This window comes from Aphelocoma coerulescens, chromosome 8 (genome assembly GCF_041296385.1).
Source record: "Aphelocoma coerulescens isolate FSJ_1873_10779 chromosome 8, UR_Acoe_1.0, whole genome shotgun sequence".
In the NCBI taxonomy this organism is placed as follows: Eukaryota; Metazoa; Chordata; class Aves; order Passeriformes; family Corvidae; genus Aphelocoma; species Aphelocoma coerulescens.
This window is the reverse complement of record NC_091022.1, coordinates 15,108,779-15,180,867: the sequence shown is the minus strand read 5'-3', so window position 1 is coordinate 15,180,867 and position 72,089 is coordinate 15,108,779. Positions and strand designations below refer to the sequence as shown.

The window sequence follows — 72,089 nt, the reverse complement described above, 5'->3', positions numbered from 1 at the left end:
GTGCATGCATATTCAACACACACTTGTGTGTCTAATCTTTTCATAAATAATTTTTTTTTCTGACAATTTTTCTCATTTCCTATCCTTTACTCTGGTGTAGCATTACTGGGACACTCTTGCTCGAGGTAAGGATTTGAAAACTCTTCTATTCCAAGCCTTCCTGACTCTTTAGTGGTTCTCCACTGCAAGTGGACTGATCTCTTGAAAGATGGCTTTTCACTCTTGGTCTTAGCGCAGGTGTGCTCTTTTCCTAATTAGGCAGAGAATTACTAAACAGGAGACCTAAATAGATATATTCCGTAATTTCCTAAAATTTCAAATACGTAATTTTGTAACCTATTAAGGACATTTCATAGAAAAGGGTTTTTTTGCACACATGTACACAATTACCTTGGGGTTTCAGACATACTAGTGCCTTTGTCATGAAGAGGGACTTCATACAGCACTGCATTGGAGGAGATGTCCCTAAGCTGCCATTAAAGGCAGGGAAAACACTGTACCTCTTTGCTTACCACACAGGTCTGATTTACAAAAGCACTTTGGCACTGACCTAATTCAGTTCCCACTTAAGACACGTAGAAAGAAATCCCATTGACCTCAATACAAGCGAAGTTTATCACTGCTGAGCGCTTCTAAAAATGTCACCCCACTTTTCTGTCTTAAGACCTGAATTTGTAGGCACATAATTATCTTTAAGCATATATGCTCAAATTCTTGCAGCTGCAGGAGCCCGAGCGGCACTGCTGTCAGCAACGTGCTGATCCCCTGGTGCCATCGGTTACTCCAGTGTCACTCCAGGGAAGGAAGGTGTGTCCCAGACAGAGCTGCCGGGCTGTTCCCAAGTCATGCCTGTGATCAAGGTACAGCACATGCAGCTCAGCCCAGTCTGAGCGGTTGTTCAGGGTCCTGTCTGTACAGTAGCCCGTGCCATAGGGGCTGTAGTTTGTCGCTCTCTTTCCTTCCCACCTCTCCCTGCAGCAGGGAGGCAGGGGAAGCACCCTGGCTTCACTCTGCCTTGGGAGGAGTGGCTCATCGCTCTGTTTAACCAAGGGATTTAATTTCCATTGCTTGTCTTTTGTGTCCCTTTTCATTCAGATAGATTTCCCCAGCCTCACTGATGCTAATCTCATTGTCCAGGAATCAGCAAAGGGTAATTAGTCTCTGCAATAATGATCTATCTGTCACAAGATCATGGCCTTTCATCACACACCATCTCAGATGTTTTCTAAGCCCAGGCGGAAAAGGAGCAGAACTGTTCCATGATGTTCAGTGTCAGCTGTGCAGGTCTTCACCGTGCATGGGAGCAAGTCCCACCACCCAGGCTGGGCCATCCAGCCAGCAAAGCCTTCCAGTCCCAGCCCCACTTGTCAGCACACCAGAAAGGATTTACCACTGGTCAGAACCTGACCTTCTTGGCGGGTAAAAAAAAAGAAGAACCGAAAGCCCCATCCTCAACCTGTTTTGACATTTCAAAGGAGAAATTAATTTTATTTTTAGCTATGAAGTTATTTTTCTCAGTGTGGTATTTTTCCTATGGCAAGAGGTTATAAAGGTCAAAACCAGAATACAGCTTGTTTTTACTGAGATTAAACATCTTGCTCGTGTGCAAAGCATTTCTCCCAGCTGTTTCATTTCACAGGGAATTTTTAAATTTTAGGGTTTAAAGCATTCTGAAGTGAAAAAAAAAACCAACAAACTCAAAAGCAGAGCTTTGTATAAAACAAAGCTGTTTTGCTGAGTATTCTCCTGGCAGCAGTCAGACCTTTGTCACAACTGGGCTTCCTAGCTTGGGATGGAACCTGCTGCCTCGTGCAGAGGTGTCACACATTGTGCCCCGTCTCTGGGGCTGAGCCATCTCAGCTTGACATGGTGTCACACTCCAACATGCCTGTTTTTCCCATAACCACGAGCACTTTCTGAGCTCCTTCTCTCTGCCAAAGAGGTCCAGATGTTTCTTCATGTGTAGACTTTAGTTGCCACGCTAACCTGGCCTTCTACTGGACCCCATCAGAAGGTTGCATGCTCAGTTCTGTGTTTCACATCATTGAGAAGCTATGTAATCTATTCTTTAAAAATACAAAGAACAAGAAACTTTCATTCCAGAAGAAGTTTAGTTGCACCTTTAGGAAAGGGCTGTTATTGTTAAATTTTATGTATCCTATCCATAATATTACCACCTTTAAATATAAATATACACACGGAAAGCCATTTTGAATTATAATGTCTAGGAGAAGATAGTTTTCAAAATATCTGTAAATGAGGATAATTGAGCTGGGTTCCTACATAGTAATATGGCCACTGAAGTCGAAGTGGAGAGATAAGTCACTAATTATAAACAATAAACACTGAATGTTGTCATTTTACAATTCTGCTGACTTCACAGGGATGCAGCTGCCTTATGGAAAGTCTCACTAAATGTTTCTTTGTGCAAGAACAATTCTGCTTGTATAGCCTATATTTTCCATATTTCCCTATCCTTATTCTGAGTTACTGGAAACATTTGCATTAAAAAAGTATCTTTGTTTCTTAAGAGTTCATCTGCTTTCCTGCTTATCATGCACATGCAGAGAAAATGAGCTCAGCAGCAACAAGAAATGCCTGTTTCCCCAGGTCAGGAATCCTTCTGCCATAATGAACAGGAGTGACTTGGAGACAACACCTGACCTGGTGCTCTGCCTCCTGCTTTTTCAGACAGATTCAGTCAGAGATGCTGCTCCAGCCTGACAGTATGTGACCTTGGAGAACTTTGGAGAATACAGGACAAACTGAAATTCTAAGCTATTTATTTGGAGTTCAAAATTTCCTCTGGCCATTCACAGAAATACTCCTGCTAAAGAGGTATTGATGTCCAAAAATGGCAGAATAAACAGCCAAAAAAGAATCCTAGAAAGCCAGTTGCTGGCTTGGCAGGGTTGAACACCAAAGAGCTTGGGGAGCATCTACATCTGCAAAAAGGCTCAAAATAATGCAGTTGCATTAGTTACTTCTTCCTGTTAAGGAAGAAGTGCCTGAACAGAAGATGGCTTTGTGCTGAGCTGAACAGCAAAGGCAGGTGATTTCTCCTGGTGAGATTGGAACCTTTTGTTTCTCCATAGCTTAACCAAGAGGAAACAAGTATTTGCTGGAGAATCAAGGATGTTGCCCTACATGTTTGGAAACTGAAATACAAAAGAGAGTATTCACTAGGAAACAAAACCAATGTTAATTTAGTAAAAATATTTTAAAATTCCTTTTTATGGGAGGCAGCTAAACCCACTAACAGTCATATGTCTTGAAAATTACCACTAATCAAACCATGCCCTTCTTTTCCCCAGTAAAATGCTTTGTGCCCTGCTGTTTGTCACACTTGTCTTGTTACTCCTGATTATACCTGTTTGAGACTTATTCTTTGACTTAAATAGAACAATGCTGTTGTCTCAGTGAGGCTGTTACTTGTTTCTTGTGACCACTTAATACCATCCTGCAGTGCAAGATCATTCCTTTGTCTGTACTTTGCTCATCTTGGCTCATGCGGTACTGGAATTTGAAAAATAAGTGATAATTTGGGCATCCTGTTTCATAGCAGCATTGTGCTGTCCTCCTGGCAATGGCAAGAGTATTCATAAGGTGAAAGTAGGGCTTGGTTGCTAACAGTGGGCAGCAGAGAGGAGGGTCACCACTGAGAGAGCCCAGCTAAGACCAGTTGCTACACTTACAGACAGTGGGTTTCTACTTCCTGTGCATTTGAGAAGTTCCCCTCTGCCAGCAGATAACTGGCTACCTATGAGCTCTCCACTTGCAGTGGCTGTATTTCACAAGTGTCTCCTGCACTCTTGCACATGCAGAGTGACAGAGGCTGTGCAGCAGGACTGCAGGTCTCCAGGAGATGCCACAAATTAGCAGTGGGAACAAGTATAGTGCAGGGGAGGGCAGCTGCAGAACTCTGCCTCCTGCTTTGCCAGCTCCTCTTTGTTTCCTCCAAGTGCCTTGGAGATGATCCTGGCTCTTTAGTATTGAAAGCTAGAGCATCTTCCTCTTGTTCCTTACCTCTACAATAAATTCAGAGTGGTGCTTGCATGGTAGTATTGTGTTGGTAAGGCAATGAGGAGACTCTGTGACCATTTGCTTGAGGGCAAGATTTGCATCTGTATTTGTCTTGCTATCATTTAGCTATAAAACACAGGAAGTAATCTTTTCCTATGTCATAGGCATGATATAGGCAGCTCAATTAAAGTTTATGAAGCATGATCTGAGATCCTTTTTAACTCAGAGCTTTACAGATATGCAAAGCAAGGCTTTCAGTTATTCATTACTGTTTATGATACTTCACATCTTATTTTTTTCAAGCAGAACAGTACCTTGATCAGGAAGTAAGTCTGATTTCATGGGAAGGAACATGATTTGAGGAGGAGACAAATATGGTAATTATTAATTACATATTATAGCTTCCCAAGCACATAATTTCATCCATATACATGGAATACACTACATGGACTGGATGGTAGGACTTTCTGCTACAATTTCTCTTTCAAAATAAATAATGTTCATGTATGCTAGTCTGTGGAAATATGCTTGGAAATATTTTGGGATGTAGCATCTGATTTTTCTGTTGACAGTTATCTGCTTGTGGTCATATAAAATACCTCCTAGCTTAGATCTGACAATGAACACTGAGGATTTGTTTGCAAATGGTTTAGAAAAGAAGATTTACTTTGCTTTGAGGGCAGCTGGGAAGACTCATTTTATTGGATTACAGAAAGTGAGAGCAGTAAATAAAACCTGATCCCCAATATTTAATATATGAGTGTCATGAAAGACGTAAAGATTAACTGTCATGTCAAGATGCGGTAACTGTAAGTCTGCTGGTTAGCTATTTAACTGATAGAATTAAAGGAGGAGCAAACAGAATCCATCTGCCCACCCTTTGTTTTTCAGAAAACCCAGAAATGGAAGCTTTGAATTTTAACCGGCAAAAGGTTTTCTGATCATTTGCCAGCTCTTTCTCATCTCACTGATTTGAGTGATCCTGCCAAGTTACATGAAAACACTATCTTTAAACCATCTCACAACGCTCTGTTAGATCATTGTAGCTCCAATATTTTAACAAAAGCATATAATTTTCATCATCAGAGCACCGTTCTTCTTTATTTATGCTCACCATTAGACCAGGAAATCCTTATCTAACGAATTTGGTTGCATAGCACTCATGGCATTATTAGGAGCAGGTGAAGCATTTCCAGTCTAACTCTCATCCCCTAAATTGAATCTGAGTTTTTTGGTTCATACTTTGTACAGATTGAAATGCTAAATCTTTTTTTCTAGCTTCATTTGAGCCTCTATCACAGCCCTGAATCAGTTGTGGAGCCCCTGTATCAATGAATAACGTAAATTATGTACATGGACTAAAAATAACAGGGTGATACACTGTGACCTGCCACAGACTCTTTCTGCATTTATATGAACCAAAATACATTAGCAATGAATAACATCCTGCTATGGAGTCCTTAGAAGTGATATAAAGCCAGTTTTGTTGGCACACCACAGTAAGAACTGGGGTCATGACAGCCCATTTGATAGAACAGCAGATACAGTGGAAAAGTTCAGCATTGTGCCTCAGAACCTGCTGTTGTTTTCCTGAGATAACCTAACATCTGTGGCTTGAAAAACCCTCAACATTTCCATCTGCCTTTGGCTTGTATCAGTAAGTCCTGTTAATAAATGAATATTAGTTATTTTACTTCAATATCAGGCATTTACAAAAAGCACGGCCATAATTACATTATAACTACATTTCTTCTGTCATCTTTTCTTGGACTCTGTGTCAACAGTCTTCATACAAAAGAACTGCTAAAGGCACTTGGGTTGTAGGCTAAGTGCTGCCACTTCAGATTTCTGGCTTTCGAGCTAAGATTTAACCACAAAGCCTTGGCTGAACTTTGTGGCTATGTACTTAAAAGATGAGCTGGCACCTTTAAATCAGTTCAGCCCATGGGCCCAGAGGAGAGAAAAGTCAGCTCCAGAGTGCACACAGATGCACCGAAGCTTTTTCATCCGCATGTGGGCAAACTTTTATGTTGAAGCTATATTAAATTGCTAAAGGCAAACAAAACTACTTTGCTAGGTAGTCTTAAAGTTTATTTTTACCTGATGATGACATTTGCATTGGGAGTGAGGTACAGCAGCAGAAAGCCCACAAGGGCAGCATCAATGGAACAGATATTGAAAAGAACAAAAAAACCCTGTTTCTTTTTAAGTCCTTCATACTTGTAAATGTGAGACCTATTGCTGTGATAAATGAAAGGGTCATGAGCCAATGCACTAGAGGAGGATGAAATAGCACAGCTGTATGAAATACAATAGTGACTTTTCAAAGTTTGTTTAAAATCAGGGCAGCTGGTCCAGTCCAGGCTGGCTTTGCCCAGGGCTTACCAAGGGGAAGGTGCACATCGCACTGCCCTGGGCAGCCCTGCGGGTCTTGCTGTCTGGGACAGTATTTTCATAATCAGCAATGTGTCACTAAATATGTATCTCACAGCCTGGCCTTCCCTGGGGCCTGAAACTCTGGCTCCCCACCCCTTCCCATCCTTTCCCACCCGGTCTGGCTGCCATGGAAGATGGAGCAGGTTCTCCTTCCCTCTCTCAGGCTCAGAGGGTGTTCACAGCCCAGTGTAAAGCCCGACACGGGTCCCACTGTTCAGGGCTGTCCGTGGGCTGAGGGAGCCTGCGCTGCTCCACTGCACTCCAGGAGCACTTCTGGAGAGGGGACCAGGAAAACTTGGGAGCAGCAATGGAGGATTAGCTGCACCTACAGGGCTGCTGCCAAAGTATCTGAAAAGCTTGTTTTAAAAACCAATCTGGTTGCATGTAGGAGTAATTTCAGTGGTCTGCACTTCTTAGCTCTTATTTTGTGTATTGCAGTATGTGTCAGTGAGCAGAACTTAATAATACTTCACCCATATGAACCTTGGTGATTGCATGCAGCTTCAGCAGAATAACAAAATTAATTCTCCGATGACTTCACAGTAGTTTTGGGGAATAATAAGCTGACCTTTTGCATTTATTTTGTACGTAGAAAACACTACAAATTTATTAAAACAGGGATCTGCAGATTAATTTTTCAAATGTTACTGAAAACAACAAATTTTGTTATTTACAAAGATTTAAAATTCTACCTACTTGAACCTGTTAGAGCATATAATTTAAAACACAAGTATAAAAATGTCATATAAGATTCAAATATTATAGGCTTCTAAAATATACATGCTCTTAATAGGAACTCCAAATAATGTCAGTGAAGAATACAGGTGGTGTAAACCTTTACTGGTTTCTATTCTGACAATAAATCATACACCAATCACTGTAAGTCTATTGCCTCATTCAATAATCAGTTATATAGTTGAATCATGCTCACTTTAAGGTCATTCTTTTAATGAGTAGTTTTACTGGTATATCAACATACAATGTCACAGTATTATAATCAAGTAAAATAATAAACAACTAGATTATTTACTAGCTAAACATAACAAATATTGTTCTGTGTTTATCAAAACTTCATTTCCACCAGAACTACAGTAGAGCCTTGTCCTAAAAGCCAATATAGTTTCTCATTTTCACTATGATAGAATTGTTATAGCTTGAGAGAGAAATTTATACAGATATGAGTTCCATCACTTGTTATAATCAGCTGCAGAGTCTGCTCTAGAATGTTTTGGTCCTCAGAGTGGGGATTATGGCCAATGCTTATACTATGATCTCCATTGCTTGAATTCTCTGGCCCACTCTTTCTATTAGAAAAAGGTCCAAGTACATAAAAGAACAGTCTGTAACTCAGACAGGGAAACTTGTCAAGACGTTTGCTGACAGCAAATTTCATTTAGCTAGTTATACTATAAGCTACTTACTCTACGGGTGCATTTTGCATTCAAATTATTTTTTATCAAGATCTTTTCCTAATAATATGAAAATGTGTTTATAAAGCCTGTAAGTTGTTTATATAATAAGATTTTTAACAAGTTGGAATATTAAATTAAGTTTTGTGGAAGTGCTTCAGGTGTTGATAGAACTAACTTATACATGGTACATCATTAACTTTATCGTAAAGTCTAGCTTCTCTTCATGCAACAATATACAGCTCTGTGGTGGTAGCTATCAGCTACTTTGCACTGCAAACTGTGTTTTGTTGACTGTTTAGCAGGATTGTCTGTGGCTGTGATACCTGAGTCCTGCTGCCAGAGTCATCCAGCTGCTCAGTCAGCCCTGGCTGGTTCTCAGGCCCTGTGCTCTTTGCTACAAGACACAAATGAGAGCAGCCTGGTGGCAACACAGCCTAGTCTGCTGAAGCCCATCTGAGATCAGCTTTCTGTCCAGTGGGAGCTTGCAGAGTCACACTCTCATTCCTTTGCTTGTAGCCGAGATTTCTTGAAAGGAAAACTGTGGAAATGACCCCCCACGTTTGCTGTCTGAATGGCCAGGGCACACCGCATGAAACGTATCTTAACACGCATGTCTTAACCTTGATTTACCTTTTTTGTAAATCAGAATGAGAGAAGGGATTCCACAGCAAGCAGAAAGCCAGAGTTTTGCATTCTGTAGTTAATGCTGAAGTGTCTGACATGGATGTCAGATTGTCCTTTCATTACCACCTACTGGTTTTATAGGAAACTTATGCTCCTAACTTTCAAAAAGCAGGGGTTGCCCTGCTCAGGGGAAACCTACCTCAGGGTTTTCCAGAGCAACTAATCTTCCTTGTGAGTTGCTGCTCTCTTTGCTGCTGGCAAAAAAGCCATGTGTTACTGCATGATGATCTCATGCCTGGTCATGTAACTAGGACTTTGTGTATGTCTTGTCATATGACAAAATTGTCTTTCCCATAATGGGGAATATTCCTCTTTACCTGGTGGATGAGGGCATATATGGGGTGTGCTCCAGTGTTTGGGTAAGAGGCCAACAGCAGATGAGTGAAACAATCCTCATCATACCTAATTTGGATGCCAGAAGTTGTCTAAAGCAAATGATGTGAGTATGAGTACTTTTTTTAGAGGTCTCCTAATTAATTTGTAAATTTATGGTCACATTCTCTTTGTTGTCCACATTTTGCTTCACTTCATATCCTCTTCATTTGCCTTCTCACATTTTGTTCTTCTGTCTGAGGTTTGTCATATCTCAAAGTGGCAGGTCACCGAAAAATCTCCCAGTGAGTTGGAAGTATAACATGTTTTGTCTGGATTTTGATTTTGGCTTCAAGAAGCTTAAGGTGGTATGAGAAAAGCTCAATTTCTTCAACCCCTTTTGCTTGGCCAGTTGCCATAGCTTACCCTCAACTCCTTGAGCCACCAAATGATGTTAATGATATGTACCTCTGTCAGGTGCTGGGAGAACAGCAGCATTATAAATAAAAACAAAGCAGTACAGTGATCCATTACACAGATTTAGCACCTGGCATTAGCTGAAGTTTCTTACCCTGGGGAGGTGAGGAGCTGCTGGCTATGCAGGCTTGGAAGTGTAACATTGTACGTCAGTCACCCTGGCAAGATCTATGTCCTAAAAGGATGCTTTGTGCCCTGGGGACGATAATGGCAATCTCACCCCAAACGAAACAGAAAAGAAAAGATTTTTTTTCTTGATAACATTTGGTTAAGGTATATGGTTATTGCCACTCACTCTTAATTAAAAGATATTAAATGCTGTCAGTGAATTGATAGTGCTGAGGAACATAGAGACGCTGCTGAATATTCAGCAAGGTTAAGTGCAGCTATTGAGGCACCCACCGTTGCAGCAAATGGGCTGCAACATCAGATTTCAATATATAGGGCCAATGCTCTCAAACTGTGGTGTAGCTCAGCTGTACTGCCTCCCTTCATGAGATTGATGGGGATTCTGCTGTGCTTGCCACACTCCAGTGCAGAGCACTGGAGGGCATTCAGCATGTTGAGAAAGGTCAAAACAAGACTACATCAGCTTCTGAACCTAAAAACTCTGAACTCTTTGCTACCTATTAGGATGAACGAACAAAAGCTGTGTTTTGATGTGTGACATCCCAAAGAATTGCTTGAGGCAGATGAGAAAGTTACTGCTACTTAAAGGAAGGCGCAGTTGTCTGCAAGCTTCATCTCTCAAAGCAAGCACCGCAGCACAGCTCCGGCAAGCTTCAAACAAATCTATGTGCTCAGTGAACTGGCTGTAGGTTTGGTAATGAAGTGCTCATTTCAACAGCCATTAAAATTTTGACATCCTTTAATTTGGTTAACAGGAAAATATTAATTGTTTATTTTCAGGTACTATGGAAGCTGGAATAAACAATGCTTAAAGAAATACACCATAGCCTCGCATGTGCTACCAGTAAATCACAGTTTCTGCATTTTCAAAGCTTGTAATATGCCCTGTTCCAGCCTGTTGAGAGATATTGGAATCTCTCTTGGCAGAACATTGAAATAAACCTAAAATAAAGATGGCTCAGTGTGCAAGCCTCCAGTCACAGAGCAGGAGCAGCAGCAGGAGGGAAGGCAGCGTCTCCCAGACCTAGGCTGGGTCACACAGCAGCTGCAGGGAGGTTCTCCTCTGTTTGGGGAAAATACTAATTAATTAGCTTGTTTACTCCTAGGAAGACACCCTCTCTTCTCCTCAGAGCTGAGTGTCACCACAGGGCTCCAGTCTCGCCTGTGTTACCACTGGCTGGATGAGTCACTTCACTCTCCAGCCCCGGCTGGTTCTTTCCTGTGCCAGGGACTCTGGAAGGGACCCCTCCTTGACTGTGAGCCTGGACTGCACACAATACTGGCACTGCAGTTTCAGCTTCTGTCTCTATGCAAAGATGGGTAATACACAGTCTTGACCTGTGAATATTTGTAAATATTTCAATGTTTTGCAGGTCACTTACTGCCCTGTTTGGCTTTGAAAAAATATTTTTTGTGTATCTCTTCCTGACATAAAAATGACATTTTAGACTCTGGCTTCTAATATTCTGACTGTTATGTTATCAGCACTGATGGATTTTAAACTATGGATTAAAAAAGAAAAAAAAGAAAAAAAAAAAAGCTTTCTTCCTATGTCCTCATGCATGTACACTTATTAATTCAAATACAGTATTTATACAAGCTATTTTTTTTCTATTTATATCACAATAAATGAAGGGTGCTCAGAGGAAAAGAAAGACCTGTGCTGGTCTGGGAGGAATGTGATGCACAACAAGTAAGGGACTGACCCTCTTAATGTCATGCTGCTATTGATGATGTGCTTAAGTACTGCTTCTTTCTTTATATGGATGTAGGCTGAGGCAAGGCAGCCAGACTGCCACAGAGGGTGACTCAGGGAACAAGTATGTAACTAAAAGCTCGCTGCATCGCTATGGTCAGCATTACATCTGCCAGGAATTTCTTCTGGCAGCTCTACCAGGTTGTGAAAGAAATATTGTGGAAAGTTTCTGTTCCTCAGCTTTTCCTTTCATGAGATCAGAAATTCCATTGCATAAATGTAACAGTTTCAGAGAGGGGTTTCTATAGTTGCTTTTCTTCTTGGTTGTTTCATGAGCACAGTTTTCTAGTTGTTGTTAAAATTTTAATCAAGGGTGAATTAATACAGTGTATAATGTTTTTCAGTTACAAGTCATGTTAGAATTCATCTTAGTTTAATTACTTTTACATTAGGTAAAAATCTGGACATAGGAGCAGCTCTCCCCATCTTCAGACTACATTTACTCTTGTGACATTTAACAAAGGTCCTATATATCCAGAATTAAAAACAACCTAAATACTGCAGCCAGATCTATGGAGTTAAGTGCTGCTTTGCTGAAAGTTCTGCATCACTTTCAGCATAATTAACATCTGCCTGCTTTTATTAATTGACAATTGCAAATGTAGAGACTAGACCAGAATGTAGTTATTTTCTGGCACTGTTCTCTCTCCTTTCTGCATGTTCTGCTGTCTGTGTAGCTCACGCAGGCCGTCCAAGGGAACTTCTTGCATCCCCATCGCCTAAATTGTGCAGCTAATACAATACCAGATGCTTAATGCTTTCAATACCTAGAGAACTGGAGAGTGGGCACTCCAAAAGGGTTCCAGTAAGCTGGATTTATGGATCATTACAACTACAGAGATGGAATGGTGTGAATTTATCCACTAACCTTGAAATCTTGCCCTTAACAGAAACCATGTTAAAGTGAAGCATTTCTTTACAAAATCCAAACCAGACCAAGTTACGATGGCAAATACAGAAAGACAAGTACACTCATCTGAAAATCAAATGTAATAGCTTGTCCTTCTTATCTTTTCCTTCTCCGTATGCAGCTGACAGGCTGTGGGTGGCTAATGAATCCATGCTGTAAGGCAGTGCCTTCCCTCAGACCCTGGGCTGCAGAGAGCCACCAGCCGACACCTGCCAGCCAGCTTCCTTTTCTGCCCTCTTCCCTCTCTTGTGGATTGCTCAGTGGGTCATTCAAAATGACATCTTCTCTCTTTGCCTCACATGTTATTGATTCTTAGCTAATTTAGGAGGCCATTTCAAAGTTGTTCTGGGTAATCAAGGGCCCCTACTTTTTTGGAGATGCCTATTTCCTTTTGGTAGACTTGGCACCAAAATTCCCTGTACTTAATGAGGCTGCCTAAAAATCACTGACCATTGAGAAATTATTTGCTTTCATGGTAAGACACTGTCCAAATCTGCACTGAATCTATACATGTGTCATACTTTATACATACCTATAATGGAGATTAATGCTCATGGCTTATTATTGACTCTTGATAGGCACCATGCATGATAAGATTGATTTTTGGATCATTTTAGGATGATAATAGATTCGGGGTGTTTCACGTCATGTCCTACATTTTAGAGATACTCTGATAGTCTCTAAATCAGTTAAAAATATTGATACTTGCATTGATAAGTTGATGGTTCAGATCAGTTTAGTAAGGCAGCTCAGACACCTCAGACAGCTTCATACATCAGACTGGCTGTACCTCCAGGAGTGAAATGGTTTAAAAATTATCTTTCTGACCATGACCATTGAGATCATTATATTTTTCACTAAAAACTGAGCATATAGAGTATAAAGTCACCACAAGGGAAGAAGCCTGTAGCTGATGAGAATCTTCTTGAATACTTGGAAATTCAAAATACAATTTTTTAAGTCCCATAAAATTTGCATTTTAATTCATTTTTTGAATGGAGTATTTTATTGTTGCAGATAAGAAATTCAAAGGCATGACTGTCCAGTTACGAAGGACCTCCACTTCGTGTATTACAGTTTTGAAGGTACCATTGTGGTTACATTGGCAGTTTTGGACTCAACCCTAAACCTCTTTTTCTTTCTCAGCTACTGCACTGCTGTTCTCATGACTTGAAAGAATCAGTGTGTCCAACAATAGGAATACATAATAATAATAATAATAAAAATTATTATATGTCTTACAGAGGACAAGTGAGACTTAATTTATACTGGTATGGCATTTGTGATCTTGGGATGAAAGGTTATGTGTTAATTAAACTTCACATCTTGTTGCAAACCTCTCCAAAATAGTGCTTCAGTCAAGCCTGCTTGGTATGCTTGTGTCCTTAAAGAGAAAAACAGAGCAAAAAGAAAACAGAAGACGGTGAAAATCAGTCCTGAAGTTTTGTTGGCTTTTGCAATTAATGCATTGTCCAGCTGAGTATGGTTTCAATGGGGCAATACATAGGGTGTCACATCTAGTTCCAAGATGACAGACTGGGGAAGCATGCTGCAAGTAAGAAGCAAGCTGAGGAGTAGACATACCTTGGATCCTATAATGACAACCTGGTGCTTCGTTGTTTGCTGGCAATAAAAATATGTGGTGTCTGAATAAGAATTGTTGTGCACTAAAGTTTTCCTTTTTACTGAGCAAGAGTGATTGCTGTTTCCCCACCATTAAGAACTTGCCTTTAGCACTGTTAGACAATCAAAATCCAGAGTTTTTAGGGTTTAGGTCTGGTAGTCCCTAAACTTAAAGTCTGAGATTATCTCAGCAACATTTTAACTGCAACAAAGAGTAAAAATCAGTGCAGGGCAATTTCTGCCTGAACTAAAATAATAAGACAGAGCTGAAAAAAGGAGTGTAGAGATAGGTAAGCAGAGTCTCTACAGCTTTTAGAACCATGTTTGTGCAGAGCCATATTTTGTTCAGCACCACATGCTTTTCTTTAATAGGAGTGAGCTGCATTGCCTCAGGTTGGGTTGGAGCTGGGAGATCTTTTGTACCTCCAAATACCCAGTTCATCCTGACTAGCACTTGTATGTGTCAGTGGCCTTGATCCCTTCTCATTCCTGTCAGTGAGTTCCTGTGCCCCGAGGCCAAAGCTTAACTCTGCCTGCCCTAGTGCAGAAAACAGGAGGGATATGACTACCCTGACTCCAATCCCCTAGAAAACCTGCATCAGGACTGCAGCAGTATTTTGATTACTTACTACAGGATGATGAGTTCTACTTTACATGCTCTGTGCCTACAATGGCTGTAAATCATCAATTTTGCCCTTTTAAAATCATATTTTACATCTGCTAAGTCACCACATTAGACAGCAAGCACAATATTGGACTGATAGCTGAACTAAGAAATGAATAAAGAAATATAGATGTAAATTTGACACAAAGATGGTTGCTATAGTCCAAGCCATGAGGAATCAGCATATCACTGGACTGCATCTCATACTGCTGATGGTATTTGTTAACAGTTGCTGCTGTTCATGGTGGAAGTTGAGATGATAGCTGCTGCTTATTCTGAAAATGCAGATATCTTTGTTGGGTTCAGATATTGCAAAAGGTTAATAAGATATTATGTCACATGTGGCCAGAAATTCTCTGCAATTTGCAAGCAGACGGTTAGTAATGCAGTGTGACAAGCTGCTCTTGTTCTCCGGCTACATCAGCACTCCTAAAGGACAGTAGACTACACAGAAGATTACTCTTGAAATTATAAAGTAAATTAGTTTTGGGGATGGCAAACTGATTTTTTTTTTTTAATAATATCCATTCTGGATACATAATGAATTTAAGAACAGAATTATTTCTGACTTCCATCTCTAATCTGTTGCTCTTCTCAGCACCCCTTTTCAGATTTGCAGTGAGTTGATGTGCCTTTTACCACTCAACATTTCTGTAACTGTTTACAGTACATATGAAAGAAAATTGTATCTGCTTTTTATGGTCGATAGAGAAAATTACAATTTTTAAATGGAAAATATCATTTTGTCTAGAGAGGAATATTTGGAACCTCAGAAACATTTGAATTTTTCTATTATTTCCATATTAAAAAGACAAGAGTTAGGTTTGACAAGGAAAATTACTGAGGTGCCTTGATCTGTTGCCCCTACTCCATCATAAGGGAGATTTTTGTTAGCTGTATCAGGTCAACTCTAAATTACAGCTAACAGACCATGAAATTCCTGTGGAGCATGAGGAATAGAAAAAAAACCTGCAAAACATTAGTTTATGGATTGCTTTCTGGTGTTTTTTTAGCCTTGCAGCCTAAGGCATGACAGAAGTCACTAATTCTATTTGTGACAGTGACGTCTTGGTTTCTGATTATTCAGGTGCTCATGTGCCACACCAGAGCTGCAGGGGTATGCACCTCTCCAAAAATCTCATTTTGGAGGGTGGGAGTACATGTACTAGTCCCAGCTTCAGCAAGAGCAAGGCAAAGGGCTTTGGTGTTTTCTTAAGGATTGATGTGAGACTCTGGCTACCCTGCTGGGAGAGCTTTAAACGCAGAAAAGCTCAGCAGTGCCTGCAGTTTAGGTGCCAGCCTAAGGCAGCTCTGGGGGCTGTGTGTTGGCTGCAGGGGTGGCAGAAGGGAGAGCACTGTGGTGTCCCCAGCATGGGCTGCTCTGCTTCAGTGCCACAAAGGCCGGGCCCTGCATCTGCTCTGGCTTCGTGGCTGGCAGGGGATACCTGCAGCCTGCTTCAGGAGTTTTGGTGTTTTGAGACGCAGTGCTACAGAAAGGTTTTTATGTGCAATTTATTTGGGCAGATTGTCTTCAGATGGTCTCACAAGGTATTTGTAGCTTTTACTTAAATTCTCTGAGCATTGCCAGCTGCATTGACTGCCTGTATTCAGTGAGTGAAAAGACTGTAATAGCAACTGAACATGGTAATTGGTCCTTGCAACCTGGATTTCTTTTCTGCTATTAGCAAAACCACTATTCGCATCTACCTTTTAGCATGCAAGCAACTTCTACTTTTTGTGGTTGTCTTTTTATCTTTTCTAAAATGCAAACCCACACCCCAGTTATAAGCTATTATTAAAGAACTTTGTTGTATAGGCTATGTCAGTTGGGTCACATTTGCCTCCTGTGTATGCATATTGAACCTCCCAGTACTGCACACTACAGAAATCACAAGTCTGTGAAATTGATATGCTAAAAACTATTTCAGCTGAGTAGATCTGGAAGAGTAATGTTATCTATAACATTTAATACGGAAAGATGCTTAAGTGATCTCAGTTAAATTTGCTGCTAGACAAACAGACCAGTGGGAAAAGTATGTACAGTAAAGCAATTAAAAACCAGAGTGTCACAATGCATCCCCTTAGCTACATTTTCCTAGGGGTACTTATGATCCCCAAATCCTGAAGTGAGGAGTGTGTGAGGACAGCATGAAAAGATAGTAAGGGAGAGTGGAGGAGACACTACGTTGTTGAGTATTTTTGAGCATAAGAATAGTGTGAAGGTGGTGGTACCATTGTAGGTTCACACAACCAGGAGCAGAAGATGACTAAAATGTTGCTTCCATGAGTCTCATGGGTAAGAGAGAAAGTGGCCACTCAGGCAAGCAAATACGTATTTTATCTGCTAATTTCTGAATTTCTTGATGACTGTGTTTCCCCAGGATGCTTTAAACTCCAGTGCCTTACCCTGCAAATAGTTCTGCTTGCCCTTGGCTTTAGGTCAGCTGCAATTCACTCCCAGTCCAACAGCTTGTGAAGTGCCCCAGCAGTCAGCCTCTTTAAATGATACTACAGATCCATCTCCCTGCATTGCTCAAGGAAATGCTTCAACAGCAGTCATCTTCAAGGCCATGTAGTTTCAGTGTAGCAAAATTAACAAATTGTCTGTTCATTGTTTGCTTTCTAAGCTATATAGAGGCTATTTACTTTGCTTCTATATCACTTCCCTGTAAAGCTTTTGACCAGCAAGCACTCCATGGAATGTGCTAGTTGGAAAACATCTGAATAGGGATTTACATCCTGTAGAAATAGTCCAGATTCCAAAAATCATACTATTCTTAACTGAAAAAATATACTGCACAGCTGCCATTTCCTGTCTTTTAAGAAAAAAAGGGAATTCCATGGGAATATCATTCGCAGAAATATTTCCACCAAGCTCCACTCCATGGACTTTCTTACTTACATCTTTAAAAATTAAGAATTTTTTTTAAGTCAGCAACTGCCTGCCCAGTGATGAAAGAGTATGTTGCCACCAATACTATTTATTGATTAAAATATTGTAATAATGTGTTTTAATAATTTTGTGAAGATTAAAAGGATTTAAAATAATACTTATTTCTCTTGTAAGAGAAGAAGCATTGATCACCTCTATAGTTAACAATGGTGCAGTTATTTCTCTCTTTAGGAACACCCTATATTCTCTCAAGGAAATACTGCTTTCAGTTTTAGGAATGGTTTATTGCTTTCAAAGTTTTCAGATCATTTAAGAGATTTCATTTTCAAAGATTCTCACTCTGGTGGAATGCCCCTTTGAGGATTTCCTCACAGAAAGAGGTGTCTGCTTTGAAGATTTTCATTTCTTAAAAAACGGTCACATTTCTGGGGTGTCCTCTTTGAAGACATTTTTCTGTATCACTTAAAAGGTTCCCATTGTAAATATCTTTTGCCACCATGGACAGTATTCACTTGAAAATACTTCTCCTCTGTGATATTCTTTTTGATAATTTATACAGTCTTGTAGGAGTCCATAAAATATTCCCTATCAAAAAAGCCCAGGAACAGAATGCTGTTCCTACATAAAGTGCAAAAGCACGTGGAAGAACTTCTGTAGGATAGGATGTTATGAGAGCATGGTTTTGGAAAAAATGTACAAAAATAATTCCATTTTCTAACATCAAATAGTAAAGTGGAAAGGTGAGCTAATCTGTCACTTATATGGCCTTTTAAAAATTACTGTGGGACACTTTTTTTACTCCTTTTAAATTATTTGAGTTCAGAGTTCAAATTCTGGTATTCCTGAAATCAATAGCGTAAGTCCCATTTCAGTCCAGCTGTGCAAAGAATATTCTTTGAAATTGCTATGAATCTTCTTTCTTTGTTTGAGAATGTATTGCTTTAATTTACTACTATGTTATTGGAGATTTGGAATCTTTTCCTTGCTGGTGTTGATTTTTTTTAAAAAATGTGCTCTCCATTTCTTTTTTGGTCACCATTTTAGTAATCAAAATTATCGTATCTGTAAACTAGGCAACCTCAGAGCTTGTACAAGACTGGGCTCCTTGTGTATGTTACATAAAGTCTTCTGTCTGATGTTGCTCTGTGAGTTCGATAGAGGGCAAGTCAAAATTCACCTTAATACACCCTTAAGTTTGCATCTAAGCCTAGTTTGGGGATATTTACTCAGGCTGTGGCTGAAACCTCTGGCCTGCACTTGCTCCTGCCTGCTCCTAGTGTAGGAAAGGCTCATGGACTGCAAATGAGTAGCTGGAGGCAGGAGGGCTGGGGTCTCGGGGGCTCTCCTCTGACAAAAATTACTCTCAATCTGTCAGATCGCTTCAGTGAAGTCAAACCAGAAGAGTTTAGATCACCTGCAGCAGTGGATCTACCTGATTTTGCACAGGAACAGAAAAAAGTCCCCCCCACCAAAGCAGGCTTATGGGATGAGGGGTTAAAGTTTGCCACTGCTCAGACACCACATACTTGTTGGGACAGACTGGGTTCCAGTTTGTACAAAGCAACAGATTGCCAGGGCATCACTGGACTAAATGCTCCAGCTCAGTTAAGTTACTCATACCCTTATATGTGTATCACTAGCCAAAGTTTAGGCAGCTTCATTTCAGCTCAAAAATAAAAATCATCTTCAAGTCCCTAAATTTAGTCCTTGTCTGATCCTCAAATGGAGAACCTTTGTTGCGTGGAATACTGATTGGCAAAAGCTGTTGTAGTAATGAAGGACTCGCTAAGAACTAAAGCCAGTCTTTTTTGATTGTGGGTCTTGCATGTAGCCCACCCATGAAAATAAGCATTAAATATTGATTTTGAAAGTACAGTGCTTAGAGATTTTTTTCCTGGATTTTGTGACTGCCAGCTCTGCTGTCTGCAATGTGAAGAGCCAAGCTGGTAAAAGCACCACCATTAAGGGAGCAGTCCTCATGAGAACTGGTCAGCCACACTACAGTCAGAGGAAAACTAGGTTCTCATTGCACATTGACTAAATTACTAATGTACTTGGAGAACAATCATAATTTTGGTGTCAGAGTATTTCACCTGTGTCATGTAGGGAGCCAGGCCAGCACTTAGACACCTGTTTGGGACAACAGAAAGATCTTTACATTTTTTTAGATCAAGAAGCAGAGAAGTTCTAACCTTTGTTTTATAACATCAGCAGACACCTTTGCATTTGGAAAAAAAAAAAAAAAAAAAACCAACCAGAAAGAAAAAGATTCATTTCACTTCTTCCCCCTGACAGAAAACAGCTGCGGCTATGGCTGTACATGACCCACAACATGATCTTTACTCCACCACCACTCCAAGACAAAAACCAAGGAATGAAAGACATTTGCAATCACTGCTGGCATATATTGTTTGTAATAAAAAGTAAAACTGATCTCCAGTCCTGGAGAAAGCAAATGTACATGTTTTTAATCACAGTGACAGAAAAAAAGTGAATTTGCTGTGGAAAATAAATTTCCAGGTGGATATAGTAGAAGCAAGAGAAAGTGGGCAGACAGATAATAATCTAGTTGTCAAGAACAGACCTTCGGACCCATATGAATGTTCAGTGAAGTACAGGATGAGCTATGTCACATGTTTCAGTGTTTGAGATGGTAGAGAGCAGTAACACTCCCAGCCTGCCCAAGATGAGCTGTCTTTCTAGCAAGGATGCTAGAAATAAAATGCTGGAGAGCAGCCTGTGGGATTCAGGCCAGCAAGGCGAGTTCTGACCTGAACTTGAAAAAGAGACATTTATTTAGGGCACTGTGCTTGGAAAAGCTACACAATAGCCTCAAAACTTAGTTTAAGAAAACAAAGTAAATCAACATAGACTGCTGGGAAGAAATGTTGATTAAGGACATTGTTTACAGGAGCACAAAAAGATGAATAGCTACTAATAAATGTTGGGACTTTGCTCAAAGGCATCTGGGGAATTTATGAAGATGATAAGGACTGGCTTAAGATAGAATAATGTGGTTTAATATAACAAAGACTGGTAAACCAAACGATCAACCTTTCCCATAATATCCTGAGGATCTGTTGTTCTAAGCAACACCATTTAATGACACTACCGTTAACAATTCGGGGAAACTAAAGGGAAGGGGCTATTTGGAGATAAGGACAAATGAAAAGTTGTTACTGTGTAAGTGCATCTAATAGCAAGAAGCATCATATTCTTTGAAGGAGTCACTGAGTTTTAGCACAGTCTGATTGAAACAACATGATGAAAATTTAAAAAAACAATAATTTGTTGAAATTCTCTGCCCAGAGCTCTTGAGAAAAACTAAGCTGACACAGAATTAACAGGTACATTCTTTGATATATTAATAAATTTTTAATTATTAGTTATTAATACTGGATTAATAAAATATATTAAATGAAGGATAGGAAAAAAGCTCTTTTTTTCACAGTACAGGGGAGGTCATTGGTACACTACCAATGTTGTGATGGTCCAGTGGGACCTGTGTTGTTCAGCATATTCTTAAATGATCTGGAAAAAAGAGTGATTATCGAGGCGACCAAGTTTGCTGATGATGCTGAATTATTCATGGTAATAAAAACAAAAGCTGACCGTGAAGAATTGTGGAAAGCTCTCATGATACTGTGTGACTGAATGATAAAATGGCAAGTTAAATTCTGTGCTGAAAAATGGAAGTAATATGTGAGAGAGAAAAGAAGCCAAAATATACGTGCAAAATCCTGGAATCTAAATAAATGGCTTTCACGCAGCAAAGAGTGCTTGAGTTGTGGGGGGTTCTGTGAAAACACCAGCTCATGGCTCAGTAGGATTCAAACATGCAAATGAAACTGGTATTATAAGAAAGAAAAATAATATAAAACCAGAAAGCATTTATTATGCACCTATATAAAGCCATTGAGTGTGTAACTTGAATAATGAGGACCACTATGGCCTCCTAGAATAGGATTATGAAAGGTGTAAAAAAAAGCAAAACAAATCATTGAAAACAGGGAATGACTTCTAATAGAGGAAACATTACATTTACTAGAACTCCTGAAAGAGAACTGAAGACTGTATGATGGAGGTATACACATTCAAGAGCGACATGTGTAGGTACACAGGAAAAATTATGCCTCTGTTTTTTTTTAAAAAAGAACTAGTGGACATCAAAGGAAATTATCAGGCAGTGAGCCTGAGACAAACAGAAGAAAATATTTTTCAGACAATGATTTCCTAAATTGGAAGACTTGTTGCCCTAGAATGCTGTGGATGTCAAAAAGTGTTCAGGCAAATTCTTGGACAAGCTTCTCCTCTGAGAGTGCGGATGCTGTTTTTTCCCCAGCAACTCCAGAGACTCAGTCTGGGACAATGCACAGCAGAAAATGTCTTTGTGTGCTTTCTAGTTCCTACAGTCTTTCACGAAGAAAACATCATTAACTACTCATACTACTACTGAACTACACAGATGGTATTCATTAGCTGTTCTTGAAATAAAACGGAAACAACCAATCGAAGTGAAACATCTAAGTGTATCCATGATCAAAGGAAATTATTTTGGAAAACAAAATATTGCTGCAGCAGTAGGATTACTGTAATTTTAAAGGTATGGAACTTTTGAACAGCTGATAGTAGTATCTACACCTAAATTTTGGTTAGAATAAAATGGATAGAGGATATAAGCCCTTGTGTTTTGTAATGTAACAACTTAATGTGGAGGGCTTTGCTCGAGGTGTTTTACTTAATGGTTGTCTATTACTGGACATTTCAGCTGCCTTCTGAAACATCTGACGCAGGACTTCAGCAGAAAGTTGACAGGTCCTAAGGACAAGAGGGTGTTTTTTGGCAACAAATTTTTTTTCTGACCTTCTGAAACATGAGAAAGACAAAGCAAAGAGGTAATCTAGCAACACAGAAAACAGATGACCAGATAAACAGACGATGCTGTCATGACGTTCCAAATATGGCAGACATTTCACAAGGCATTCAAAAAGTGTACTAAAAATTATCTAGTAGTGTAAAAAGGCAAAGTTATATGAAGAGGAAAGTGGAATACTACACTGTGTGAACAACTGATCAAGAGGGTGCCATGGCATTTTATTAGAAACACACTGAGCGCTCCGATCTTTTTTATCCCTTCGATAATTAAATGCTCTAGTAAAATCCTGATTGATTATCACTTTTATTGATGGTTTGGGGGGGACCAGAGTTTTGCTCTATAAAGTCACATCCATTATTTCAATCAGATTTGCAAACTCAGTTCCAGTGTCTTTTCTGCTATAAATACTCAACAGGTGCTCCTCACCCTCCTTTATATGGAAGAGCATCTAACTCAGACAATAAACTGAATGAGTATTAGCTTACTTAATCAGATAGATTTTGGTGTCACGAATGAAGGAGACAAAAGAAATATTGCAGGGAAAAACAGGTTTGAATATGGCATTACTATAAAGGCAAAGAAGGTAAGCAAGTCAGGCAGTGAGAGAAATCAGATGGAAATCAGATTTTCTACTAATTGCTAAGAAGTAGAAGGATTAGTACTTCTACCAATACAAAACTGCATAAGATGTATTTAGATTTAAAAGGGGGAAAAAAGACAAAAATATCCCCAGTACAATGTGGCAACAAACAGGATTGAAAGCAATGGAAAATGAGAGAAACCAACTATAAACCCAACCTCCAATGGTGCAACGCCTACTAAGTATGCCAGAATCTACAGGAATTATATATATATAGAGAGAGAAAATATATAAAAATGCCCTGGATTTATGGAGATTTTTGTATGCACATCTACGTCTCTGATGTCTTCAATGTTACTTTTGACCATGGTACTTTATCACATGTAATCAGTAAAGAATGCCACAACCACAGATTTCAAAAAGAACCCAAACAAAACAATGTGGAAGGCAAAACCTTAAAGCATTTGGCATGATGAGCTTTATATTCATTCTAAGCAAATCAAATATTTAAGAGGGATTTTCTAAGAAAGTGAGTAATATAATTTAGTCTAGTGGTCAGTGATGGGTGCTGAAGACAATTTCTGAAAAAGGAAGTAGCTGCAGATATCCAAGTGATAATGGATGGCATTTAGGAGAAGCATTATCAGTAAACTGCTCCAGAGAATCAGAGTGGCCTTTCCAGAACAGAACAAAAAGTTGCAGAGTAGAATGAGAATTTGTACACACTCCTAATTGTTAATCCAGTTACTGAGCTATTTGTGGGGTCAGTTAGAGGAGAAGGATACTGGAAAATTAAAGCATGCTAAAAATTTTCTAGTTATGGATGTATGCATAGTTTTTCAGTTCCTAAATTCTTTATCAGGCCTCATTGCAATAGTTTTGATATCAGACTCCAAGGAATTTACACTAACCTGAAAAAATTAAGGTGCAATCAAGTAATGGGCTATCTTCTCTGAATACATGTTTGAAACCAGTATTGCTAGATCAAAATATTGAAATCACAGAAGATACTTTGAATACTTTTAAACATTCTTCTGGGTTTTGGATCTTACAGGAACATTTGGATCACGTTTTCAAATTTCTTTCATAGGTATATAATCTTTGACTTTTTGTTTGAATGCAATTCAGGATTTTCTCACGCACAGCTGAGTATTCAGAAAATCGAACATTTTATGTGATGAAATACTGAGATCTGGCAAAAAATGAGAAAATGTGTGTTTCTTAATAGCCACGCATTTTGTACCCTGATATGCTAGTTTACAGAGAACCATGGACACACCGATTTCTGTGAAGAAACAACCCAATTCACTGCAGTAGTTCCTTTGTAACGTTCCTTATTATTTTTTATAAAGTGTTAGTGATCAGTTACATAATCAACTGTGTAATACAGGTTGTTTTCTGGGAAGCGACTGCGTAGCCGAGGGCAGCGACCGATGGGGACAGGGCGGGGTGCGCAGCGGTGCCCGGGCCTCTCTGAACGTTTTCCCTGAGGAGAAAGGCCGGGTTCCCGGCGCTGGGAAGAGCTGGCTCCAAGCGTGGAAACTCTGTCCCTTCAACAAGTGGGGTCCGGCGGCAGAACGGCGGCCCGGGCGGGGCGGCAACGAAAGCCGATGGGCTGAACAGCCCCCGCTGCCGCTGTGCCCTCCGCCGCCCCCAGCTGCGTGCCCGCCCCCCGCGCACTCCCGCAGCGGCGCTGGGGCAGGAGGGGCAGGAGGGGCAGGAGGGGCAGGAGGGGCAGGAGGGCCGGGAGCGGGCCCCGCCGCCGCCGCCGCTCCAGCCCCCCGCGGCGCAGGCTCGCTGCCGCCTCACGAGCCGGCTCACGCCGGGCAGCTGAGGGCAAAAGCTTCACTGGCGCGCACGGCGCATGCGCGTTTGGCCGGCGCCTGCGCCTGCGCGGTAGCGGAGGGGGACGCGGAGCGGAGCCCGGCACTCGGCAACGCTCGGCGGTTTCCGTGCAGGCCAGGCCGCCATTTTCTCTCAGCTTCCCTGTGCGCGGCTCCTGTCCCGCTGCCCGCGCTCTGTCCTGCTCGGCGATGGACGGGTGAGTGGGCACCGGGGCGCTGGGAGCGAGCGCACCGCCGCGCTTCTGCTGCCGGTCGGTGGCGGGCTGCTGCGAGGGTGTGGGGAGCGGTGAGCTTCCCGCCGCGGGACAGCTGAAGCGTGAGGCCCCGCACAAGCTGGGAGCGGGGCAGGAGGGGGCTCAGTCTCTCCATAACGTGGGCCCTTCTGTAGGGTCTCCCGTTCAAATCGCTGAGGGCTTTGGGCCGCCCCCTACTTAGGTCTAGTGCCCGAGACGCCGCGTCTCGATGTAAAGAAGCAACGCCATCTACCCTCATCCGTCCCCCCCAGAGCCTCTCCCTCCCTCCTTCCCCCTCGCCTTTGGCATCTCTCCCCCGGCCGGGGGTGAGGAGGGGCGCGCTGCAGGGCTCGGGTTTGTTTTGGAGCTGGCTGGAGGGGAGGAGCGATGCCAGCAGGAGCGAGATGTCGAGCTCTTTTGTTTTCAGAACTGCCTAATAAGCCCTTCGGCTTTCCCCCCTTCCCCAGGTGGAAAGATGCCTTTGTATATGCAGTGGACTGGCTGTAAAAACCAAAGAAGGGAAGGTTGGAAGGAGTCGGCCGTGTGGGACAGTGAGGGCTGGGATGGGCAGGCACTACACGCAGGCCTGCTTTTTGTTGGACCTGGAAAATGGGGCTGCTGGCTGTAGCCTTCATCAGTGTAAATACAGCAACTTCCAGCTTCCAGATCTCTTATTAGGTTGTTTACTCTGCTTCAAACAGAAAAACCATCTCTTTGGTATGCTTTAAGCGTATAACCTTTCAACTGTGAGAGTTCCAAAGGCTTTTTATGGTTGTGATTATAATGGTGGGAGTTACAAATCCTGTCTGAGAACTCTTGTCAGTAATGAGTACTACATTGTGGAATGCTCTCTCATATTGTTGGGGTTTTTTTTGTGTGTGTGTTTGTGTGGACTAAGGTTTCTTTTAGGATTGTGATACATACTGTGAGTGATGATGTCACAACCTCTAAGAAAAAGATGTACCTAGACATACCTGTTGCAGCGTTTTGCCTAGATGTACCTCATTAAATTTTGTATAGGTGTAGCTGCCAATGCGTTGTTTTTTTGTTTTTTTTTTTCCCAAGCTAATTAAAAAAACAAAACAAACCGGTTCCATTGCTCTGTGCTGTTCAAAGAGTAGGTCAGGCTATGTTGCTGAACAAGCTGTTTAGTTAATAGAGGTGTGTGAGAAGTTCTGTACTTACTTTTAAATTACTCTGTTTTCACCCTATAATCTCACGTAGTCCAGAAACCCGAGTTTCCTAAATAAATTTCCTTGCAGCGCTGCATTGGAGTAACATTTACTTGAAACTTTGTACTCTTTGGAAAGGCCTATAAACTATGGGAGCCCAGTGGCTTTTTAAAGTTTCTTTTGTTTTTCAGTCCTGCATGTTATTTGAACATAGTTTCTTGCTCCGGGTGGTTGTTGCCTGTTTGTTTCCTCATTGTTTTGTCATTTGAATACATTGAAAAGTTGGGTTTATGAGGATAAATTGATTGACTTCTGTTCTTGTTTTTTTCTTTTTTCACAGCATTGTCACTGATGTTGCAGTTGGTGTGAAGGTAGGATGTACACTTAAATAAGGGGGCAGAGTGCTGATACAAAATTAACTACTTTGAGCATCAGTAATTGCATGTTGGAAGATCTTAGCTGGTCATTGTGAGCTGATATCTTGTCAGCTGTATATGCTTTATTAAACAAAAATCCCTAGAGGTAAATTGGAGGCTCTACACAGAAGACTTTTCTAGGCACTGAACTGTAAACAGTGCTTCTGGATTAGTGTAGTGGTGTTAACCTCTTGTTTTAAAACTTGATTTTGCATATTTTTTTCGAAACAACACTCTCACATTGTTGCATGGGGACTGTAAAAGTCGTGCCTTTTTCTGTCCCTCCCCCTCCATTTTTCAAAACAGTTCCCACTGAAGTTAGAAAAGAAGTGACTATCTGTAATTGGACACAAAAAATGGGAGCTAGAATTTGTTATGTAGACACAAAAGAGGGTGTTTGCTTTGCTGTACTTTTTATTTCTGAAGTTCAGTTAAGAATTTATCATATTTTTATAACAAGGAAAGGGCTTCCAAATAGCTGTTAATTTACTATTTATTTTGCTTTTTTAATTCAGATCTGTCACAGGAATTAGATCAGTACTACATAGTAGCAGAATGAGAAATAATGTTAATGCAAAGATATATGGACAAGAGAACCTCAAAGAATGCATGAGAGCAGTTCTATTTCAGTGCTAGAAACAGAAGTTTTGTAGTGCATACAGTTAACTCTTCACATTTGTTCAGGGACGTTGTAGCTTGTGCTAGGTACCTGCCTTTTCACCTGAAGCTGATCTGTGTTAACTGCTTGCTAAGCCCAGCTTTGTCTAGTAAGGCCCAGTTGCTCAGATTCAGTATTGGTCCTGCTGGATTTGGACTAGTTCTTATGTGATACAGCCAGCCTGTAGATACAGCAGCTGTTCTGTCAGATGTACCTATATAATGTTTCTGGGTAAGCTTGCTTCTAGGAAGAGCTATAAGAAGTCAGTTACATAGGTTTTGGACCCATCTGGCTCCAGATGTTCTTGCAGTATTGGAGACAAGCTTAAAATCATTATCTGAATCGTGAGTAAAGTGTAGTTATTAAAGTACTTCTGTGGGAGCTAATCACAATAGAAATATGAACTGACATGATTATTTCTCTGTTGCCTGGGAGGACAAAGTGTTAACTCATTAAAACTTAGCAATGTATTTAGTAGTTTGGAGGAATACCTGAGGATGTTCCATGTCTTTCAGCAGCAGACTGCTCCACATACACAGCTTTGGGGCAAAAATAAAATCATAAATTGCCTGTAGTCATGTCTAGCAAAGAAGTAGTTTCAGGTAGACCATGTATTACTTGGATCTTAAATTCTGACATTTCTCACTTCAGGAGAAGTAAATGGATTCAGTATCCCTTTCAGCCTTTACTGTGAACAACTTCAGTCTAGGAGAATTTCAGTGTTACGAAATATGTCCTAAGTGGATAGTGCAGTTTTGGAACCAAATTTTAAGATACTAGCCAGACAATGAAAGAAAGATGCTTCAGATGACATAACTGCTTCTTTCTGTTGATTGTAGAAGTTATATTATGAATATAAAAAAGAAGGCAAGATAAGTATTGGAGGAAGTGGTTAAACTAAATACAAGGAAAAGCTCAGAAGTATCAAAAAGTTGTGCTCTTTGCCATGTAAAATGGACTTGCTGTCTGGTTTTTAAAAGAAAACAATCTGTGTGTGGAAGTAGCTCAGATAAATAAGGATGATGGTATCCTGAAGAAAGCTGTTAAATATGGGAGGAATAACTGGATTATATTCTGGAGCTTCTGTAATTATCTCAAGATACTAGTAAGAGTGGAAAATGGGATTTCTGTCTAATTGAGGTATACAGTGTGCCAGCTTCATTTATGTTTTGTGGAAGGATATGTGAAACAAAAGGACATGTTTGTCCTTATGTTCTCTGGTGACTATTCATTGCTTTTGATGGACTGATGTGTTAAAGTTGAGGAATGCTTTGCCTATCAAGTGTATGTGAACAACTGGGATGAATCATCTGGCCTTCCCTTGGCTGTCATCTTTTTCATGGGGTGCTGTGGGAATGTGTAGGGAGTCAGTTTTGAATCCAAGGAGTTGCATTAGCATTACTCTTCCAACGCTGACTGGATAGTCATTGGATGTGGGCGGGGATTTACATGTGAGAAATCACCTTATGCAGAATAATTTTTTTACTCATTGCTTTCTGAGATTTTTCATTTACAGTGTGTATGCTAATCACCTGCAAAACATGTTTGTGATATATTCAATTATACTTGGAGAAATGGATTGTGACATATGACTCTTCTGTTTGGAAAATCAGCTTTATTTTATCATCATTAGTCATGTCAATACAAATTTGAAAGTTATATTAACTGTTGTCTGGCAGGTTGTTCTCTTAAACAGAAAAGTGAACATGTTAGTTATATTTTTAAACCCATTCATAAAAGAGTAAGAGAAGTTAACTACTGTAGTCTGGCTATTGTCTTTCAATTAAGGGAGGGCTTTTTAGCTTTGGGGACTGCATGTGGTCAAGGCAAGTAAAAAGTATAAGGACTGCTTCCTTATAATGTTTAATTAACAGTTTTATAATCTGAGTTATCTACAAATGAGGGATAAATTTGAAACTGTTACCATTTATTTGTACTGTACACTTGATTTGATTTAAAACATTTTTGTTCATCTGATGTTCAGTCTTAATTCTATTTACATGTTGAGTCACCAGAAATTAACACCAGAAACCGATACAAAACATAAAACTTAAAATGGAGGTGGAAAAAAATGACAAATACAACTTGAAAACTTGGTTTACATAGAGTAAATGTGGGGATTTGTGTGACTCAAAATATGCAGTGGGAACACGCTTCCTAGCTCAAATCTGTCAGAGCAGCAGTGTGCTTTAATTTCTGAAAGCATTAGAACATGTCACAACCCAGTCATCTTGTAAGTACTTATGAAATAAATCATACTTGATTTGGTCTGTAATGTCTTGTTTTGCTTACCTAGAATTCATGGAGGCAGGGAAATGTCACTGCACACAGTTCACCCCTTACATTACATTTTGCAAAATGCAAGAAAGAGTGAGCCTTAGCTCTCTGATGCTAATTTGTGAACTTGTGTTACATATAAGCAGTTTGTGTAAAGTATACTTGAATAGAAGAGAGCTGAGGAGCTGAGAAGAGAGCTGATAGTATTTACATAGTTCATCAGTTTTTAAAACATTTCAGTCCCTTGAAGAAATTTATACATTTTATAGATGCCTTTATGCGTAGCTTCAAAAAATTGTCATATCATATAAAATGTTTGCTTTTTATTTTTAAAAAAGTACATTACAGTTGCTCTGTTCTTATTACATCAGGTCCTTAGTTACTCTCTGGTTATATATTTTTGAGCATCAGCATCTAATAACTGTACTGTGAATTGCTCTCTTGTGTTCTCTTTACAATTACAATGCTTTAATCTTGATAACTGATTTGGCACTTGGTGTGATAGAGCCTTTTTCAGCCGTTGAATGTATGAAGTATATAATCTATCTTTCCTCTGGAGTAATTAAAAGAATCTTTGGAGGGGTATAAAACATGATACAAGGACTATATGTCACACAGGTGTAGGGAATAACTTAGGTGAACTTTGGGTGCATATTGAGGATGATGTCTCCTATTGTATTTCAGTGTCTGCCACTTCAGTCTAATGGATGATCTTTCTCCTGGAAGGGATGGGTAGCTGTGCAGTAAATGGGGCCTGAACAATTGAGTGACTCATTTTGTGTATGTGCATTGCATGTTTCACAGTGGCTGAGGTGTTCTATGTAACAGGAGAAAAGAACCAGCCATTTCTTCTTGGATGCATTATTTGGTACACAGCATTTGGGACATTTTTGACCTTCCTGACAGTGTTTTGGACACTGGCCAAAAACCAAGTTTCAGCTGCCAAGTGTGGACAGCCCTAGTTATAGCTAGGAGGGAAAAACTCATTCCTATAAACACAATTTTGTAATGTTTAAAGATGTGGAGATGGCCTTCTTCATCCCAAAGTCGGGGCTTCAGCCTTTGCAGTGCACTTAAGAGAGAAATGGTGGTGTGTATTTTGTTGGTTTTGTTTGGGATGGGTAGAAAATGCTAAGAAACACTGTCCTAGTACTTTCTAAGTTTTGCAAACAGTAAAGTATCACTAAGTCCTCCTTTTTCCTGATTGCTGAAACTTAACATGCAGGAATATAGTAGTAAGGGGGAAGGGCAGTAGCTAAAAACTGATAGAGAGGAACTGATGGAGAAGGGGGAGAGAGCACAAAGTAGCATTGTGTAAATACTCTTGAAGCACTTCGGTTTTTTAACTCAAATTCTGAGGAGTAGCCTTCTCTTCCAAAATTACAGAACTCTGAACCCTTTTTGCTAGTAATAACTGAGAATTTCTTCATGGTGGAAACAAGGAGATACTGTAGATATGCTGCGACTTTTTGTTTCAACTGTACACTGTATAATGAAAATGGGATTGAAAAGTTAGATTCTAGCAAGTTGTCAGATGATAAATTTTTCCACTTGTAAAATTTTCTAAACTTATTTCAGAAGCCTGTTGCTATTGGTTTTTTTCTCTCTGAAATTTTTTGCCTTCACTTGTAATTTTGGCTACTTAAAAAGAAGGGAGTGGTAGGATAAATTGATTTATTCATACAGGCAAATGCCATGTGATGGTCTGTTTCACTTAAAATGTTAGAATTGGAGTTTTGAGCTACCCTTGCATAGGGTAATCATTAGTAGATTGCTAGTAGATGAGACAAAGATGCAGTGATATGAGAAAAATGGGTTGTTTGTGAATTGGATGTGTTTTAATCTTGTGTTTGCTATGATAATGTTTTTAGACAACCTTTGTATTCAATAATACTTAGTAGTGATAGCAACAGTAAACAGGAAAAAAAAAAGTAACATTATAGCAGTCAAGTAAGACTGAAGTCTGACCATGTTCAGAAGTTTAGAACTGGCATCTGAATTTGTCTTTTCAGAAGTGGTATGGGGAACATGTCCATAGTGACAGAAAATAGCTTCTTACAATGAAAGCTGTCTGTTAACAGTAGAGATATCTGATAACAGTAACTTCTATAAATTGACTCTGTTTGAAATGGCTTTCATATTTTTTCTCAGAATAGCTGATTCCAGTTCTTTTTTTCTTTGTGCCTTTGGGGTATTTTTTGTAATGCTCTTTCTGCCACTTTAATATATGTGAAAAAGTAAGGAAAGCTGAAAATGGAAAGAAAGGAACCGCACTGAAAATTAGTTTGTTCTCTGTAGTAAGTATGCAACAGTGTAAGGAAGCTCTAGTATACCTACTTGATATGTTTTGATATCTTTCACTAACTGAAAATCACCTAGTTTTCATTTGTAGCAGAACACTTAAGTTTGCATCTTAATTGAGGAGTTGTACAAAGAGAAATGCAATCACCTGCACCACCTCTGAAAACATGCACTAATACCAGCATGAAAATACCTTTCCCATTTCCTAGAGCTTTGGGCCATGTTTTAACAAGCAAATCAAGCTGCATTCCATTTTTCTGTCACTGTAATACTTGTGCAACAGATGTTTAGGTAGCCAATTCACAAACCTCTCTTGGGAACTTAACCAGAATAAAGCTAAGCTGACACAACAGCAAGCTACATCTTTTTACTCAGGTTTGTACCGAAGTGTTGTGATTTCATAAGTACTTGTAACTATATACAGTTATGAAGGACAGAATAGGAACAAGTTGCTGAGGTCAGGGAGAAGGTAGGATTCTTGCTTTTGGTGATAGTTGATTCAAATGAGGTTGTGGTTTCACAAGCTGTTAATGGGACTGTGATGTTGGATTTAGGGGTTTGGGTATTTTTATAGCTGCAAGTACATATAGCCATGTTTAGCTTTTCATAAAATCAGTTTTTCTGTGAATGTGTAACATGAGTATTGAGTTATAGACAAAATAGCATTAGCACTTTTAATTTATTAGTGAAAAATAGGAGATAATGGAGTAGAAAATACCTTCCATGTAGATCACATTTTGAGGTGTAGAAATTGCTACTGAAGCTGCCATGGTTCTTGGGAAGGCAGAGGACACATCCAGGTGGTAGCTCTAGTGAGTTGTTCTCACCTACTCTAATTTACTACCAGTAATGTACAGCTGTTTGAGAGTAGTACTTCCTTTCCTGGTACAAGTGGAATCAAAAGTCTGAAATGGTGGAATAAGTTGTCTTGTTAGTTTACTTCTCTTGGATGTTTGAAGCATTGACTTATATTAGAAGAGATTCTTGCCTGCAGTCTTTCATTACAATTGAAATTGGGAAGTTTCCAAATGAGGCCGTGTGACATGGTAAATTGAAATCTGATTCTTTACTCTTCGGCTTTTTGGTTTAATAGTCCAACTTGATCTTCTGGTGCTTTGAGAAATTTGTTTCTTTTCAACACTGTGTTTTGGGAACCTGGAGATTTTTCAGGGAAATTGGGTTTTGTTAATCTGGAAGACTTTTCAAATTCCCTTGATTGCTCTCTCTCAATTTCTACAAAATTTGTGTGTTTTTATTAATGTTTTATTAATTTTCTCCTAGCTTCTTTCTTACTAAAAAATTGAGAGTGTTAAAATGTCAAGTTAGTTGTTAGGCTATACAAACAATGTATCCTTGGCTGAGGAGAATATGAAAATAATTGAAATAGGATAAAAAAGAATATATAGAGAGAGTAAGTATGTAAAGGTCATATTGTATACAGTTAATACTGTATACAATACAGTGTCTGATGTGTCTCTTGATTTAAAAGCAAGTGATGTTACAAGTAAGTTATTAAGCACCCATGGAGTTCACGACTCTAACTGATAAGATTTCATGCCAATATAGTTAAATAGTGTATTCTTAAAAAAAATTCAAATAGGTGTACTCCTTGCCTGTGAGGTTCTAATGAAGTGATAACATGTGTATAGTTAAACTGTATGCTTTGTAAAATACTTATGAACCTGCATGGAGTTTCTGTTGTATATATATGACTTAGCTTGTCCTGTCCTGAAATTAGGTTTCTTTTTCCACAGAAACCTTATAGGTCTTCTGTGATCCTATACATATGAGAGGTGTAACAAATTCCTTAGGGTAGTTTGGCTTACGTGTTTTGACAGTTGTGTGTGTAATCAGAGCATAAGGCAGATCAAGTGTTTTTTCTTCACAAAAGATTATGTGAGGGTGTATTTATGTAGTGTTTCATATAAAAATTTATCATGTTAAAAATAAAGCATCCTTTGAATTCTGATCCATCACATGTACACTGAAGAAAGTTTATAAAGGCTGTGTTTGGGGGTTTAAAGTGTCTTGTTCTGTTGTTTCAAACATCCAGTCCCCAAAGTTACTTCAGATATTGAAGCAGTGTGTTTACAATGTGTAACTGTTAGAGGGGAATGTTTTAATGTCTGGGTTGAAATTGTCATGTGCTTATTCCTCTCCCAAACCATCAGGTTTCTGGCTCTTTCTTTTAAATTGTTCCCAGATGTTGTTAGAAATAAAGTGTTTTACAGTGCTGTTGGATTTCCTTAAATCATGAGATCTGTCTCCTGGCTTGTCATACCCCTTGGGAAATTCATGCCTGTAGGCTGAGAATGACTGTGGTAAATGTGCAGTGCAGCTAAAGTTCTCTTACTTATCTTTCATTTGGGGGGAAAGGAGGAGAGAAGGAAATGGGGAGGGCAGAAGCATCTTTGAGAGAGATTTGTAATACCAGCAAATATAAATACCACCAATGAGAGTATTTGTAAGAAAGTGTATTTTTAAATATCTTTGAATGTCTTCTTTATATTTTCTAGTGGGAATTTAAGAAATTATTTTAGATGATACAAAGTGCAGTTCTGTCACTTGTTCACTATTTCTAGGAATATAGTACTGCTTCTACACATGCTTCTAATAAGCTCTCTGTAATACACTGTTAGGTTAGGTATAGCCATAGCTTCTGATCAGAGTCTCCATAGCCCTAAATTATTAGGAAAAAAGCTGATGTGTCTCTTGATTTAAACAGTTGTCAGAAAGTATTTTGATGCATAAAAGAGTAAATCTTTTTGGTAACTCTCAAGCCAAAGTGGTTACTCTCTGGTAGTACTTTAGATGTAATAAAATCTGGGGAATGTGTGAAGTATTTAAAGCCCAATCTGGAATGTGAGGAAAATAGTTGGCAAAGGCTTCTAAATAGTATATCTTTGATTAGCCTGGAAGGATAGTATGACTGTAATGACTTCCTGAAATTACATAGCTGCATAATACAACCTGTGATAGCATGAAGCTTTATAGTAGTCTTTTATGGGGGGGGAAAGAAATCTGAAATTCTGCTATGTACATGCAACTTGTGTAGTGAGGGATTTTGAGTTAGCTGTAACTTAAAGCAAGGATTTAGGACATTATTTTGCTGAGTTAGGGGCGTCTTTCTCTTTGTATAATTGACTTTGTAAATTGCAGGAGTGACAGTATATGAAATAACTATTCACTTAGGGAAATTAGGTAAAATATCAAAGTGCTGTCTTTAATTTACAGTATATAAAATAATTTTTGTATATATAATTTTGAATTTTCACTTAGATATGCACTAAAAGTCTGAGTTGTCATATTTTTTGTCTTTTTTGAAAGTGGTCCTACATGTCAGTTTTACATAAATCTGCTGATTGAAGCCATGCATTAAACATGATGTTTTCCCACCGTGCATGGAAATGCTCTCCTGGGGTCATGGGGGTGATAACATGGGCTTCAGTGAAAGGGTAGTATTGACTCTGTGACAAATTCCGGGTTCACTCACTGCAAGATGTTAGCTTGGCAATTCCCTTGTTTATTTTGTGTACTTGTATTTTGCCAGATGCTGATTTCATAAAGAAATGGTTTAGATATCTGATCTGAGTAGTTGTCAGGTTTTGTGGAAGATGAATGTAGATTAAGTGTAATTAAGACACTGGTAGGAATAGAAATACGGCATTGAAAACTTGTGCTGTTGAGGACTAGATGTTAGAAGATGACCTATTTATAGTATAATAGCAGTTTGTACTTACTTTGTTCTTAATAATCTCCTAGCCTCATGCTAAAATGGGTATTCAATTAGTCTCTACTGTGTTGCTATTGCAGTAACTTCCCTTTGCAGTTTATGGTGAAATATAATCATTGTGGTGGTTTTTTATTTGTTTATTATTTTAACTTAGATGTGAATGTTTTTGCCATCTCTGTATTTGTGATCTTCAGTATTGTTATGCAATCTCAAACTTGCTTTGATTCTTTAGAACACAGCAATTTGCACAGACAGGGAAAAAGAGTTAAGTGAACATTGCTCTTGGCTCTTCCTTTCCTGAGTCTGATTCTCTGTGAAACTCAAAGATCTGAGTTTGGTTTCCTTAGCTCTGAAACAATCAATACAATTACCTAATTTAGTTCAAAGGTTTGTTTTGTACCATTCGACTAGCAGAACTTCTGTGCTTGAGACTAACTAAATATTCAAGATGCTTGGAAAATTGGTTATGATGACATAGCAGAGTGATGGAAAGCTTTGCTCTTGGAGAAAGATGTCAGTCTTTTTTGGCTTAGCACTCTCTAACAGAAGATGCACATAAAACCAAAACCAAGCACCCTAAACCACAAATTGAATAAAGCCTTATCTCTGCTGAATAAATGTAAGTAAAATAAGTATTTATGTAATTCAGGAGGGATTGTGTCACACGATAGTGCCAGTCTAACAGCACACATTGGCTTACTTGAGATGCTTATATGAAATTGCTTTACTAGACAACCAAGATCTTCAGATAGCTCTTTTGAAGTAAATCACAATAACCAGGCAGGTACTGGTTTTGATTTTGTAACTTAACCACTCTGTGTCCAAGTCCATCATGTTTTTTGCTGCATAGCTGGTTTTAAAGTTACATACTGAAATGAAGTACAGAAGGATCCAGGCTGCTTAAGAACCAATTAGGAAAAATAACCATGTGTATCTAATAAGATCATTACTCACACGGTAAGAGGCATCTTTGTCTTTGACCAAAAGCTTGGGAAATGTGTATGGGAGTGAGTTAGGAGAAGTTCGCTATACATTTCTGATTTCATGGGGTAATTGGAAGAATATTCCATGTATGAACGTGTACATCTGTGAATCAGACTTTTGAACACTAATTTATGCAGATAAGACAAGTGTAGAATTTATGATACAGGCCAGTGTAAGAAATTCACATTTAGTTGTCCTTCTGAAGCAACAATGTTAAAACTTTCAAGTGCAGTGACAAAATCTGGTTATTGACTATGAAGGTGTTAATGAAATGTAAAATGATATGTTTGAAAATGAAGAGAGAATTGTTCATGAAACACAAATACAGGAACTGAATATCCACTCTTTTGAGTAATTTGTGCTTCTTTTGGATTTTTCTGCTGTGGATTAAGAAATTAACAGCTTTTTTGAAAGCCTCATTTACTAGGAACCAGAAGTTTATGTAATCATTCTTGCAGTCTTTCATTCAGCAGTTGCTGTTGTTAGTAACTTTCTGAAGCTGAAGGCAACTCAAATTTGAGATATTTCAGAATTGTAAAGTTCCTGCAGGTTTTGGGAAGAGCATTCAGTTGGTACTGGGGTTTCTTCAGCTGTTTTATGTAGTAACTACTGTACCGTTGCAAATTGATGCTTGTCATACTAAGGGGGGAAAAAAAGGCTGCTGAATGATCCTAATCAGCCAGACTATGACCAGATTCAGTGTCTGTTGCTACTTCTGCCTATTCAGCTGAGCTGGCCAGGCTGCAGACAGGAGCTCCCAGGCAAAGCTAGATGGGTAGCTGCAAGCAGGAGAAACTGCGCTTGCCACTGAGTAACATAATGCTGCTAGTAATCTGCAACTTTGCAATGTTCTTCCCTTGTATTATTGTTAGAAAAAATAGAACATGAAGGAGAAAGAAAGAATGTTTCTATTTCGACTTACACTGAGTACTTGCGTATTATAGTAGAAAGCAATGTAGTTAGAATAACAGAGAGTTTCTATAACTTGTCTATGTTGTTTTTCAGTTCTATCTAGCTAAATTTTTTCTTAGTTAAATCTGATTAGAAATGCATCCTTACACTGAAAAGGACAAGACATGGTCCTTCTCATGGTCCTCCCTAATCTTGGTATTAGGTATGAGACAATTTTAAAGGAGCTCTGTTGCTGATTTGATAGGCACAGCTTTGTTTCTTGCTATGTACCCTTACAAGTTTAGAGCGTTCAATAAACTATAAAGAAATTCTTCAGAGCTGATGTTGAAAACCAAGTAAACTTTAATGTCTCTATGTGTGCATACACATATACAAACTTTAATGTACTATTCCCTGTGTGGACACAGATATAGTGCAGTATGATAAAAAGGTAAAGGTTTGATTTTTATAAGTCTTGCAACTGTGCTAAAGGTAGTAGTCTCAGATTAATTTATTATGAACTATTGAGGTGCCCTGTAAAACATATTCATTAACTATTCTTGATTCTCTTGTAGTGTCCACAACAGAATTAAATCCATTTATTTTTATAAGGATGAGTAGTAACTGGTTTTTTTCATCATTACCATTTTAGCAGTGATCAGTGACCTGGATTAGTCTTAAGAGTGCTGCGGAAATACTTCTGAAGTGGGAAAGAACCTATAAGAAATTAAATATAATATTCAAAGGATGTTTAAAATACTTTGTTTATTGAAAAATCACATAAAGATTTTGTAGGCTTTTTGAGAGGTGAAATCTTGAAGGGTGAGGGGGGTTGGGGCATAAAAGAAAAAAAGAAAGAACAAGATAAAATAAGCATCTCTTCAGCTGCATCAAATGCCCATCCTACCAACAATGTGTGGAAAGGGTCATCTTGTATGTTTTCAATATAAACCCTCCTCTGATTTTTGCAGCCCACTTTTAAGTCATTCATTAATTGATATTTTGTCATGGTTTAAGAATTACAATGAAGATGTAATTCCCTGCCCTAAATTGTGTTTCGCAGAAGAAATGGATGTCCCCAAAATTAAAACTGATTATTTCCTGTGAACATTAAATCATCTTTTTTTTTTTTTTTAAATAGGGGTGTTAAGATTGAGCTAAACTCCATATTTTTACTTGCATAGATTTCCCTTGTAGTTTCAGCTAGATATAATAGTTTTATATATGTCTATTAAAATATTATAACTTAATTTAAATGTTATTGAAGTAGAATAAATATATTTAATTATATTTTAATTTGAAATTCTGGACAAAACTATTGTTCAGCAGTTCTCACTGTGCCCAGAGATGGCTTCATTTCAGTGGTGGGTTAAACAACTGTGCTTAAGCTGCTCTCATTTCAGATTGCCATGTAAATATACCGCTTTACTTAGATTTCAAGTTGTTGCACTTATCTGAAAAGAGGAAGTATCATCTTTAAAAATCACAAAATAGAGGAAAAAAAATCTCTTACTGTCTCTTTCTTTTTAGAGAGGATCTGACGAACTTCTTTCAGGCAGTGTACTCAGTAGCCCGAACTCTAACATGAGCAGCATGGTAGTTACTGGTAAGTGATGCCCTTTCAAAGGAGAAATCTATAATTTATACTTGGACTCATTTCCTGTTTACAAGGGGAGAACACCGAAACAAGAATCCGTTGTGCTATAGAGGGATAAACTGTTGGCTTGTATTAGAATATAGTGACTTTGTATTTCCTGCAAACCTTGAGTGTCTGAGAAGAATAATCCCATAAAAAAATAGGCAACTTTCAGATGTCTGCACACTAAATTGTTGGTGGGTGATGGGATGAAAACTTACAGTTGTCTTGTACAGCTGCCTTTAAAGTAAGGGATCTCAACTGCCAAGCGAAGGTAAACGGCGTAACTCCTGTGTGACATCAACTTTTTTACACAGGGACATCTGCAAGCCTGGGCATTATAGGAAAGAACACTGTGCCAGTTTCATAATGCAGTATGGATTCAGGAAGGCAGAGTTCTGGTTCACTGATAAAGCAGGAAGCTTCACTTTTCTTCCTTCAGTTTGAGGTTGCAGTGGTAGAATCTCAGAATATCAGTGCAAAGTGAGCATGGCTGTGCTGGAATCAGTTTTCTAGTGATGCTAGATAGAAAGAAAAGTTTTTCATGAATTGGCACACACTAAAACTCCATCTATTGCAGTTGATGCTTCTGTATGTTGAATGTGCATTGAGCTCCCTTGGAAGGCTCATTTCAGAAGTCTTCCTTTTTCTCTTTTTTCTGTTTTCTTTTTCTACCATACCATTTATTTTTTGTGGGTTTTTTTTCTTTTTTTTGCTTTTGCCTTAGAGATATGGAGGAGTTGGTTCATGGCATTAGAGGGTTTCTGGACTTTCCAGTCAGTTGCCTGGTTCACTGTTTTACTGTGCCTGATCTTCTGTATTTATGGGCTGAGCAGTATAATCCCTGTTATTAGTAGCAGACTCTTTCCATTTTAATTTATTAGTAAGAGATTGGGATTCAGGGTACAACTTCATGTTAGAATTAGGGTGCTGTGGTGACAGCTCTTGCCAGAATGGGTAGCTCTGTGCTTTCTCATGCTACATCTTTGGCACAAGCAGAAAAACCCCCAAATTCACGTGTTCCTGCTACACTCTCTTCTGTTGGAGTGCTCATAAACTTGCAGAATAAGTTAATGCAGCATTAAACTATTCTAACAAGAAAAAGTAGTTTTTCCTCGCAGCAGCTTACTGATCAGTCATGTGATTGCACAGTTTTAGACAGTGCAGTGTTGAGTGGAGGAGTGTGGCAGCAGAAGAAAACCACTTCCACTGGCAGTTCTGTAACCAAAGGTGAAGAGGTGGTCGTACTTTGGAGTAAGTCAGAAATGCAGTGTAGTGCATTCACAGCCATTTTGGAGCCCCAGAACATTCGTCTATCCTCCCTGTTTTTCTTACTTCCTTCTGGTTCTGAAAGAGGTCCCTCTCGTTTTCAATTTCTTGATGTCCTCTTCAATCCTGGATATTAATTAGTGTTTCATCAGTTTGCTTTAATTAAATGAGAAACTGGTATGAAAAGGAGCTCAAGTTGTGTGCATGAGGGTTGGGCTGTGGGCAGTGGGCATTAAAACAGGACAAAGTCCTAAATGTTACCAAATTTTCCATATATTTTTAGATAAATGTTTAGTTCCAGGAAATTAAATGCAAGTTAATTTAGCAAAGGAAAAAAAGCGATAAAAAAAATCAAAGTAAGAATTAAAATTTTGAGTTTTCAGAAGAAGAAATACAGAAGCTTGTCTAAGCCGACTTTACATAGAAATTCTTCCTGAAAAGTTCTGAAAATGGAGAAGCGTCTTTTGATCCCATTAGGTTGATGTATGGGATGGGAGTTTGATATACTTTACAAATAGAGAAGATGCTTCACATCTTGTTTTTATTTCTACCCTCTTTAAGCCGTTAAGGGTTTGGGTTTTACTCTTGGAACTTTCTTTTTTGGTGTGGGTGGGGGTTTTTTATTTGGGGTTTTTTTGGCATCCAGAACCATAAATGACTATTCAAGAAACAATGTCATTAGGAGTAGTAGACAGAGTATTGGTTTGTCCACAGTAGTATCAGATGCCTGTTATAAAAAGTTTCATATAAATTGTGTAATATATAAAGAAGGTTGGTGGAAAAATAATCTCAAACAAACAACAACCCACAATCTGAATGCAGTGCTATAATTTAAGTTTGTTTGGGTATTTTATTTTTCAAACAGTTTCTTAGTATTGTATTCAAATTTCGTTCTGCCTGCCTTATTTAAGTAGCACAAAAAACCCCTGTAGAGTAGGATAAATCCACTGTTCAGTATTGCTTCTGAATATATCCTCCCGTAGCTGTCTTGTTTACTGAGGACCAGGAAGTACTTTTTCCAGACTTGCAGAGTTTACCAGTTTAGACTGTAAACTCAGAAGTAGTTAGATTGAAATAGAAACCCGTGTGTTAATTTTCTCTAATCATCTTCTGAAGCCAAATGAGTTCAAGTATTCTTTTTGTCTGAGTTGATATCCTCCTTTTGCTTCAGTTCTGCTATTACTTTTCCTCTTCAGAAGAATTTAAAACTTTTTTAAATTAAACAATTTTTTTCTGTAGCCAAGGTACAGTAGCGATGAATCTTTCTCAAATTTTCTAGGGCTTCAAGGAACCTGTGATCATTTATTAAGTCCCTTGTAAATGAGACATATTGTAGATACCTGCCTATGTAAAACTAATACTTGGTCTTGCCCTTTAATTCTTAAGAATTGGGAAGTGTCATGATATTATGAGACTTGGCCATTGTTTTCTGGAGAATTTAGAAACCAATTCTGGTTTTGACTGTGATATTTCCACTGTCTGATCCCATGATATTTTTCTAAATAGATAGCTAGGAGAACAGAAGAAAGAGATGGTTTGTCTTTGTAATCCTCTGAGCCTTTTATTGGTTGAAAGTGTACACAGTCAAAAAACCAGTTGTCAATAGCAGTGCCTTAACAGGCCTAAACTCGGAGCAAAACTGTGTCAATTGCAGCCTCATTTCTTTCTCTTCTATAGAAATATTAACCTAAACCAAAATGCTTAAGTTGTCCAAAAAACTACCTTTTATTGGAAGGGAGTGGGTTTGGTGGAGCTGAGGGCTGTGTCACTATTAAGGGTGAGGCTGAAGATGATTTTTTTTAAATGAACATCCTACCTTTTTATCATGGGAACAGTTCCATTAGTGGGGTTTTTTTTTTGTATCCAGCTGCCATTCAGTGAGAATACTGTAGTACTTTAATGCTTTTATGAATACTCTTGCTCTAATCTCTCCCAGTGAAAGGCATGAAAGAGAAATGGTTTCCCTGCCCTATAGGGAGTCTTACAGATAAATCCTTTCCTACTTTTTTGTGAAAGAAACTTGTGAAATTGGTGAACACATGTTTGATTAGCATTCTTACTGATTAATTTGAACCACTGGTAATTCTCTGAAAAAGGCTAGCATGTTGGACATGGCTTAAAATATAAGGCCTGATCCTTGACCATTTTCTAAACAGTTTTGTCATCTGTATCGATCCTCCAGACTGTGTAGATGGGAGGAAGTTGACATTCACTGCAAGTGAAGTTATTGTTTTAGGTACTTTCAATATCTCTTGTAAAAGAGCAATCTTAACAGGAATTTAGGCTTGGATGAAGATGGCTTTTACCTCTTAATTCTGAACCCTGTTTTGGACAAATTTGATTACTGTCGTTGTTGAGAAATTTCATTTCAGTTAAGCATTTATATTTAAATATACAATATTTATTTTTTTTTCCTGAACTAGGTTGGACAGTATGGCAGAACATTATTCTGTAAACATTAAGGAAAGGATCCCATCTACTAGATTAGAATTTGTAGCAAGGGAGGACAGCTTGTAAAGTACAAGATCAGCAAATATCTAAGCTTTTCTAAGAAGTTCTTTTTCTATGTTAGATATATAAGTTTCTGATGTTTTTAACACCAGCTGACATGAATATGTTAAAGTTGTATTGTCAGAACCACAGGCCTTTTACTACTGCTTGAACTACTACTAGTTTTCCTTTAGCTTTTCTGAAAATGTTGTCAAAGTCTTATTTTCTGCCTAATCTTGCTTGATTCTGATTTCTTTGGAGGGCATAATCTTCTCATAAAGATCTGTGAGTTAATTTTTTTTTTTGTGTTGGTGCACAATGACTAGAAAGGCTCTTTAGGTAAGGTAAAATATGATTTGGTAACAGGATTCTGAGAAACCAGAGCTGAAACCAGGATCTTTAAATAAATATTCCTGACTCTGGATGTTTTTGAAGACATTAGTAAGGCACATTGCAAATGATTGTACATTAATATTTTTTTTACCTTTCATGATGTATGTTCAGTAAATACATAGCTGCAGATTTTAAATGCAAGAAAAATCTTTATCTTTAAAAACTGGAAAAAGTATTTCCTCTGTAGGGGGTTACTTTTATGCTGAACTTCTTGTGAGGCTTTTGCTGTTCAGATGGAGGACTGCTTAATGGAAGTTGTAGGAGGAGTTATCTGTATGAAGATGCTCATGCTGTGAACTCCATTGCTGAAATCCACACACAGAAAAAAGTAAAATTTTTAAAGGGATGTAGATAAAAAGTGAAAGATGTTGATGCAATTTTTATGAAAATTGGCTTGTCAAAGGCAAGGGATTAAAGCAGAAGAATTGGCAGGTTTTCTTGTTACAGCTGCCATCAATTTCATTGTTCACATTTGTGTGTTTAAAGTATATCAGTAGAAACATTCCAAAATCATTTTGCAGCTGAGCTCACCAAACTCCTGGAGCTTTGAATGTTACTGTTGATCGTGTTTTTACTTAACTGGCAGGGAATGTTAGGAGTGGCTTTGGTAGGTAATTCACTGTATTAACAGAATACTTAGCACTGAGGCATACAAGCTAATTATATTTCAAGTGCTGTGTTTAACTTGGGCAATAAACATAGATGTGCCATAGATGTACCATTTTTGATAGCGTGTTAAGTAAAATTGGTTATTAGTTAAAATTAATGATGCCTGAACATAAATAATTTACTTCTGAAGTTTGCAAATTGATTACAATTAATAATAATTGGGAAGATTTTAAGAAGTACATTACACGTGATTGGAAAGTATAGTAATTTAATAATACCAGTATACTGTACATATTTCTACAAATATGCAGACTTAGAAACTTAGAAAAATAAAAAATATCAGGATGGGAGAAATAAAATGTGGCTATTACTATTAATTTGGGTAATTTGTCTGCATTACTATTCTGTGGTAACTCATTGTTCTACTTCAGCTGGATTTCACTCTAGCTGTTTATTTTTACATATTTTTAAGGACTAAATTGAAGTGCATTAGTTTTAGATTGCAACATTGAACAGCCACTATACCATACTGTAAATGTGTTATCATAGTTGCCTGGAAAACTCAGTGCTCAGTGCATTTTGAAACAGGTGCAGCCTATGTGCAGATGAGCCAGTTAAAAGCTGTGTAGTTAAGTTTTCTTTGTTTTACTGTGTTTACTTCTTTAAGGTCAAATTCCTGTTAAGCAAGTATTTGTATTGTAAGATAGTTTTAATATTGGTTGGTCAAGATTTTCATATGCATATGGCCCATATCTGTGATAAATGACAAAAAAACCTCAACAAAAGCGTAACTAACACTGACCATGTAACATCTAACTTTCGGGCTAACAAATGTAGGCTTCAGACAACTTTGTATTCTGTGTGGTTTTATCACATTTTTGAGTATAGTATCTCGTTTTCTTGTTCTTTCAAACATTTTGGATTCCAGACTTTAAGTTGAACTTTTGAAGATTTACGTACTAAAACAAAAGTCCTGTTTATTTTCTTTAGGGAGCTTGGTAAAGGTCACTGAAGCAGACAACAGCTCTCTTCCTACATTTTATCAGTTACATCAGGGTTAGGTAAATATAGGAAAACTTTCTTTAAGAAAAGAACCTTCCAGAAATGAAACCACAGTGGTCTCTATTATACCTCCCCCACCCAATTTATGATTGTTTGTGTAGCTGGTTGGTTGAGGCAGGTGATTGTGTTCAGTAGCCAGGGCAACATTTTAATGTTTTTGTCTGGTCATAATCCACAACTGTAAACTGGATACCTTCAATTGCACTGCCTTTCTCTTAGTCACTTACTTCCTGTCTGGATATGTGTCTTATGTTCTACTAGCTGGTAACATTGAATTATATGTATTAAGCCAAGGTAAAACAAGAAGTGCTTTCTACATAGCAACGGCAATGAATACTACTGTTGTTGAGCTTCTTGTCTTTAGTATGTACAAACTGAAATTTCCTTTTTTTTTTTTTTCTAGTTATGTTATGTACTGACAGTTGTGAAACAGAGTGATTTCTGCAGAAAGGATGTTTATTTATGTATTATTTCACTACTGCAGATATGCAGGGATTTATAACCAGTGTCTTGTGGTCATTTTTACATTTTTTTCCCTTCTTTTCAGGAACTAATGGGTGAAAACAACTTTTTATTGTATCCAAAATTTTTTGCCTATGGTCACATAGTTACATTTCTATATTAGCAGATTGTGTAGTTATGAAAAAAGTATTGTACAGGAAAATCATGCATCTAAAATAAAGGTCTCAGAACTCTTGGGTCATATTTATGTATTTCTCCAAAAAAAAAAAAGGTGCAGAGAAAAGCTCCTCTAGGATAGAATTTTTATTAAAATACGTTTTCAAAACCAGTTATTATCAGAAGTAAGCTATTCACTGTTTGCCAGGAGTTATGCTGAACTTGAAGAACAGTTTTTCTGCAAAAACTGCTTGGTTGCATTGAATATTCATAGCTTGAATGATTGAATGACTTGGACTTACAATATGCCTTGTGTATATCGCAGTTCATTTTGTTGCTTTTTTATATAGGTTCCTATTTCTCTGTTTAGTAAAATAGGAGTTTCTAACTGATAATGCCAGGACCCAAGTTGCTCAGATTATGGCCATTTAAAGGCTTTGTCAGCCTGTAAGCATTCAATTTCAACAAGTTGATTTATGCTGAATTGAAGGAACTCTGCAACAGGGATGTGGCTTATGTATCAATTATATTTAAATTGTAGTATCCTATTTAGATGTGAGAATAATGCTTTGAATAGCATTAGTAAAGATAAGATCTTCTTTTGAAATAGTTGCCTGATGTCACACGGAAACTGAATTTTTCATGTCCTTGGTGGAAAGATGCAGAGGATGTAGATCAGTGCTATGGTTGTTACAGAACATGGGATTTTATGGTAGTCTGAATTGAATATAACCATTCCTGTTACTGAACTTGACAGTGCAGGGTTAATGGTTGGACTTGATGATCTTAAAGGTCTTCTCCAACCTAAGTGTTTCTGTGATTCAGGGCTAGGTTTCTAATTTTTTTGGTTTTCTATTTTTTTTAAACTACATATTTGTGGCTGTAACTTGATTTGTAAATGAACTAATACACTCTGTTTTAGTCATTCTCCCAGTGCTTTTAAAAACTTTTCCCCCAAGGTAAATATATTGTAGCCTGCTGCTTTCAGTGCATATTTGTATTTGTTAAAGCATTAGCAGCAAGACATTTGAATTGCATCAGAATCTTCAAGTCTAGTGAAAGCCAAACTACCTCATGAAATAGCTACTTGCCAGTAAGCCTCCAGTTAAACAGCAGTTTCTCAGCAGTAGTTATTAGTCAGCTTGTGATGTCTCCTCCTCTAACATCTCTTGGCCTCCCCCCCACCCCCTTCCCCCAGTTTTCAGCAGTTTTGTTTGAAGTGCCGTATAGGGAAGGATCTTTCAGCTTGTTGCTGCTTAGGCATAGACTCTGTTTCTACCAAAAGACCATGTTATTCCTCTAGTACCTTGCTCCCCTTGACTTAGCTTTTAACCTTTATGGACACTGATTCTGCTAATAAAATTTGTTAGAGAATGAAGTTGTTGTTTTAACAGTAGTTAAATTCACCTTTCAATGGCTTTAAACAAGTTGTGTTCCCATGTTGTAAATTTGGTTTTCTATTCCCAAGTGCAGTTTAGTGATGTGTCTTCAGCTGAGAAGTACCATTTAAAATGACAAATAAGAGACTACAGTTAGAGAGGTTTCATGCAGTGCCAGAATCTCTCAATAACTCTCCTAAAAGCTAAATTTAATTTGTTCCACAAATGTCTTGAAAAGTTCACTTGTGTATGTTCATGCATATTTAGTGTATGATACACACTTCATTGCTGCTATTACTGAAACAGGAAATTAGTGTTAGGTGATGTTGAATGGATAATCAAAAGTAGAAAAAGTATTCTCTTTGCTTTCAACAGCTGATGTGTTAATTTCTTCTGTCTTCCAAAATCCATTTTTAAATGTTTTGGCTTAAATTTTACTTTAAGAAGGTGGGCTTCCTTTTTTAATGAATGGTACCAGTTCAGCTTTCATTGTACAAGAGATGCTTGTGCCAATAAGTAATAAACAGCTTTTGTCATGGTTACTTGACCTACTGCTAAAAACTTTTTTTGGGCAATTCCATAGCATTGAGAATGCTTGTTGCCAGTCCCCCCATCCTGTCCCTCCTGCCCCCTGTTTTCTGATTGCCATACATTCTTTCGTGCCTAATTTTGTATTTTTTGCATATGTTACTTTAATATGTTTATCTGCTTTTTTACATAAATGTTTTTGCACAGGCACTTATCTACATAACTTTTTTTACAGTAAGTAAAAATGTTTAAAGAATAGTGTGGTTGAGGTTTAAGTGTGAAAAAATTGTGAGAGGCTTGTATACATTAGTTAATTTAAAGCTCTTAATTGCTATTTAGAAAAATATATATTTAGTAACAAAATGTTTCTTTTAAGCTTGTTCTTTAAACTTACTGCAGCAAAAGTTGAAAAACTGTAAATTGCTAGTGTTAAGTAGCAATGCTGTTAGATAAAAAGTCAATTGGGTAATACAGTAATTATTAAATTACTGTGTTAAATAATTATTAAAGGAACATTTCATATTCATGTATGTGAGTGATTATATACTGGCCAGTGATACTTTTACTAGAAGTGCTGGGATTACCTAAAGCCTAATTTAAATAAGAGCTTTAGTTTAACAAAAAGTAAACCCTTGGATATTATGCTGTGGAAGAGTTAATATGTCAAAATTATCAGTTGAAAACCAATACAAAAAACAAAACAGCTCTGTCAGTACTGATCTGAGCAGTCATGGTGAATATTTTTCTGGTGATGGAAAAAAGACAAGAGGTTTCTTAATTTCAGAAAATCCTTCAGTTTAAAAACTTTTTTGAATTCTTGTTTCTCTTTGCTAATATTTCATATTTTTTGAGACTTGTAATGAATTGAAATTATTTAGAAAGCTGAAGTATGAAGGGCATTGGACATGTAGTTTCAGTATCACCGTAATTCTTTTATCCTTTGCAAGTTTGTGTTTAATGTTTTGTTTGGAATGCATTGTCCAGCCTATCACACTTTGCCGTGTTTCTTCTGTTTGGTTTATTTATTTATTTATTTATTTTTGTGGAAATTTAAATTGAGAACAAGGGAAGACTATTGTGTGGTGAGCTTCAGGTGAAAAGTAAAAATACTTTTTCACAAACTTTGACTTTTTGTCTTGTTGAGATAAAGTGTTATGTATAGTTTTGAACAGGTGAAATCTGGCTACCTGGAAGCTCAATCTCACCATGTTTGCCAAAACGGTACAGGTTAGTCCTGTGAGCCTTCAGATCCTAGTTTAGTGTGTATTTTTCAAATTTTACTCTTGTGTTCCACCAAAATTTGTCTTTCTGTGCAGCAGACCTAAATAAAATACTTTCTATTGCATAGATTCTAGCATTGTCAGTCGGAGATACTGCTAGCTGAATTTTGACCAGTTTCTAATATTGTTAGGTTTTGTTATTTTGTGTGCTCTAGTAAGGTAGAAAATACTTCGTGTTCTTCAGTGCAAGAACTTTTTAAAAGCTTAGTTATGGAAATTTTTTTTGGAGGAGGGATGATGGTGGTGGTACAGGGTGTGGGTATGGAATTACTGCATGATGTGCCTCTAAGCACTGTTTTTAACTAATAGAGTACTTCAAATTTTATATTTAGATCTAAATATCTTGCATTTTTGGTAGGAAAAAGGAAGTCTTATCACTTGTTTTACTAATACCTAAATGCATGCTGATTTCCAGCACTGATTAATTCATTAATATCAGTATTTTATGACACTGTTTTCTTTAGCTCTTGACTCTGATGTTTACTCCACTGACATATTTTTAACCAAAGTAATTTTTTTCTGGCCTTCTTCCAACAGCAAGACTTCTTCCATCCAACTGGCTAGCTGCATATTAAGCAAAAGGAACTCAAGTTGGAATTTTGCTGGAATTCTGTACAAGAATTCTGGAGAATGTTCTAGACAGTGTCTTTCTGGTGCTTTGTACATTGATGCTAATACTTCCCTGATTCTCCTAGGGAAATTTATCTGGCTCTTCCCCCACCCCCTGTCTGTGTTGGCTACATTGTGTTTATTGGTTGGTTTTTCCTTTTCTGTCAGTGAGCTCGTAGTTCGAAATTGACATTTTTCTACTTTGTCCTTAAATTGGCTTCATCAGCCTTTTGTGATGTCAGGCCTCTGGGTCATCCCGTTTCTCCACTCTGATCTTTCCCAGCATTAGCGACGCTTCCTGTCTTGCTTTGTTACTTTTCTACTTTTTGTGTCCAGTTCCTTGGTGCAAGCAGTTCTTAAAAAAACTTAGGGATCTGTTAACGGTTTACCACCATTTTATTGCTTTCAAAAAATTCTAGGTAACCACTAACTGTTTTTTCTTTAATGTATGTTGGAGTTCTTATGTGAGCCCTTGTTAGACATAATTAATACGTTATTACATGTTATTATATGAGATGCTTCACTGAAAGTGAGAAGTAAAGGATTTGCTGTGGTCTTAGAGGACTAAGTTATTTTTGAACAGTACACCTTTCATGAAACTAACATTTGTCTCTGCAGAATTTGTTCTGAACTCTTGAATTTAGCTTAAACCAAATGAGATGGCTCACTTAAAATTAATTTCTTGCTTATAAATAAAAGCATTTTTTAATAAAGCATTATTAATATCAGTAAACTTTTCAAATAGAGTCTGAATATGTCTTTCAGCCAATGGTAATGACAACAAGAAATTCAAAGGTGATGATAAATTGGATGGGGCTCCTTCTCGTGTCCTTCATATCAGGAAATTGCCGGGGGAAGTGACAGAAACAGAAGTTATTGCTTTAGGTTTACCTTTTGGTAAAGTAACCAACATCCTGATGCTGAAAGGGAAAAACCAGGTAATTTATTGCTTTCCATTTTTTAATATGCTTACTGTCTGATTTCAAAATACTTTGTTAAAGTGCTATTGAAGTAAGTCATAAAGCAGTAAGTATTAAACAAGAGCTTTTGTTCCTTTATTTTTTTAATGCATTTACACCATCTTTTAGTATATTTGGGGGGGAAGCAGGATGGCTGGCAACTATGTAAAGCAAAAAGTTAGCTGGAAGAGAAATATTTATTCCTGCATCTTCAAAGATGAATTTTTGGAGATGAAGTACCTTAGAAAATAAAGTTGGTATGTGTAGCATGACATTTTCTGAAGACTGATATTTGTTAAAGTGTGTTATAAAACCTTTTGGTTTTTTATGTGCTGCTAATATGAAGATTATCTGCTTTGTAAATACTCAAAATTACCTGTTTTAATTACAGGCATTTTTGGAACTTGCTACAGAAGAAGCAGCTATCACTATGGTTAACTACTACTCTGCTGTGACGCCTCATCTTCGTAACCAACCCATTTATATCCAGTATTCCAATCATAAAGAACTAAAGACTGATAACACACTTAACCAGGTATATTTACTTTTCAATAGTATTACAAATGCAGACAGTAGAAGATGAGGCATGGCATGTGTTCTTGGCTCATGTGCCATATGTTTGAATCATTTGGTTTTGTCCACATTCTAACACTACTGTAGTCTTACCTATGATCATTCCAGTTTGTGAGACTGAAAGGGATTTGCTTTCTGCATGATCTTTCCATTACGATAAATTTTCTTAATGTTTCCTTAATGTCAAAAGGCAAAGATTCTGAAGTGTGTTTTTAATAGTTATTTAAAAGTTCTAAATAACTTAAATTTAAAGTTCCTGTCTTAGTTTATAGACTGTAGGATGATAAAACTGACTTTCTTGTTCTGACACCTGAGATTCCAATGCCAGTTTGAATTTCCGTAGTGGTTATGGCTGACGCCAATGCCTTATGTTTCAGTGCTTTGAATGATCACTCTAGCAGCACCGGTAACCTCAGCTTGTGATCTGCTTTTTCTGGAGAATAATACCATAATGATCACTCTAGAGACAAATGTACTTAATAACAAAAAACCATTTTGCTCTTGCCTCTCCAGGACCTATTTCACAATAAATGCGGATACGTATGTCTGTTCTTAGTAGAACAGAAGAATTAGCAAAAGTAACATGGTGACCAAGTCATACAAACTATAGAGAGATAAGAGACTCAAACCTAGCACAAGTCTGGTTATTTTAAGATTAATTTCTTATGTTGCATTTTTGATGATACAAAAAACAGCGTAAGTGCCAAATGAGTTTTTATTAATTGTGTCCTCTATTACGACATGTAAATAGTGAAGTTATAGCTGTTGCCTTTGAAATCAATTTCAGGCTAATCTATTGAAAGACTTGGTTCAGGTCAAGTATAGTGTTGATTTTCCTGTTGGTCTAAGTACTCTTGTTCCTTAGAATCTTTTGATTTTTTTTTTTTTTTAAATTGAGATTCCCCACCCTCCCAAGTGTCAGTTACAAAGAAAAATAAATACCTTCATTTACTTTTGAAAAACAGAGTAGGGGATGAATTCTGTCTTCACTTACAGTGGATGGACATACTCCCTTAAGAAGTGTTGTCTTATGTTGTCCTGTGGTTTCTCTGCTGATACTGATTTGGTACTTCACATGTTCGCCTTTTCAATGTATAGGATGTGCTGACTTTTTCAGCAGCTTTTATGGCACCATGCATATTAATACCCCATCTTAACCTGTATTCCAAGTCTTTCAGAACTTAATTCAAGTTTTATTTAGAACTAAATAAAACAAATAGGTACTTGGCAGTAAGCATTCTGTAACTACTGTCTCTTGAAGCATTCTGTAAAACAAAGATGGTCAGACATTCCTTTTCCTGTAAGAAAAAGTAAAGATAGCGCAGGTATTGCTTGTAGTCTGGCATTTTTTTGGATACTCAAAACTTAGCTTTCAAATCAGATGAAAAGTTTTTCTGATCAACCCAAATTCATTTGAAATTGGATTTTTTCTTCAGTCAGGAAGATGTGAAGATGTTAGAATGTTAGTATGTGTAACTGGAAAGTTAGAATAAAAAAAATTGGAGAAATGTGCAAGTATCTTAGTTAAAAAGAAGATAGGAAAAAAGAAAATCTAAGCAAGGGGTACTTCAAACAGCCAGGCTTTGGCTGGAGAGGTTCCATTAACCTATGTCTTTCTGAACTGCTCAGTAATAGTAGCTCCAGAGATTATTTTTACTTGTATTCTCAGAACGAGCTATTCTGAATAAACACACTGGAAAGGGACCATTTTTAAGTTTTCATTTCAGTTTTATCATTCTGTGAGAATCCTTTTCCTGTGAGACATCAAAACACCAAGAGGAGCATTTAAACTCAGATATAAAATAAATATCTCTTACTTTTAGTGCATTATCAAGACTCAGGAGAATTGAGAATAGAAGGACCTCTAACTGTGGTTTTTTTTTTAATCATCAGCCTGTCATAAATGCATGGGTTTAGTCCTTCTGCACAGACACTGCAACTTTTAGAAATAAATGTACTTCAGGTGGTGTACTTGATCTTATGGTGTTAGTTTCAATTTTGCAAAAATAAGGAAACGGTGCTACATACTACTTAAATGTCTTTAAATTGGCTACTTAAATATGATGCTGGATGTTATTTCGAACTTTTTTGACAAAATACTCATAAGAATTTTAGTATTTACCATTGCTTAGTTCTCTATTCCTTCATGTATTCACACTAATTTTAATGGAATGAAGTATGATGTATAAGCATAGGTAGATAGTGCTGACAAGGGCCATATGTTAAAATTGACTTCACAAGTTGTATTTTGTTGGGTTATACAGTTTAAACTTTTCCAGTCACTTTAAGGACTGACTGTAAATTGATACGTGCTTATAGAATGAGTAGGAAATAATTATGCAACTCAGCCAAATATCTGTCCATCTTGAAAGTTGTGTGTTTCATACATTAGGGAAAAGAAGTGTAATCAAAAGACATTTTTATACAGTTACAGTAATTAATGTTAAATGTAGAGGTAAATTTTGTTTTCCCAACTGGTGTTCACCAGGTCTTTTTTTTTTCCCCCCCACTTTCCTTATTCATTGATTCGTTTCAGTATGAGGAGTATCATGTAAGTTGTGAGACATGAAATTGTTTAGTAGCTCTAATACCTTTAAAATATGCAGTATGCATTAATATGATGGTTATTATTTTTACCTGGCATGCTCACTTGTCTCTCTTGTTTTGTATTGTTTTGCTTCATAAGGCTACTGTAATGAAAGTAGTAAATGGAACCCCTTTTTTCTGCACTTTTTCTTTCTCAGAAAAAGACATCTAATCTTTCTGATACTGTCAGTTTTGGCAGTGGAAGTAGTTACATAGATGTGTGTTCTTGTGGTATCATCATGTGGTTACCTTTGAATTTCTAAAATCCTGCTTGTGTTTAAAACAAAAAATCCCCATATATGGAGAGGATTTTGTTTTTCTTTTTAGAAAAGAGGGTGGATAACAGACACCAGTTCATTTACCTCTCTGGATACTGCTCTTTGACATTTGTTAGTCTTGTGTATTATTTCATTGTGTTTAAACTGAGAAGTTTGGGTGTGTTAGTTTAGAATTTTCCCTTCCTATCAAAGCCTTCTATGTAATTAAAATGGCAGTGAAATGTGAGCTGAGATACCGTCTTTTGAACAGTAAGATAAGCACTTCTGGTTTCTGTAGGGTTGGGGTTTTTCGTTGGTTGGTTTGTGGGTTTGTTTAGTTTTATTTCCTGTAAAGGAAAGAATCTTGAAACCTACAAAATCCTCGCTATTTATCCTTACTAGTAGAACAATAAGCTTGCTACTAGAAAGATTGATATTGGTGCCGTTTGAAGCCCTTCATTAATGTGACATAAGGATTAATTGATGTTTTCATTTTTGTTGTCTCTTCTCACAGAGTCAGACTGCATTGCACTCAATGTTGTGTTATGTCTGTAGCTCTGAGTTTTAAATAAGTGGACTATTTTGTGTTTCTGGAGTTACCTATATTAATATTTTTAATTAATTTCAAGCGATTATCTTGAAATAGTAAGAAAATCTCTCTTTTGTCTTTTTTTTTTTAAGCGGGCCCAGGCTGTTCTTCAGGCAGTGACGGCTGTGCAGGCGTCAAACGCTCCCATTAGTGGGACCACTGTTAGTGAGAGTGCAGTGACTCCAGCTCAGAGTCCAGTACTTAGAATAATTATTGACAACATGTACTATCCAGTAACCCTGGATGTTCTTCATCAGGTAAGTCAAATTTCATTTTAATTTGAGCTATGATTGGGAGAAACAGACATGTAAAACTTTATAATGTTTTTGGCAGATATTCTCTAAATTTGGTGCTGTATTGAAGATAATCACATTCACAAAGAATAACCAGTTTCAAGCTTTACTGCAGTTTGGTGATCCAGTAAATGCACAGCAAGCAAAACAAGTAAGTATAGTTCTCTTTTAAGGCTAGAGATCTTCCTGTACTCCCAACATTCTACAAACGTTGATCTAACAGAGTACTGCCATAACAGTGTGTCATACTCCTCCACAATTTTTTGACATTAAAAAAAAAAGAAGTGGAAGTTATTATACAATATGTTGTTACACCATGTGAAATCGGTGTTTCATGATGGTATGTTTATGGATACTGTGTCTGAACTATTTTAGACATTTGTATGAACAAATATTATAATAAGACTGCACAGAGATGAAATAATATGCAAGACTGGTGTAGTAAAAATGTCAACCAGAAGTAAGAATGTAGGATGTCATGGTGATGCATATTTAATTCACCAGAAGCAGCAAATTTAGTAACCCTGTTGGATTGTTGTCAGCAGGTACTTTTAAGCATTCGTACAAAGATGTGATTTGTGGATTAGTTACAGATTTGTGAAAGTATTTAGTTATAGTAGCCTAAAAAAAAAAGAAAGAGTAAACTTATTTTTAACCATAAATGCCCAGAAGAGAGAGTGTAGTTTACTCATGTGGCCAGAGTGTGAAGAAGCCTTGTAGCAGTGATGGTGAGCAGGATCTTGCTTTTGTTTTATTGGAAACTCTCCTATCCTGGGTAGGAGAGGCAAGAACAGGTAACTGGTTTTATTCATTATAGCAGGAGAGAGCCTTTGGATAAATTATGGCAAAGATCAACAGCATGTCATCTAGACCAGATGGTTTGAATTAATTGAATGGGATATGTGCACATTTGTGGCAGTAGGAAAGTTGAACCAAAGGGGAAGGTGAGATTTTTATTATTATTATTATTACTATAATTTTCAAGAGATAAATGGAATTAATTTATATTTTCAAACCTTCACATGCAGTCTGGGTTTGAGGAAGGCTGATTAAAATTGATGTGCTGGTTAAGTGTTGCTTGGCAGCACAGAAAGTGCTTATTGCCTGTAGAAGACAGACTAGCTGAGAACTTCACCAACGTGAAAAGCTCACACCTCAGGCTAAGTTGGCAAATTTTCCTCTTAGTAGAGGAAAGACAAAAATGGGCTTAATTTTCTGTTGAAAAGAATGAGGACTATATTGAAGTAAAGACTTCTTTAAGTGGTGGAGGATGGTCATTTTTGTCCTTATCACCAAATGAAATACTGGGCATTGAGTAAAAAACTGTGAGATGATCAAGACAGGGAATCACAGAAAATAAGACATGTTTTCAAAAAGCAGAGTGTAAGTTTTCATGCTATAGAACAAAATAAAGAAGAGAGAAGAGACAAGATGATATGCAGCTTGATTTATGGTGGTCAACTTTAAGATAATCTACTCCTGAAAAGCAGTCTGGAAATACTTGTATATCTGGGGTACAGTTTAAATTAGGGATGTGCTTTTCAGAGTTGAAATAATATCAAAGAGTTCAGACACATGCAGATATATCATTGTACTACATAAGAATTTATATGGATGGGATACACCTTGCGGGTTTAAAATAGTCATGCAGAAACTAGATCTTAACCTACAAGTGCTGCAGAAATCAATTGTGGACATTTAGATTTATATTAGAAATATTGATAAATAGTGGGATGCTAAATGTATTTGTTACAGAAGGTTGTAATTCAGGCTTGACTTGTGTTTGGAAAGCTATTTTTCAGTGGTAGATGTTACTGCCGCTTTTAAAGTGTGTTTCTGACGCAAAATATGACATCAAGTGATAAATCTTTTGACCTCGTTTTTTGAGTCATACATATCATAAAATTCAGTGGAAAGATGACGTCTGCGAAATGGGCTGTAGTGATGTGAAAATTTATCAGTTTAGGAATATATTATAAAGAAGTTACAAACAAAAGGATGAGGTATGTAAAGGTATGAAAGGAACCTAAAAATCTTTTTCTGTTGTTGACTTCAGACAAACTGATACTAGCTTGTGCGATCCTGTATTTATCTTTTAAAAAGCCCAGCATGTATGTTTCCCCAGTTTTGCATGTTTTGATTAGGGTACGTGTTCACTAGTAGCAGCTCATGTGAGAGTGACTAAACTTCATTGAGTACGTGACTCCTGTATGTACAGTCATTGTCAGTGATGTTGGGGCCTTAATGTCAAATTGAAATGGTCTTAGGTTTATAGTTTCATATTTTAAGCAGTCTATGCATAAATGTACAGAATGTTAAGAGTAGTATTGAAGTATGCTAAATTGGAAGGAAGATTTGATTTCCCCACTACCCTCACAAACTAGATAGAGTAAAATACAGTTCTTAGGGTTAAGCCAAGTGCCACCAGAACAAAAATAACTAAAGAAAGGAAGCAGTAAGGTGATAGGGGAAAAAAGCCCTTCAGTTTAAATGCATCTGGATGTACAAGCAAGATGATGTGGTGGCTACAATTAAGTTGCATGGAGTTCACAATCAAACACATGGTAAAAAAGTACAGTTTGCGATTTGTTTTCCATCCGTGTTACTGTAGAAGATAATGGGGAAATTTAATTTTCCGGTGGCCCTCTTCACAGGAAATCAGAATGTGGCCTTAATAGAAATTGAAGACTTATTAAGGAAGTTAAAGAGCAATTTGAAAAACTCGAGTGATGTAAGTACCAAGGAGAGATGCTATGCATTTGAAGGTTCTGAGAAAACAGTGACACTGACAAGAATGTACAATATGAAGCCTGTAGCCCTGTGGGATCTCCTCTGCTATTTGAATGAGCAGCTAGTAAAAAGCCTCATTCCTACTTCACTTGTTTTGTAAGAAACTCATTTCCTGTAAAAGTAGATAGTGGCTACACTGATACTTGTTTTATCACCACCCTCAGGTTGTATCCTTACAGGTTCCTTGGGTGAAGACTGGCAACTTAGGTTCCGTATAATGCAGCAGTCTAGCCAGGGATGGAGAAAGTAACTGAGAATGGGCAAGGGTAGAGCACATCGAACTGCTGTGCTTCTGCTGCTGCTGAAGGTTTTGTTTGGAGATGTCTGTATGGGTATGGAGCTAAGCACTAAAAATAGCCCATTTTTACTGTAAATGATGAGTAGTCTTAGCATAAGCAGCAGTACACCAGTAGTTTGGTATTACCATGGAGACATGAGAGTGCTGGTGTTTCTGTCTGAGAAGCTGGCTAATTCACAGTGTTGCTTTTGTGCAAATGTACTGGAAGTACCCTTGCCAAATCATGGATGTTAACAGTTATTAATGACTCATCTATAGAAAAATAACTGAGGCTCATACATAGTGCATGCCAGTCATCTTGACCCAGCACAGGTTAAAAATATCACTGAGGTTCTGTTACAGTTGGCCAGTTGATCCTTCTTTGGCCCACAGGCTATTCAAAGATTCCAGTGAGGTTTGACTCTGCACTCAAGATGTCATCTTTCCGGTTGTTTTGGCTTACAACTTCAGGGTGGGTCTGTGCTGGGAGCAGTCTGCAAAAGATCTCTGCTAGTCTGCGTTGCCCTAAAATCTGTAATAGGAACTTCAGGTAGTCATTGCAGAATGAAAGAAAGGACATCTCCAGATAGGATACTGAGCTGAAGGGCTATTATCTGCTATTATTGTATTAGGCTTTTTTGGACATCTTTAATTTTAAAGAGCACAGTTTATGTTCAGAAATAATAAGTAGTGTTCAGGTAAACAGGAGAGTGCTGGATTGCGTTGAGTCAGAAAGCCCAGGAAGTGCAACAACAGGTCCTTTGCACATAAAATATGTTAATTTTTGAGAACAGAATGTATTTACATACACTTTTTAGCCACAGAAACTTCTTGTGTCTTAGACACCTGTCTCAAAAGAAATTACTTTCATTCAGATGCATATCTATAGGATGCATTTGGGACACATCTCTCCCGAGAGATACTTATTATATGACCTTCAGTTACTCTGAAGTATTTATTTTAGCTGGAGTATGTTTTGTAAGTATTGCTTGGTTTGGGGTTTTTTTTTATGAATTTAGCCCTTACACCCTTCTAAGATCTTGTTTTTAGTTTTTTGGGTTTACTGGCACAGCCAAGATGAAGAATGATACTCACATTTGTAGAAGGGTCTCATGATACTTGATCTTGGTTTGGCCCATGTGTGGTGTGGTATGGTATCACATGTGAATGTATGTATAAATACTCAAAATAGAAATTTCTTAGCAGTAACTAGAGTTCTTGGAGATGATGTTAGAATGTACATTCACTAGCAGTAGGGCTGGTCTCTTTTTTTTCAGTATGTCTGTGAGAGGAACAGTGTTTGAGGGTTTGTTGCATGTTCTTTTGCTATACAAGTAAGAGCTTAGGACACGCATTCACATTTGTGACTTTACATGTGAACAATTAATCTTGAAAAAGATTCTCACCAACCAGCATTTTTCTTGCATTGTTAGAGGTGTATAATGCTGATGGTAAGGTGGTTGGGGTGAGGGTTTTTTTTTGTTTTGGTGCTTGAAGCCTTTCCTAGAGTTTGAGTACAGTGCTTTTTAAGAGTGCATCTCCTTCCTTCCTTTCTGGTTCAGGATGTTCTGTCAGCCTGTCTGTGTCCCAGCTACAATGGATTTCTCTTGTGCAGGACCTTTTATATGTACTTTTGGTTACTTTGAGTTATAAAGAGGAGTTTTTGCTGTTTCAGTAGAAGTTTTAGTTACTTACATAGCTCCCTTTAAACACTGACTGCTCTAGAATCTGCAAACACAGATATATCTTGGTTTGCTACTTTTTAAATCTGAAGTATTTCCATCAGCTTAGCAGCCTTCTGCCAGCCACAAGTCAATATTTCTACAGACTCCACATAGAGGTATAGTATGAATCCTGATGGGTCCTGTGATTGGGACAAAGCTAAAGAATACAGCCTTTCAGTCTAACTCATACCTGTTTTCTTCATTAGGGGAATGGGTATTCCCTTGATGGGCAGTGGCATTGTATTTGACAATAAGTAAACTCTGGCCGTGTAAATTGGACCTTCCTCTAATCCATATCTTAGTGTATTTTAGAAGGTAGGAAGTCTTCTAAAAGTGATGGCTGATTCTCAGTATAAGCTTTTTTAGGTGTAAGTGTTCAAGTGATACTCTTTTCCCAAATACCAACATTAGAAGTCTTGCATTCTGCTTTGTCACCGCGTATAAGAGCAAATTGTGTATGGTGTAACGGTGGTGCCCACCACCACCCCAACAATACAGAATTAATCCTCAGCTTGTGTTCTGTAAATAAGGACAGTAAGTTCTGCTTTTGTAATATTATATAAAGTACTTTTTAATTGGAGTTTCAAGCATAGGAGTTTCTCTTTAATTGCTAAGGATTTGTTGATACAGAGTCTGGATTTTCCAGTTTCTATTGGTTTTTTGTTCTATATGTTTTTAGAACTTTCAAGCTATGGCAAAATAATTATGTTGACTTAGATATTCTTTTACATTGGCTGCTAATGGGAGTAGTTCTTCTAAGTGATTTCATGAGCCCTGGAGATGTCAGCTGTGATCATCCTACGTATTGTAGGGATGGCCTTGCTGGCCCAGGCCTAGCAGAGGGGTGTCGGCAAGATGTTCAGTTTCCAGATGCATCACTGTATGAAAATAGCTTCCACAGCCAGCAGGCACACAAGGTTTGTGCAGTGCTTAGCTCAAAATAAGAAGCCCTACCAGAACTTGAATGTGTTGTAAAGTACACTGCAAGAGCTAACTGCAAGAGCTAGCTCAGGTCCAGAAGTGGTACATTTCAGTCCAATGTTTCAGTCCAAACATTGAAATAAAAGATGTGATGTTTGTATTTGAAAATTTTATTTGGTTTTTTCAGCACATATATATATATAAAAATACATATATAAAAAGTAGTTTTATATTTAACATAATGACTTGATTGAATGCTAATTTTTAAGATGAGCTGCATCTTCACTTCCTAGCATTCCTTAAGAATTAAACTGACTTTGTTTAAAAAGTTTTCATGTTTTTAAGTCTCTCATATTTAACTGGTAGTACTTTGCGTGAAAGGAAGATATGCCCAAAATGTAAATGGACTGAAATCTAGGTATATATATTGGCCTTTTAAAAGAGTGTTTTTATAGAGTACTAGGTGTCATGCTAATACGCATTCTTTCAGAAGTACCAATTAATTGTGAAAATGAGATTTCTAAAAAACAGTATTAGTAACATCAGGTTAGCAGTTAAAGTTGGTTTTCTTTCAATTTTGGCACTAATTACCTTTAAGGGGAGAAGGAAAACATGCAGGAATAATGTGTATATTATGCCTTAACAGATGGCTTTCTAACATGGTAGTTAAGTCTAGATTTTATTTTTTCCTCAGTTGATTTTCCATGTAAAAGAGTACTTGTGAGAGTCTTGATTTTTATTATTATTTTTCTTTGTGAAATCTATTTGGTGTTATGTCTGAATTTAAGCTGTGCTATAGAATGCAGGTTAATTAGCTATGTTCAACAGACTAAATTTAAGTTTGACAGCATTAAAATGTCCCTTGCTACTTTGGTGCATAAAAACAGTTTCTAGGTAAGAAGGGAACATCGAGCTTCCTGGAATCATGTTGAGAGGTTAAAGCATTTTAATTGGTTTTAAGCTAGACAGTAAGACGGATAAATATCTATACGCTGACCTTGTTTAAAAAAAAAAAACACAACCAAAAACCCCAACCTTGTGCAACCAACCTGTATTGTGTCTTTTAAATAAATTGTGCTCTCTTTTCCAGGCCTTAGATGGTCAAAATATTTATAATGCTTGCTGTACCCTCCGAATTGATTTTTCCAAATTGGTGAATTTGAATGTCAAGTACAACAACGATAAAAGCAGGGACTACACTCGTCCTGACCTTCCATCTGGAGATGGACAGCCAACGCTGGACCCAGCTATTGCTGCAGCATTTGCAAAGGAGACCTCTCTTCTAGGTATGACACTGACATTCTTCTTCTGTATTGCAAAGCCACTTCATTAAAATACTCATTAATCCTTCTAACAACTTAAACTGCAGTAGTGTCCAAAGGCCCATTCAAGGTTCAGTCTATATTGTGATCTGAATTGTAGTAACATAATTACATTGTCTTTAGAAGTACTGCGAAAAATGAATGCAAACTTGTGTGACAAAATGACAAATGCACAGAGTGTTAGAAAAAGTCAAGTTAGTTCAACTTGTATCCCAAAATCCATCCTTCCCTCTTTCATATGTTCCTGTCTGTGGCCACCTTGCCCACCTTCCCACCAAGTTTGTAAGAGAGACTTAAGAAGATCTGCATGATTTCTTCATGCTAATGTTTATTTGTACTATCCGATAATGAAAATAATGTTTTGCTGGTTTCCTTCAAAGAGGAAAGATTATGCTCTTTGCTTAAAAAACCCAAACCATATGGTGCTGCCTGTAGTTTTCTGGGAATAAAAGAAAAAAAATCAGTAGTTGCGCTTCTAGTGCTACGGTATATGAGTTCTAATATCCTGTCAGCCTTTGAGTTTGTCAGAAGTTGGTGAAATGCTCTGATAAAGGTACAGATATATCTATCTTCTGACTATTACCAAAGTAATCAATGTGTACTCCTACTCCTGTCAAATTGGTTTTCAGTGAGAACACCTTTCACTCTTTAAAATGTAATAGCACTCAGATGTAGAATCATTACTTTTATGAAAGCTGATGTTATGTTGTGATCATTGTTCTTTCCACTTAATCTTTTTCTTACTTTTTTTCTTTTATCCTTTCTCATTATTGTTCTGAAGAAAACATAACAACAACATAGATTTCATGATTTTTTGTACAGTCTGGGCCAAATTGAAGTAAGTTTGAGTTAATGTAGGAAAGAGGGGCCTCTGCTCTCTGTTATGAAAGATAGAAGGCACTTAGTGAATGATGTGAGCCCAGGAAGAGGTGAATATTGTAGCTAGGACTACTGAATGTTGCATTGTATTTGCCCCTTTTCTGAAATCAGGTTACTTGAGGGATATGTTTTATATCTAGCTGTAAAGTACACACAAACCCAATTCCCCCAAATTCCAGAGCGCTTGACTTTACATCTCCAGCATGACTTACAAAATGAGGGATCGCTTGCAGCTACAGCAAAAGTTTTGGGAAGTAAAAAATACTGTAGGAATCTGAAGTCTCAGAAGAAAACTTGTACCTAAAGTTCATTTTCTTTTTTTCTCTTTTAACTTCCCATAATTTAAAAATTGAAATCTCTCATTTCATGCTTCAGTTGGGAAGGTGGATGAGTGTTTGTGGAGAAGTTTGACACCATAGAGATGAGTGCTGTAGGAACACCCTTGAGGCAATTAGTAATTCTTTTGTCAGCCCACAATGACTAGAATGTAGACATGGGGCTGCAGTATGAGTAGTAAGTAGACAAAAGCAAAGTAAAGCTGCTTATTAATGAGACCCATAATATTAGGGATTGTAAGGCAGGGATTTAGGAGAGGAGAGAGGAAAGATTCATGAGTTACAAAACAGTGACAAATGCAGCACTACTTATGTAACTCTGATTCTGACATTTTCCTGAATCCTGAGAAGTTGGTTTCTAGTCTCAGGCTTACTAAAGTATTTCCTTGTATATAATACTTACAGTATGCATCAAATTAACAGGTTTAATTTGCTTGGCATGGTGAAATCACACTCTGCAGATGCTTGGGTCTTCGCATTTCTATGGAGATATTTAATTGGGGTTACTGTACTTTCTGCAGTTATCCAAGTGACTTTAGTGGAATTTATGATCTGGTACTTTACACCTGAAAGTCACTTACATACTTTTGATTTTTGTCTGCGAAACTACAACATTTTCTAACATTTTGATTTTAATCACTCATTCTTTTGTGTATATTAAAAGCAATTTCTAAAAAAAATTATGAAGATGACAGTTTCAATAACTAATTAAATATTATAATTTGTACTACTTGAGTAGACCTCCTAACATGCACTGTTTTTCCAAGTGGTAGAAAAATAAAAGGTACACAACCGGAGGGACTTTCATTGCAGCTGTGAAACATTTTCAGAGCATCAGTGAAGTCAGTCATGTTTATTTTGATGAGCAGTGGAGATTTTATATCATCTTGGCTTTTTGTTCTGTAAAAACGTTCATTGTTTCAAAAGAGACTTAAGGGAGCTGGGTACATTTTCTAAATCTGCTCGTGGCCAGTTGGGTGAGCTTGTTATATTCTTAACTCTTCATCATCTATCAAATGGGGATGGTTTCTAAATAGTTTCAGATAAGTCCTAAACAGTGTGTTACATGGTAACTTATTCATAATAGAAACTCTTCTTATTTTTATTTATTAAAAACCTTTTAATTGCTTAAATCAGCATGACAAAGTACAGTGGAGCCTGCAGACCAAGAATTCTGTTTGCTGTGGCTTTGTAATTTGTCTGACCTTTTCAAAAAATGAAATCTGTGTGTGCTATGTAATCAGTTAAAAACATATCAATCAAATAGATGATCTAGCCTGCATGCATCATCACTCATTCATCTACTACATCCTCACCTGTGATAAAATAAGGTTTCAGAAATCTTTGAGACTGTAAATTGGACAATATTCAATGAGTCTTAATATTTTTTGAAAGAAGGAGAAAATTACTAGTGGATGAAATGAACTGGTTTCAAATGAATTATCAGAAGCAAATGTATTTATCTTCTGTTTTTTACCTCACATGAAACAGTAGATACATTCTCCCTCCTCCTCCCCCCCCACCCCAAAAGTTACAGATGTTGCAGAAAAAAAAACTTTGGTTAGACAGCAACTGTATTATACTGAGCCACAACAAACAAAGTATTTCATAGAAGAACTGTTTATAATTGCAAATACCGATATGAAAGAATATGTTACTCACTATTGCAATTTAGATATTTGTTTAATATTAGAGGTGGAAATACATTGTTGTGCTTAGGGCTCCCAGAGCTTTATCCCTTCCTGTCATTGCTGGCGTTCTTTGTTTGCACTTTCCACTAACGCCCCTTTTTAAGATTCTTACTAATAATTTTGAAGGATAATAATTGAAAATACTTTTATAGGAATGGTGTTTAATTAATCATTGTTTTTTACCTTCTTCAGTGGGACCAAGAATGTCCTTGGGAGGGTCTGATGTTATGAAGAATTTTGCCTTTTAAAGCATGAGTTAGTTGGCTGTGCTGTGCCCAGCTATGGAAAGAACCATAAGAACTTCACTAGTCTTCTTTAGATTCCTTTGTTCCTAAAAATGCTGGACTGGCTTAAAGTTCCTAAGGTTAGGGAGAGGTGTCTAGACATACTAGAAGACTTGATATGCTCTAGTAAGACCTGGTAGCTTGACATCTTCTAAAACTTAAGTGATTGCTATTGACCTAGTATAAAATAAGTTGTATTTCCATTGTGTTGACATCTGTCATGCCTTACTGTCCTGGAAAAGTATTTGGATACATCAGTGCTCTTTTACTGAACCCTGCATGATGTGCAAATACAATGTTGATCAAATATGATAAAGCTATTCCTATATAAACTATGTGTAGTGCATATGTATCACAAGAACCTTTCGTGAATCCTGGGAGTAGCACGCTCATCTCATACCCCAGTGACCTGACCAGACAAAACCAACACTTCTCTGTAGGATTTGAGTTTCCTTGGAAGAAGAAAACATAAAAGCACAACTGAAGCTTTAGCTGAGGCTAACATGCATCTTCAGACAATAGGATTACAAAAGCCACAGAGCATGTTGAATTTTGAATTTAGAGGGTTGCCTCCCCACCTCATGGAGAGGTAGTAAACCTGTGAGAGATAGTAAACCTCTTCATGTGGCCAGCTTCACTGTTGAGTATTTAGCCAAGCATTAAGTTGAAGTGAGGAATGTCTCTCAAATGATGATGGAAAATAAGGATGTAATGATGCAGAGAGCACAATTAGTGTTTATTCGTACTGATTTAATCAACATTTACTTTGTACCATTTTGATAAACTAGACACTTCAAGCATTTTGGAGTGCAGTGGAAAAAGTTTTGATGCACAATAATGGTTGTTTGAATAGAAAGTACTTTTTACACCTCATAACTTTGCAGACTTGATCTGAAAAAAATTTTCTACATTTCTCTTATGTTAATTTAGCAACCCATTTCACAACCCTTTGGATGACTTTAACAGTGGGATGGTCTGCTGTGTAGAGTGGTGTATGCAGCACTAGTACTGATGTAGGAACTTTTTTTTTTAAAACGACTTGTGTGTGTTTCGTAAAATATGCTTTATTTTAAAATTAGGGCTTCCTGTTGCAGCTGTTCCAGGAGCTCTGAGTCCTTTGGCTATTCCAAATGCTGCAGCTGCAGCTGCAGCTGCTGCTGCTGGCCGTGTGGGAATGCCTGGAGTTTCAGCTGGTGGCAATACAGTCCTTCTGGTTAGCAATTTAAATGAAGAGGTCAGTGAAACAATTTTACTTTTTTTTTCCCTCTTGAGTCACACTTCATTTTTCAGTATTTTATAATTTCTTTGCATTTGGCCTCTTACATTTGGATTTTAAGCTCAAAGGATTTTTGCTGTTTTTTTTAATAATCTCCAAAGCTTATTTTAAAGCCATTATTGTTAAATACATTTATTTTCCTAGGTAGCTAACAACTTAAAATATCCTTTGACAGTCAGCTACCTATTTTTTTCTAAGAAAAATTTGGTAACTACTGCATGTTTGAATACCAACTATTCTTTCTTTTGTAATTGTAATCATGTAAACTAGAATTTCTGTTTTGTTTCTAATTGTTTGCTGTTTCATTTCATGCTTGTATCTCACATTTTTGAGTCTTAATTTATGTGAACTACTCTAACACATTTTTCTTTGAAGGTTCTCCCAAAGATCTTGACGAGGCAGTCTTCCAGTCTCTCTTAGTAATTTTTTTTTCTTTGCAGTTACTCATTTGTCTTAAAAAAAAAAAAAAGTGGTGGCAAAGCATTTTCACCTTAACTGTATCTTTCTTGCTAACTCTGAAATCTAAAGGGATTAATTTAGTTTTGCATTTTTACTGTCCTTTACATTTATTTTGATGGCTGTGAAAGCTGGTATGAAATGTGGGAAGTTTGTATCAGTCTAGCTGTTCCATTTTTAACTGGCCTCTGTCACTGTAAATCATTAAGCTTTTTTTATCATCTGGTACTATTTTGTCATCCACAGTCTTGCATGTTAAAATGTTTCAGATCAGAGTGCCATTTTGAAAGATATTTTGCCTGCATTTCATAGCCAGCCATGCTTACGCAGTTAAAGTTTAAATTTTAAAATTTCTATTGCATGCTTTTTTTAATTTATGTTCATGTTGAGATGAAATGCTGTAGTTTACTCTTAATATGAATGTACTTTACCCATATTTGTCTTGGGTGACTACATTTTACTCAGTTTTTCTTGTACAGTACATAAACCAACCATTTTCTGACCAAATTCCTGCATTTCCTATGTACTGACCTATATTTTATTTTTTTTTGTTCCCCACTTCCTTATTTTTTTTTCTTCTGCATTGCTGTATTCCCTCCCCCATTTCATCCTTTTCCCTATGTGTTCAACTTCCCTTTCCTTGTCTTTACCCAAATTCCCGTGCCCTTCCCTGTCTTACCCTTCTCCTCGTCTTTGTCTCCATTCCCTGTCTTCATTCCCTATGTTCATGCTTCTGTGCTTGAACAAAATGTTCCTCGGACCAACTTGCCCCAATTAACCGCCTTGAACCATGATCCATGACCACCTCACCATTCTGCGGGAACCACCCTTCGTTATGGATGATCTGTTCATCTCCGCTCTTCCTCGACTCTTCTCTCTTCTTGTCTTACGCTGCTTGCTCTTCTCTCCTTCTAAAGATGGTTACGCCCCAAAGTCTGTTTACCCTCTTCGGTATGTTATTGTTAGCACTATACTTTTATTATTGATTTGATTTTGTTTTTATGGTTTTTGTTTGGTTGGTTTTTTTTGTTTCACCTTAATTCTTATTTGTAGCTAGCACTTTGGCTTAAAGTTGAATAGTAAATCTTTTGCTATTTTTCTTTTGCTGTTTAAATCTCTCCATAGACACAGATTTTCTTTTAATGCATGCTAATATATTTTGCATGGTCTTTAATTTTATATCATTCACATAGCTTTGAGGGTTTATCAGAAAATTATTCTTTTCAAAATTCACTATTCAAAATCTTTATCTCCTTTATTCATTTGTGAGTGTGTTGAGTTTGAGTGAGTGATCTTGTTGCTGTCTGAATGTTCCATTGATATGTCAAAATACATTACTTAGGTGGCTGGCTTTAAAATGAACTTTTTCTTTTGGGTTACTTTTGACTTTGAAAAGGTGTTTATGGTGATGTGCAGCGTGTGAAGATTTTGTACAATAAGAAAGATAGTGCTCTTATACAGATGGCTGATGGAAACCAGTCACAGCTGGGTAAGATTAGTTTTCTGTTTATATTCCCATTAGTTTAAGTACTTAGAAATTAGGCTGTGTAAGATCAGATGAACTAAGTGTGTTTATATTTGTCAGTTTGCCTCTTATCCTGGTTACCCACCAGATCCAAAATCTTTTTGCATGCGCTTGTGTTCCAGAAGGTCTGCACCTAAATGAATACCCTAAATGAATTCAACAGCGAATCAAATGTGGTGATCCCTAAATAAAATTAATTATTCACAAAGAGGCTGCAGACCTAGTTCTTGATTCCAGTCTTTTAGCACACTGACCCTTTGATTTGCTTGGGTGTTTTTCTTCTTTGCTTGTGTACTGTACCACAAGCTGTTGAAAAGTAGCACTCAACTGAGTAAACTTGTCTTTTTCAGCCATGAGCCATCTTAATGGACAAAAAATGTATGGAAAGATTATTCGGGTTACCCTTTCTAAACATCAGACAGTACAACTACCTCGTGAGGGACTCGATGACCAAGGGCTGACTAAAGATTTTGGTAATTCACCTTTGCACCGCTTCAAGAAACCTGGTTCAAAAAACTTTCAAAATATATTCCCTCCTTCTGCAACACTTCATCTGTCCAATATTCCGTAAGTGTTCACTGTCAGTAAGCTGCTAATATTCATGTGAATCACAACACACTGAATTGCCTAATGATTTCCTGCTTATGCTTATTTTCTGTCTGTCTGTAGACCATCAGTAGCAGAAGAGGATCTACGCACATTGTTTGCTAACACTGGAGGCACTGTGAAGGCATTTAAATTTTTTCAGTAAGTAGCTTTTCTGCACATAGCTCTAAAAAAAGAGTTTTTGCAGCACATCTTAAGAAAAACTACATGTCAGATAGCAAACATTAGGAGCAACCCCTGCAGTGTTCAAGTTCCTAATTCCATTATTTTGTTTCAGAAGAGATCACAAGATGGCACTTCTTCAGATGTCAACAGTAGAAGAAGCTATTCAGGCTTTGATTGATCTTCACAATTACAATCTGGGAGAAAGTCACCATCTGAGAGTTTCTTTCTCTAAGTCAACTATTTAAAAAGGCAGATAGAGAATGAAGGTGTATTGCATTGTTTGGTGTTGTCACCTTTTGACTGTTCAGGAAAGTGGGGACCAGAGTTTGTCTTCTGTTTTTTTATTTTTTTTCATGCTGTTATCATTCCTCGATTGTTTAAAAAAAAAAAAAAAAGGCAGTGATATTAACTGCTTTTCAACTGTTTAACTGTTGTTTAGATAAACCATTGTTTTGTTTAAAAGATTTCAAGTTAATACCACATTTTTTCAACTTAGTTGACGTACGTGCCTTAAAAAGGAAAATTAGTACTGCTGGAATTGCATAACTAGTAAAAAGCAAATTTGGTTGTCTGGGGCACATTGTTACATGATAATTTAAATATGTTTAGGCAGGGGTGTGTAAAAAGGTTAAGTTTTTGTTTTCTCCTGCTTGATAGATTTCTTTATATGCTGGCTTGTCACTTACTTTTCTTTTTAATTGGATAAGATGCATTATGCTGAAAGAGTAAAATGACATTATTTGAGTTTTGCTACTTTTTGCTTTGTGTTCTTTTTTAAAAAAGGCCTTTTGTATTTCATTGTTCTGGTCTAGATTCAGTTATGAATGTAGGCATTAGTTAAAATTAACAAGGTACAGAATATTAATTTCTTAAAGGACAAAAAGTGACTTCTGTGACTTTGAGCCCTACGTGAAAAGCATTGTGGAATCTTAACCTTTTTGTACACACTCTTGTGGGATGTATCATATAAATGTCAGCACTAAGTAATGTCTTGTTTGTGGCTGAATATTTTTCGTAGATGTTTTTGGAGTTGACATGACTTATGTGCATTTCAATATATATTGCCATCTTTAGTTTGTAATTAAGATATGGAATATGGTTGTGGATTTCTGAGCATGTACAGACTGGTCAAGCTAGTTCAGGAAATGGTGCATGTATTTTTCAATGATGAAGAAAGTTTGCTGCAAATGCTTGCAGGAAATTTTGTGGCAGTTTCCTAAAACTGACAACCAGGTGGGACCAAAGTTTATGTGCCTTTAGTCTTAATTTACCTTGCATTGTAATATTCAGTTTTAATAAATCTCTTCAAAATATTTTGTATTTAGAAATTGATCTGACTTTACTATAAACATGGCTCAGAATCTGCAGATCCTGTTAATTTGAAAGCAGTTCACTGAGAGTCTGAACTGTTACCTTTATTCTGTTTAAATGACCAATACTTTTTGAAATTGATGTACTTAGTTTCAAGATTCATAGATTCTGTTATCTATGTAGAAAAAAAAGGTCATGTATATTTTCTATTAGTTGAGTTTTTACATCTTTAGAATTGTAAAATTCAGTATAGTTTGAAAGTGGCACAATTAAAAATTAATTTTCTAACAAAGTTGGGAGGTTTGATGGTTGTTTAATTTCATTTTGTGTGTACTCTGCTTACCTCTGTAGCATGCTCAATAAACACTTCTGTAGCTCTGTATTCACCTTTTCTGTCTTTCTCTGCTGCTTTCTATCTCTCCTCTTCTTTGTTTTTCACTTCTACTGTGCTTCTAAATTCATGTTTATTCTCTGCCAGGGTGGGAAAAGCGTAGTATTAAAAACTACTATTTATGGCTCTTTACCATAAATCTGATGCTGTGAAAAATACCAACTCTATTTTCAGATAGTGACCCCTTTGCAGGCATATGTGCAAATCAAACGTTTCCCACCCTGTTACAACTTACTGCTTTAAAGACATAACTTTTATTGTAGTTTGTTAGCTCTCTCTTTCTATCTTTTTAGTTTTTAAGCAGATTTATGCACTAATAGATCTCTCAGGTTTGCCATGCTCTCTTGCTGCAAGTTTCATCTTCCATTTTTTTTGTGTCTGCTAAAGATTTCCTACTAATCATACAGTGCACTCATGGGTGAAAGTAACAAAGGATTTAACATGAGGTCGTGGACCATACATGTTTGAGAACAGGATACTTCACCTTTCCAGAATCTTGGGTTCAAATGAATATTAAAACAGTTTGGGCACTTCAGTAGCATTTCCTTATATTACTTTGAACTGATTGTTGTGGGTTTTTTTTTCCTTCAGTTAGAAATAGGATTTTACACAGTTGCCATTTAAGAATAACTGAATGATCCTGGAGCATTCAGTAAAAGCTGTCGGCGTTCAAATCAAAGCATTTTCAGTCACTTGAGCAGTACAACCGCTTGTAGATACATTGATGTCAGAATACTTTGTGAACTGATGTCTTCCTTTGGGTGGCTTTCAAATCAGTAAATTGCTATCAGCTTTTGAAGGTCATGTTATAATATAGGGGACTTGCATTAGTCTTAATATGTTAAATAAAATGCATTTTATCAGAACTACACCCAATAGATGACTTAAGTTATACTCCAGGCATTGCAGTGATGACCCAATCTGAAGTGCTGGTAGAATCCTGTTCATCCATACTCAAAGCTGGTGAATCAGCATCTTTTAACAACTCAAGCACCCAAACACATAGTTGTGACTATTTCCAGTGATTTAAGCAGTAGTTAAGGGTCTGACTGAGCTGATCTGTTAACGTTTTTCATCTGTACAATATGATGTCCCATATTTTTCTAAAATAAAAGTGTGTCAGATTTCCTTTTGTGTATCAGAATGTGCTTGTGTGTTTCAACTAGAAATGTGAATTGAAATTTGCCATTCCTTGGGTTCGGCTTGTGCTGAATCATTTCCACTCTAAAACGTGTATCAGATAGCATACAGTGATTGCCATATGTGTAATTTTGAAATAACTGTAAACATCTGCACTGTCTGATTGTTATAAATAGAGGGGTTTATAAAAGGGTAACTTATATAATTCTTTCCAGGCTTATTTCCTTAATAGAAGTTTCTATACTTATCTCATTTTGAAAATTTCTGTCACCAAAACCTCAAGGGAAAGAGTATATATTGGCTTTGACTTGTTATAAATTCAGCAGCTTTTTTAATGAGGATATATTTGTATCAGCCAAAATTAAAAGTAATGACAGTCATAATTGTCATGAAAGCATTTTTTATTTACCTGAGGAAAATCACTGTTCAGTTATTGATACTTAGTCTTTAAAGTGGTATCTCTTCAGAAAATACAGATTTAATAATATCCTAACTCCTAAAACTTTCAAAAACTTGTTTTTCATGAGATGGTACTGCATTTTGTATAGTAATTTGTACATTTTTGTTGTTATAAAATGTAAA

The 72,089-nt window shown here is 37.3% G+C and overlaps 1 protein-coding gene across 5 annotated transcripts; it reads left to right on the top strand.

Annotated features, from left to right (window-relative positions):
* The first annotated feature begins 24,673 nt into the window (after positions 1–24,673).
* Positions 24,674–71,495, top strand: PTBP2 (polypyrimidine tract binding protein 2). Of its 5 annotated transcripts, none has more exons than XM_069022667.1 (14): positions 24,674–24,816; positions 26,365–26,395; positions 38,815–38,890; positions 49,923–50,095; positions 50,508–50,651; positions 54,214–54,378; positions 54,455–54,565; positions 61,217–61,412; positions 65,732–65,871; positions 67,287–67,320; positions 67,766–67,858; positions 68,245–68,461; positions 68,564–68,641; positions 68,781–71,495. In XM_069022667.1, exons 1-14 carry the CDS (start codon positions 24,809–24,811, stop codon positions 68,908–68,910), a joined length of 1,596 nt encoding a protein of 531 aa, XP_068878768.1. In that variant the 5' UTR covers positions 24,674–24,808; the 3' UTR covers positions 68,911–71,495. The 5 variants fall into 5 exon arrangements, with proteins under 5 accessions (XP_068878768.1, XP_068878767.1, XP_068878766.1 ...); XM_069022666.1 differs by having other exon boundaries at positions 68,778–71,495; XM_069022665.1 differs by having other exon boundaries at positions 65,717–65,871.
* The last annotated feature ends 594 nt before the right edge of the window (positions 71,496–72,089 follow it).

What these genes read in the sequence shown, in the direction of transcription:
- PTBP2 (XM_069022664.1), top strand. An exon ending in TGCTGAAAGGGAAAAACCAG is followed by an intron (nt 50,096 to 50,507) that starts GTAATTTATTGC and finishes TTTTAATTACAG; the next exon opens with GCATTTTTGGAACTTGCTAC. An exon ending in TTAGCAATTTAAATGAAGAG is followed by an intron (nt 65,872 to 67,286) that starts GTCAGTGAAACA and finishes CTCCTTCTAAAG; the next exon opens with ATGGTTACGCCCCAAAGTCT.